At 32.2% G+C, this 51,910-nt stretch overlaps 4 protein-coding genes across 5 annotated transcripts in view; 3 read left to right on the top strand and 1 right to left on the bottom strand.

Annotated features, from left to right (window-relative positions):
* Positions 1-671: 671 nt before the first annotated feature.
* On the top strand, positions 672-6,697 carry LOC114382004 (protein IMPAIRED IN BABA-INDUCED STERILITY 1-like). Of its 2 annotated transcripts, none has more exons than XM_028341235.1 (9): positions 672-1,587; positions 3,015-3,299; positions 3,688-4,005; positions 4,270-4,497; positions 4,691-4,788; positions 5,123-5,234; positions 5,317-5,658; positions 6,137-6,179; positions 6,346-6,697. In XM_028341235.1, the coding sequence occupies exons 1-9, from the start codon at positions 1,261-1,263 to the stop codon at positions 6,354-6,356; spliced, it is 1,764 nt and encodes a 587-aa protein (XP_028197036.1). In that variant the 5' UTR covers positions 672-1,260; the 3' UTR covers positions 6,357-6,697. The 2 variants fall into 2 exon arrangements, with proteins under 2 accessions (XP_028197036.1, XP_028197037.1); XM_028341236.1 differs by having other exon boundaries at positions 5,326-5,658.
* Positions 6,698-13,212: 6,515 nt separating this feature from the next.
* Positions 13,213-24,024, top strand: LOC114382018 (SNF1-related protein kinase catalytic subunit alpha KIN10-like). The gene is made up of 11 exons (XM_028341250.1): positions 13,213-13,367; positions 15,691-15,892; positions 16,902-17,086; positions 17,167-17,349; positions 17,489-17,620; positions 18,581-18,766; positions 20,451-20,540; positions 20,610-20,693; positions 22,191-22,331; positions 22,730-22,969; positions 23,262-24,024. Exons 2-11 carry the CDS (start codon positions 15,700-15,702, stop codon positions 23,373-23,375), a joined length of 1,548 nt encoding a protein of 515 aa, XP_028197051.1. The 5' UTR covers positions 13,213-13,367; positions 15,691-15,699; the 3' UTR covers positions 23,376-24,024.
* Positions 24,025-31,537: 7,513 nt separating this feature from the next.
* Positions 31,538-33,039, bottom strand: LOC114382005 (ethylene-responsive transcription factor ERN2-like). Its single transcript, XM_028341237.1, has one exon. It carries the CDS (start codon positions 32,904-32,906, stop codon positions 31,668-31,670), a length of 1,239 nt encoding a protein of 412 aa, XP_028197038.1. The 5' UTR covers positions 32,907-33,039; the 3' UTR covers positions 31,538-31,667.
* Positions 33,040-51,580: 18,541 nt separating this feature from the next.
* Positions 51,581-51,910, top strand: part of LOC114380773 (vesicle transport v-SNARE 11-like) — a 3,785-nt gene continuing 3,455 nt past the window's right edge. The window contains exon 1 of the mRNA XM_028339817.1: positions 51,581-51,810. The gene's annotated coding sequence lies outside the window, so the exon portion shown is untranslated. The remainder of the gene's footprint in view (positions 51,811-51,910) is intronic.

Consider the following 51,910-nt stretch of genomic DNA (forward strand, 5'->3'; position numbering starts at 1 on the left):
AGAAGTGTCAAATGCTAAAAAGAACTATTATTAATCAATAGTAAAATGTTAGTTAAATCCAATTATGCAGATTAGGAAATATTGCACGGTAGGTACAAAAACAGAATTAATGAATGATAACATTAACATCTTAGCTTAATTCTTTAAATATTTTTAATATTGTTTTCTATTTAAAATCAAAGTTTTACCTCAATAATTAATTTCATTTTTAACTTTTATTAAATAGTCCCTTAAATAATAGGCACCTTAATGATTAATATTATATATATATATATATATATATATATATATATATATATATATATATATATATATATATATATATATATAACTATTCAACATTTTTACCATATGCATTCTAATCTTTCGCCATGTGAATTTAACTTTGTCATTTGACAATGACGGACAATCATTAAGAATTTTTATAACATTATTTACATTAAATTTGAAAATTACAGTTCAGCATATTTTATATTTTTAATCTAATTTTGTGATATAACTGAGGAGTAATAAATTAAAGAATAAGAACAAAACACATGCAAATGCAAATAAATTGCATCCTCCATTTTGTATGATCGTGCTTGAGGTGGAGTCGTTGGCAGCAACCACTGCCACCATTGCATGACACAAATTACATTCACACCCCATTCTCTCATTGGTCATCTCTGTTTTCCAACCAAAGCTTGAAAGCAACCAACAGAAAAATTAAATCATAACCCACACCACACCCTCCAAATCCAAACTGTCACACCCCAATTTCTTTTTCTTATAACTTTTAACTACAAAAAAAGACATGACCCAATTCTGACTCACGAATTTCTGTTCCTCTCTCCCTTTTGGCACTTAAAATTCCTCCAACCCCCCATTCCCCTCTGGGAAACAGGGGAAGAGAGAGAGAGAAAACAGGGGAGGGAAGGGGTTGCTCTATCACTTTGTTCTGTTCCACAACAAAGCCACCATTTTCCCCTGTGAATCTCGCACACCCTCTTGGGAAAAGAAAATCCCAAAAAGGGTTGCATCGAATTGCACGGAACAGAGACACAGAGATAAAAAAAACCAAAAACAAAAAACAGGGGAGGAACGAAGCTGCCATTTTTGCTGCAATTCCAAATGCCATTGTTTCTGAGTTTTGCTCATCACGCTCTCTTTTGAATCCCCTTGTGCTGGGGGAAGCAACCACATTGGGGGGTGCTGATGTAGGGGAAACTCTCCCCTACCATCAACATCATCCAATTCTTTCTTCTTCTTAATAAAAAAAAAATGGGTTGCATAAGCTCCAAGAATGCGGTTGCCAGAACTTGTTCTCCGTCGCCCGCAGTACTCGACATTGCAGAGCCGAACCCCGCTTATGCCAAGGGCCATTCCTGGTTGACGGTTTTGGAATCCAAAACGGGTTCAGAGGATGAGAGGAGCAATAGCAAGTTCAGGAAGAACAGTTCAAAGAAGAGTAGTGGGTCTTTCAGCTTCAGGCATGTGGAGGCTGAACAGAATGCTGCTGGTTGGCCCCCTTGGCTCATAGCTACTGCAGCAGAAGCCATTCAAGGATGGATCCCTCTCAAAGCTGATTCTTTTCAAAAGTTGGAAAAGGTGTTATACCAGTTCCTCTAATTATAACTACTGGTTGTTTTTACAACAGACAAAAACAAAATATATGAAAAATAATAATTTTATAAAACTAATTTTATATTACCATTAATTTATTTGTAAATTTTTTTATTCATTTTTAATATTAAAAGAGATATATATAACAATTGTAATAGGATGGAGGGAGTCCTAACTAGTGTATAGGAAAAAATATAGGTTCAGAATTTTATGTTTTTAGGAAAAATTATTATATGATTTAAGACATTATGTGTTTATGATTTCGACTCATCTTCACTTGACATATTACTAAATTATTCAATTTATAAGAAAGGATTAATAAAACTTAATTATGTGTTTAATGCAAATTTTCTGAGAGCATGGTTGTCATGAACTATATGTAATAATTTCTCATGTTTTTTTTTTTGTGTTACTACTTATTATCTACTTTTTATTTACTTGAAGCCAACCTTTAATACCAATATTTATTATGACCTGTTATGTCATTACACTAGTTATCAAGAAGAAACGTTAAATGTTAGCATTCTTTATGACATTTTATGTTGATATTTTATTACAGTAGTTATCTAAGATGAAATTTCAATTTTAGTAAAAGAATATTCTTTAAGGATGTATTTGATTTAGAGGATGAAAATAGAAGATAAATTTTTTAATTAAAAATAGAGGATAAAAGATGTGAATCTAAAAAAAAAAAAAAATTCTCTTCAATATCATTTCTCTTTCTCCCTGCCAAACAATAAAAAACAGCCAAGTATTATACTAAAGTTTGTTTGGTGACTATGATACCTATTGCATATATGGTTTAACTTTAGAGACATTAATTATTTTATGAACAATATGTATTCATTGGCTGTGTATTGTAATTTTGACTTTTTGGAGCTATTCGGAAAGATGGTTTTTAGATTTGAAATTGTCGACTTTGAATGTTTTCTGTTGTAGTGTATTGTTCTCATGTCACTGTATAAGAAATATCATTATTATTTCCTGTTGTCATCATTTTTTTTTTGTTCTTATGCCTTCCCCTTCTTAATCCTTTAAAAAAACCTAATCATTGTGTTAAATTATTCAGGAAAACTGAATTATTTTTGTCAAAAATAAAAGAAATACTTGAGAAATTTTAGCTTATACATGTAATTTAAATTATAACATTATTAGTAATTGAAATTGTTATATTTTAAGTACTAAAAATATGAAATTATTTAATGTAACTGAGTTGAGTGAGCTAAGCCTATGGTGTGTTTATCATTCTGGAAGTCCCAAACCATAGTTTGAGCAAAAGCTACAAGAGACCTTTTCAGTGACAATGAGTAATTGTATGTTTATTAACTGAATTTGCTATATCATGTTGTCATAAAATCTGGTCAAGCCATTTTGGATTAATGACATGTTTTTCAATATTTTCATTTCTATAGATTGGAGAAGGTACATATAGCAGTGTGTTCCGAGCACGTGAAGTTGAAACTGGGAAGATGTTTGCTTTGAAGAAGGTGCGCTTTGACAATTTCCAACCTGAGAGCATTAGGTTCATGGCAAGAGAAATAACAATCCTCCGCAGGCTTGATCACCCAAACATCATGAAATTGGAAGGCATAATCACTTCTCGCCTATCAAACAGCATATACCTTGTGTTTGAATACATGGAGCATGATCTTGCTGGCCTAGTATCACGTCCTGATATTGTGTTCTCCGAATCACAGGTTTTTTAGCATCTCATTTCTGATAAATCTATCATTAAAGAAATAAATTTTATGTGTATATTGGACAAGATTTAGTGTTCATGTTATGCCACGCAACTTTGTTTTTACTCTGTTTAATTTCTATATACTATTACTATTAGTGTATGACCATAAATCACTGTTAATATGATTTTTAAGATAATTATTGTAAAAATAAATAAACTTATCATACATTGTGATTTGTGATTGAATGACACAAAAATCTTTTAAGATTTATACGATTGGTGTATACATTGTTTATTCTTATTTATTTTATTTTCTTTTTCATTTATTTTTGGATGATCAAAGTTAGTTAGGTCATTTGTATGCATTGGATGTTACATGCATGTATACTATTTTCCCTCCACAGATAAAATGTTACATGAGGCAACTATTAAGTGGACTTGAGCATTGTCATATGCGTGGCATCATGCATAGAGACATCAAATTATCAAATATCTTGTTGAACAATGAAGGTGTTCTCAAGATAGGAGATTTTGGATTAGCAAATACAATTAGCACAAATAGCAAGCATCATTTGACAAGTCGCGTAGTGACTTTGTGGTATCGCCCTCCTGAGCTCTTGATGGGATCAACCAACTATGGAGTGTCAGTGGATCTGTGGAGTGTGGGCTGTGTATTTGCAGAACTTTTTCTTGGGAAGCCTATCCTTAAGGGGAGAACTGAGGTAATCCTCATAATTAATGTGTTTAATTTGTGCTATGTAGTACTTCTATTTATAAATGTGGAGTTGTGGAGATGCACACATTTCATTCAGTTTGAAATTCTTGGTTGAAAATAAATGTTCTTAGATTGAGTTTTCTGTCAATTGAAGCTAAAATAACTAAACTATAAAAACAACACAAACCGTGCACAGTTTCATTTCTTACACTAATTCTCAAATTTACTTTTGCACATTGACATGCTATATGTTTTTTTCTTGAGTCTACAGGTTGAACAATTACACAAAATTTTTAAGCTGTGTGGTTCTCCACCTGAGGAGTTCTGGAAAAAGACTAAGCTTCCTCATGCAACAATGTTTAAACCTCAGACTAATTATGAAAGCTCTCTTCGGGAGAGGTGTGCAGATTTTCCTGCATCTGCTGTAAATCTACTCGAGACTTTATTGTCGATTGATCCAGGCAACCGAGGGACTGCCTCATCTGCCCTAATGTCTGAGGTAAAGTCCATTGATTTTTTATTATGTGTATGATTATGTATCCTTCATTTTCCGAAGAATTCTTATATATATTATATTGTGACAAAGAGTTGGTGTTCTAAGCATATACTTCATAGCTGTTATTCTAAAGATGTTAGTTTATTATGTTGTCCAATGGATTTCTGATTTTATTTTCGTGGTATACCCTTTACAGTATTTCAGCACCAAGCCATATGCTTGTAATGCATCAAGCCTGCCAAAGTATCCACCTAGCAAAGAAATGGATGCCAAAAGTATGGGAGATTCATCCAGGTAAACTATTATGGTCTTTCTTATTCATAAAAATTTCCATGATGATAGTTAGTTGTTTATGTAATTGAATTTGTCTCGTGCTTTGAATCTTATTCCTGAGGTCTAGTCTTAATGCAATGATTAGATTGCTACCTTGTGACATGAAAGTCATGGGTTTAAATCTTGAAAAGAGCCTTTTCATTTGCGAGAATAAGGTTGTGTACATCTATTCTACCCTCCCCAAACCCCACCTAGCTTGTGTACTAGGTTTCCCTTGAGTCCTAAACATAGAAGAACAATGAGAGTGAAAGTTTTCATCCTTTCTATCTTACACTCACAGCTTGTGTACTCTCAGGAAAAAGACTGGAGGTAAAATGAGAGAGGTTGCAACATCAAGAAGGCAGCAAAGACGGGTCAGTAAAATTTTGCAAGATCCAAACAATTTCGGCAAATCAATTTCAAAAGAGGTACTCCTTTTTCAGTGGAATGCTACTACATCACTTGAAGATCACTACTTTTTTCCATACTTATCTCAGCTTCTCTGTGAAGGACACGCAGAACATTTCTGAAAATGCTCGTAGAGATGATGGTAAAGCACATCTTACAAAGGGAAAAGGAGGGGCCATGCACAAAGATTATACAAAGTCTCATTTGGATGCTATGTCTGAGACCTCCCAAATGAATGTTGCTAATGGTAATGGCTATAGTGTGGGATCTAATAATACCTTTACATGGGTAAAAAGGAGAAAACAAGATGCATCTTCAACTCTATCAGATGGATCAAGAAGCAAAATTAGTGCACTGGATCCAAACTTTGCAAAACGCACATATGACTTAACCACACTCAGGGTGTCCATGGATTTAGATCCTGAAGAACTGATGAATGCTCAGGTAAACATGAAATCCTTAGGTGAATATAAACAAATGCTTTAGATCACTTCATCATACAAAACCACAAGGTTATCATTGTCGAATTAAACTCAAAAGTGCCACCTGCTGTTTTCAGGCTTGGCTAGTGGCAACTAACACTTGACATGTATAGATGTATATGGCGAGAAAATTATTACATAATCCAAGATTACATGGTTCCAGACAATCTTTACACGACACAGAATCTAGTTTTGTTAATTTTTTCTCATAAATTAAAAAGTCAGTTACATATCATGTGGTGAATAACCAAGATCATGGACACGTGGTGGTCTTGGATCATGTAATAAATTTTTCACGTATGACATATATGTGCATGCAAAATTTTTCTCTTGTTTTTTTAACAATAGCTGAAAATGAACTTTACTGTTCTGTCGAAAGTTCATGTGCATATTCTATGTGTATCAAGTTACATTTTGTTTTCTGTACCTAAATTTTACAGGGTGACAGAGGGCGTGCTGTTCGTAAATCAAGATTTGGAAGAGGTAAGACTATATTTTTACATTTGGGGCAATGCCACGCATGCAAAAGAATTGTGAAACCAAAAAGGAAAAAATGAATAAATGAATAAATGATCAATTTCTTGTTTGAAACAGCCTTGCAAGTGAACTGCTACTAATGAGTATTTATAAATCAATTTCTTGTTTACAGACAACAGATGAGGCAAGGATTGCAGGAGTGGTGCAATGCTAACCACTTTAAGGGTGCCTGACATCTTGCTGAACCATCATAGTTTTTGACTTACCTCTACCAACATCTTGGTGGCACTTCCTTCCTTTTGATCACAAGAGTTTACTGTTCATACCCTTCTATTGTACAGGATTAACAATAATCAAATATAGGATTACAGTATACACATGTAACGATGCCAAAATGGAAGATGATACAATTATGAATGATTTACTTTTCTGATGGAATTTCACTATCTTGGTACATGCCAATTTTCTCTCAATGTAAGGTTTAAAAAAAGAAGAATAAACTACAAAGAAAAAGTACTTTGACATATCCTGTTCTTGGAAAATCTATCTGGAGTTTTGGATCACAAATAATCAACAACAACGAAGTTAAGGCCATAGTGACTTTTCTTACATGTATGCTCATGAAGTGAAAAGCTAACACTCCCATTTGACCCTTTTAATGCGGTGGCTTCTACAATTCTCCCTAATTTTTGTAATACAAAATGAATGGTCTTATTTTAAAATCATCAATGATTCCAAATATTCTGAGATCATTGTAAAAGTTACTTTTTTTTAAGTTACTATTGGCACTACTGATAGAGGGTTATCCAAAGAGCATAAGGACCTAGAAGTACTTCATGAGTTGAAGGGTCCAAAGACAAGGTCCAAAGTCAAGCTTCTAGAAAGAGATGGTCAAGAGGATCAAGGATGAACTATTCATCAAAGGCAAGGAAGAAAAAAATCACAAGGAACTAAATTGGAGCACGTTGAAGATTGCTAAATAGCTTGCTTAGCCATGCACCAGCTGGCCAAGCACAATTCCAAGCAATTGGGCTTAGCATGAATGTCTAGCTTAACACAATTCCAACCCGAGGAAAAATTGGGCTTAGTGCAAATGTCTGGCTTAGCGCAAACCTTCCGTGAGAATTTACGGAAACTTTTGTTTACTTGTGTAATGGGCTTCAACTTGATGAAAAATAGGTCTTATACTGAGCGTTTAAGGGGTTATTAGAGGCTTAGTTATCTTCTTAAGCCTAGTTCTATAAATACTCAGAAACTCTTAATTATAGGAATTTTTGCATAATTGAAATTAAGCTTGTGCTTAGAGAAAACTTAGGGGGTGTTTGGTTTGGTTGTTTTCTGCTTTCATTTTCACTGAAAACAAAAATGGTGATGAAAATGTGTTTGGTTGGATTTTTTAAAACATTTTCAGTGAAAATGAAAACAGGAGACAACCAGAAAATGAAAATAATAAAATCTCATTTTCAGTGTTTTCAGTTGAAAACAGGAACTTCATTTTGGGTAAAATAAAAACATGGTGACAAGGAATGTAATTTCAAACAAATCTAAAATACAAAAAAGACAAGAAGTCAATATATCATAAATTTTCAGTGTTTTTATTTCCTGAAAACATAAAACAAGAAGTCAAACCAAACATGTTTTCAAAATTTAAATCTTTTGAAAATGAAAACAGTTTTCAGAAAATGAAAACAAGAAATGAAAACAGAAAATGAAAATGCAAACCAAACGCACCCTTAGTCTCTTCTTTAATTTTTGACTAAAAACCTAATTGATTCTTATCAAGGAAGCTATTCCTTTGTGGCAAATTTTCCTTTGGCTTATGGATTCTCTACGGATTGTGGTGTCGTTCTGTTCATCTTCTCCACCTTTTTTTGTTTTTTTGTTCTTGTGTTCTTGAAAAGTCAACAATGGTGATTCTTGAATTTGCATGTGGAACGATCCGAACCAAGCGTTCATGGCTTGGATTGCATCAACTACTCACGTGAGTAAGTTTTTAGGTAATTCCAAAATTATCTTCTCCATCAAATCCAATTTTGTTGTGAATTTGTACATCAGTGTGAATTTGTGCATTAGAATCGTGTTTTTGTGATACATATATTTTTCACACAATATATATCCCGAAAACACATTTTTGTTTATAATTTTATCCACTAAATCATATTTCTATTTAGTTAATTATTTGCACCACCACTTAATCAAATGAATATATAATTCCATTGTGGCCAAATATCACAAGAAATTATATTGTTGTTGGATTTTCCTCAATCAGTTCGCTCCACAACACATCTTTCCCATGAAGATCCAAGTTCAGATATTGTTTTCTTAGGGCACTACTATTCTGCCTCACCTCTATCATACCGATGGCCCCAAGATCTTGACGGGTGGTGTGACGCACACGAATGGGAGGGGGATTCAATCTCTACCCGGAAGGTCTTCTGGGAGTGTTAGACCCTCCAAGACTACCGCCACACCTCAGATGTAGACAAGATCCTCCCCGACAACGGCAATGCCTTCGGCAGCAATGATGACTCTGTCTTCGTCTACCGTGATGATGCCACCAAGGAAGAGATGCAAGAGCAGTGGTAGACCTACTCTTTAGTGAGAGTGGACAGATACTGCTGTTAATTGCTATTCATGAGTACTAAATGCATCAAAAATAGGATAAAAAGTAGTAATGTACCTCTAATTTATGGTTTCTTTTGTGATATTTGTAAATAATTTATTTTTGTGTGAATTTATACAGTGGAAACTCCATTTGGATGACTAATGTTGAACTTATTTGGATTTTTAGGCTAAAGAAGAAAAGATTTTGAAATGTTGTTGAAGTGCTCACTCAGCGAGTCAAATTGGCTAAACGAGTCTTATCCGCTTAGCGAGGAAGTCAGCTTGCTAAGCGAGTACAAAACCCTAGAGAATGCGGAGTCAGTGAGTAGCACACTTAGCACGCAGCCAACCTGCCAAATGAAAATTTTGTCTCTTCTCGCGCTTAGCGCGTCCAAGCCGCTTAGCAGCCAGCCACTAACTCTCGCTCAGCGAGACATGTTGGCTGAGCACGCCTTCGTAAGCTGAGAAACCCAAAAATCTTTAAAAGCTGAGAGAGGATGGAAAATGAGGCGTCAAGTAGCGTGGAAAGAAAGAAACAGGGCACCAAGGCTGAAAGAAGACATTTTTCTTCACATCTTTACTTCACCATTCCATCCCCCACATCGTTTTCCTTCTTGTATTAAGCCCTCCTTGCTAATGGGGGGCTAAACACTTCATTATTGGGGAGTTTTTTCGCTGAACACTCTTGATGTAAAAACTCTAACTATCTATATAATATTATTGCTATTGTTCTCTGCTTCTATCTGTGTTTAATTTTCACACTTGTGGCTTGATCACCCATTTATATTTTTGTTAGGTATTGGAAAATGTTTTTAGTCCTTAGAACTTGGTAGAGCAACTAGAGGCCTGCATTTCTGGGAATGGTGTGTAGTAATCTAGTAAATGTTTCTTCTTTTGCGTAATGCAGCTCGCTTAGAATGAGTTTGTTAAGGAATCAAGAACGAAACTATGAGGGCTAGGCTCTTTCATGTGAGGAATTACGGCTAGAGTAATTTAACAGTGCAAAGATCATTAGAGCATTATTAAATAAAGAAAAATTTATTTAGTTACATCAAGAGAAAGTTAAGTAGAATACTCCTCGACATTTTCATCTTGGTATTTGTTCTATTATACAATTCTGTGTTTGTTTTGTCATGTGTTTTAAGTTTAGAAAAATTAATTCAGGAATTTGAAACATGAATGAGTTATTTCACTTTATTACACTGCAATTATAATTATTTACAAACTAAATATGCGTCATCTAAGTATAACAAATTCCTCGTGGACACGATACTCGAACTACTGTTTTAATTACTACTTAAGCAAATTGGTACACTTACCAATCGAGCTAACAAGTTTTTGACGTCATTGCCAAGGAATTTCTTTTTACTTGGTGTGTATGTTACAGTTTGGAAACAATTATTCTTTATTCGTTGATTTATTTTTGTACTATCAACTATTTTCAATTTGATTTAATCTCTTGTCTTGGTTAACTGCTCTGTAGTAGCTTGCTTCTTGTATGCGAGGTAAAACTCCAGCATGAGACTTAGCTCCATTGGATTTGGAGATTGAAGCTACTTGTAGAAGAAACAACACAACAAAGAAAAGAAGAGAGCTACAGGATATGACAACTAACCTCAGTGGCGAGAGAATTCCTTCATCTGAATCCTCTTCATCATTCCACACTGAGCTAAGAGAAATAGGCGTTGGTGCATCGGGAACAAATAGAATGGCAAAACACAAAGCTCGTGGAGGGAACACAAGGCTCTAAAATTTCAAAAATGGAATGCTCTACCATTACCATTGGATTTGTATAGATTTGAAGTCACTATCTCATTTTTATGTTAGATTTTTTTAAAAATAATTTGTCTCCACTGACTTCAGAATTTACTTAGATTTATCATTCTGTGGGAAGAACACAAAGCTCGTGGAGGGAAACCACCACCACCCCATCGTTGTTGGTGGCAGTGACGCCACCTCCATCCCCGTTGTGTGTGCCATTGAGGGAAACCAGCTAAAGGAAAGAATAGGAGGAGGGTGGGGATAGGAAAATGCATAGGATTATTTTGATCCTTTCCTTATAATTTTAGAGTGTTTGAAGTGGGAACAACAAGAGTGGTAGTAGGAATAGTCCCCTTTTTTTAGGAAGTAAAAGTTCCTTTTTGATATGCTCAATTTGGATATTTTAAAAGAAAACACTTGAGAGAAAAAATCTTCCCAAATCCTAATTCATTAACGCTTTATGCCTCAATGGTGATGAAAGGGAAATAATAATAGAGATATTCGATGTTAAAAAGGTAACATGTATAACACAATGGAATGAGGAAGCATATTTTGTTTCTAACTTTCTAAAGCAAAAAAAAAGAAGAAGAGGAATTTGAATAATAAAAACACTTTTTTTAATACGCACATAATTGTAAGTATTCTCAATCATGCATTTATCAAAACTAATCTTTTTTGAGATGTTTAAAGACACTTAAGGTAGGTCATCTTCTTTCAACAAGTTATTTCCATACAAAAATAAATTCAAACTACGAAACACTTAAACCTTATAGGACTTGTACTCATTGTCACTCAGACCACATCAAAGACACTCAATAAAAAGGAAAAATCTTAAACTAAAGGAAGGAATGATTGACTCAAACATATAAAGGGAAAAATTAAGATGACCTTATTTAACATAACTAATAGTCATCACGAGGTAACCTCATATTATCATCAATTCTATTATTGACTTAAACCTTCAAAGATTAGTGTTTATCTAACATAATATTCTTTCAAATACAATGGTAATGGTAAGATTGTAGTGACCATACTTTTAACTAACCAATGGCCATGACAAAATCAACGACTCACATGCAGGTTCAAATGAAGTAAGGATTTGACTCTTTTAAAATAGTAAATATACTTTTGAGAATAAAACACTTCTTTATAACTATGTGCATGTTTGGACATGCCTACGTAGAATTAATCTGAGATCAATATAAATTTAAGTAACATAATTTTAGAGTAACGTGATTTTTATTTGAATACATATATTAAAAAATTGATTTTCATATTCCATGTTATTTGGAAAGCCAGAAACAAAAAAAAATGTTATTTGGAAAGTAGTTATATCAAAATTGATTTTGAGTGTGTAATTATAAAATAGGGTTTAGTTATTTGTAGATGTCTTTAGTATTGTAATTTATTATTTATTATTATATTGATATCTAGATTATTAATTTAAAAATAAATAAGTAGGTTTATAACAAAAAAAATTATAATAAAATTAATAATTAAAATATTAGCTTGTGAAATAAAATGCATCTCCTTAAGAAAAATTTACAAACTAAATTAACATAACAATCAAATATAAAGTAGCAAGATAAAAAATACAAAAAAAGATAAATAATTCTTAATACACAACTTTGACCTACAATAATAATATTATTCTTTTTTTTGTGAACTAAATAATTTAATCTCATAATGAATCTCAAACATGATCCTTCTTAGATGTAAAAATGACATTTAGAACTTGGGATTGATTCAAGTTAACCATACAGTAATAAGTATCTTTAGAGTAAAGGATTATGTTTTCATCTTCATAGCAACTAAAATCAATACCAGTTCAACATTCCTTATAATGAAATTATGTATAATTGTTGTTGCACAAACTTTTTAGATTTGTGTTTCAAGTTTGTAGCTAGGCATGAGTGGCAAGATTGCAAATATGTTCTTCCATGCCCTAAAATTTCTTTCTATTGTGCACCTTAAACATAAGATACTACAAAAAGAATTATCAACATTAATTAAAACAAATTTGCCCAAGACTACCAAGTGCCAAAATTAATCGAAATACCTGAATGCCTAATCGATGTGCAAGTCGGTAGCGGCGATAAAAGACACAAGCAACATTAAAGGCACCGATAAAAAATGCAACATTAAAGGCCATCATAAATGAACCGCGGGGTGAAAAGCTCTATTCTCATTGTCATTAAAGATAGATCCATTGACACATAGGATGGATGAAGGACAAATATGAGAAAGTGAAGACTCAGATTTAAAATTTGATTTTACCTAGACATGAAAGTAATCATGAGCAATTTCGCTTCATAATCAAATTTGACGGACTAAATCACATACGATAAACTACTCAAACATCATGATTTTTCACGTTCGTATGATGTTTTAACGTGCATCTAAACACACACTAATATGTTGACAATTACAAATGTATAAATAACAAATTCTGAAATTATTTAAACTTCAAATATTAGATTTTTTTAAAAATAAATAATTATAAACATACTCTATCTTCTAAAATACCACTCTTTTGTTAGTTTTTCGTTAATATATATATTTAAAAAATTTGTTTTTATTAAAAAACTTATTTTATTATTATTATTATTTTAATTTTTACTGAAAATGGAAAGGCAAAGACGGAAAGAGACAAGAGACACGAGCTGCGTGGCAAAGCGAAGGGACAGGGGTAAGAGAAACGCAGCATCTTACCATAATAATAGCAACGCAGCAGCATCTTTTCGCACGAACCAACAAACAAACAAACAATGCTCTCTTCTTCCATTTTCCTTCTCAATCCACCACTCTAACCCTCGCACGCTTCGTTCAGTGAGTCTTCTTCTCGCTATCCCCTTTTCATTTTTTCTCTTAATGCTTTCTCGGATCTGAATTTTAATTTTCCCGTTAACAACTAGATTGTTAAGATTCTGAATTTTTTTTTATAGTTTCGTCGATTTACTGTTTCTTTTTAATTTGTTCCACTTGAACTTCTGGAATATTTTTCGGATTTTTATTTTGTTTATTGAAGTTTGTGTTTGTAAATGCGTCGGTTTTGAACACTTTTTGCATGTCTGCGAGCGTATTTATATGTTGTCGTTGAGAATTTTTCGGAACGAGGAAAATTAGGGTATTGTAGATGGCAGCATTTTGAATCCGTTGAGGGGTTGGATAACTTGGGTTGGATGTTGGTGTTGAACAATTGAGAAAGAGATTGTTGTATCATTGTATGTGGTGGAAACTGGAATGGAATTGAGGTATATGAGGACGTAGTTTCGGGGTTACTCAAAGGTTGACTTGAGACCTTTCAGGGTTTTGACGCCTTGGTGCGAGATGTGTTGATAGCTTGCATGTCTAAAGGAAGAAAGGCGCCAATAGTTTGCGTGTCTAACCTAAGAAAGGCACCAGAGACTGTACAATTTGTTAGATGTCTGGACATTTTAGAGTTTTTTCCAGCTACTAGTAGGGCGTGCCTTGTGTGGACCAAAAAGGCTTGCCAAAGGTTGCATGGGCCTGGGACAGGGAAGCGCCCCCTATCAGCAGGAGTGAGGAATCACTGATCCATTCTGCCACCTCACAAAACTAGTTTTCATGTCTAACGGAACAAAGGCGCCAATAGCTTGCATGTCTAATGGAAGAAAGACGCCAAAGAGCAATGGGCAATTTGTTAATTTTTTTTTATGTTCTGACTGTTTAGCCCAATTAGAATCAAAGTTAGCAAGTTAGATGGCTGGACATTTTGGGTTTTTTCTAGCTACTAGTAGGGTGTGCCTTGGATGAACCAAAAAGGCTTGTCAAAGGTGCCATAGGCACGGGCCAGACAGTACCTCAATCAGCATGAGGAGCAGATCCACTCTGCCACCTCATCAAGTTAGATGTTCCTTATGGTGTATTTGATATGCCACTTTTCTCTGTTCAGCTCTTCTATGGTAAGTGAAATTTTTTACACCAACTAAATACCAGGAAAAAGTATATTCTTTCCTGAATTGTACACCAAATGCTGGCAATTAAGCAGATATTTTCCATTAAAAAAATGGAGCCTCATTGATATTTATTTAAATCCTAAGGCTACTGGCTCAAAATGGAGTCTCAAACACCTGATAGTGGAACTACTCATTTATTTTGACTTTTTATCACTCCTTTAGTGTAACACTCAACTATTTGGATGATTGGGCATGTTATGTTAATTGTTATGTTATTTATGGCTATCAATTACTCCATCCGTTTCAAAATAATTGCCACTTTTGGGTTCTCTAAAGCACTAATTACTATTTTCAACTTATCCTTGTTTTTTTTGTTGGTATTTTACTTAATGGAATGAGAGGGTAATGTAGTCAAAGGAACTTATTTTTTCTTAAAATTGTAAATATTTATTATGCTTAATCCTTGTGCAAAACCTTAAAATGACAATTATTTCAAAACAGAGGTAATTGGTGGGTGTTAAAGGCACATGTCTGACTTGCAACTCGAAAGTCAACGAAACTGTAGGTAGTGAAATATTTTTAAATCTTTTCTTTAATTGGAATAACAAATGAAACAGTACTTGGCCTTGACTTTAATGGCATTTTGGGAACTCTTTAATTGGATAATGTGATTCTGATTTCTTGGATTCCATGCAGCATATAAGGTCTTGAATACACATATCATCCATTGATATTCCAAATTAATAGCACATAAATTATTTTATTATCATTTATCAAGGCTTCATATCGCATAGGATGCCTTTCTTTGCAGCCTATCTTTGTGGGTGGGAGAAGTAACCTCCCTTTCTTTCCCTTAACCTCGATCACCCAGTGAAGGTGTGATTATAAAATTACTGTAAAGCTATGCCTGGGATGCCAATTGAATTTGTACAACTGCTACAAAAGTCCTTGACATTTTTTTGACCATTTTACATATGATCCCAGTATATATTATTCATTTGATATGTGATAACCTTCAATCTAATTTTCATTTGTGCATCTATTTTTATATACTCTTAGAATGTGAGTTTGGGCCTAACTCAACCCCAAAAGCTAGCTCATGGGGTGAGGGTTGCCCCTCACTTATATAATCTATCTTGGTCTTGTCTCTAGTCAATGTGTGACTTGGATTTTTTCCAATATATATGTTTATGTATCTGATTTTTCATGTTTCTTTCTGGATTTGCCTCTAGATTACAAAAATGGACAGATCAACTGGCCGTGGTGGTGGTGGAAGTGTGGACATGTTTCTCCGAAATTATAAGTTGGGAAAAACACTCGGCATTGGGTCCTTTGGCAAGGTGAAAATTGCTGAGCATGTACGGACTGGTCATAAAGTTGCTATAAAGATCCTTAACCGCCACAAGATTAAAAACATGGAAATGGAAGAAAAAGGTCTGAATCATTTGCATACATAATTTTGACTGTTTATCTAACTGCAGGATCTGATTTTAATTGTTTTCAGTTTTCCTATATTTTTAAGCACAAGTATATGTATATATGTATGTGTATGCGCGCATGCTCGTGCACACACACAATTGATAGCTTAGTTGCTTTATCTATAGTTTTCAAATTCTACATGTTTGCTACCACAAAGTTTTGGCTGGTTAATATTGAAAATTTGCCTTAATTGCGGTCATCCGTAGGCTGCTTTAATTGCAGTCAATTTAGAGTTGGTTGCCAATGTCTGAAGGATGAGTGAAACATCGTAGTGTGTAGCTGTCCAAACATCAACTCTTGGGGGGTTAATATCACACATTGACTAGAGATAAGGCCTAGGTAGTGCTTATAAACCTTGGACAATCCTCACTGTACAAGTCGATTTTTTGGGGTTGAGTTTGACTCTAAACTCAAATTCTAAGATGGTATCAAAACCTATCCAAGACTCGTTGGGCCACTTGTATTGCCATGCTCAAGACCCATAGCCTTGGGCATGAGGGAGTGTGTTGGAAAGCCACGCCAGTTGCGCTCACCCCTAGCCCGCTTTAATTGCAGCCTGTCAAAGCCAGTTTCCAATGTCTTGTAAAGGACTACCTATGAAGGGGCTGACCAGAAGGGCTGAGTGTAGTGTCTTAGTGTGCAACTGTCGGGACATCGACTCTTAGAGGGTTGAGATCCCATATTGGCTAGATGTAAGGCCTAGGTAGTGCTTATAAGGCGGCATTCCTTCCCGTACAAGCCGGTTTTGTGGGGTTTAGTTAGGCTCTAAGCCCAAATTATTAGGAGTTACATATATAGTAATATTTTTTACCTTCATTTTTGTTGTATATGTGGAGTTTAGGGATTGATAGCTGAATTGCTTTAGCTATGGTTTTTAAATTTTGCGTGTTTGATACTGGTAAGTAGCAAATGGTTAAATATTCTTACAAGTTGTAATGTTTTTATTCACTCCAATTTGTTGCAGTTAGAAGAGAAATCAAAATTTTAAGATTGTTTATGCATCATCACATTATAAGACTATATGAGGTTGTAGAAACCCCAACAGACATATATGTTGTTATGGAGTATGTGAAATCTGGAGAGCTCTTTGATTACATAGTAGAGAAGGGTCGGCTGCAAGAGGATGAAGCCCGTCATTTTTTTCAGCAGGTATAATTTGTAATATTTTTGTGTGCTTCAGAGATTTGTGCTTGCCACATTATTGAATCCAACTTATGTTATGAAAACAGATAATTTCTGGTGTGGAGTACTGTCACAGGAATATGGTGGTTCATAGAGACCTGAAGCCTGAGAATTTACTCTTGGACTCAAAATTTAACATCAAGATTGCTGATTTTGGGTTGAGCAACATCATGCGTGATGGTCACTTTCTTAAGACAAGTTGTGGAAGCCCTAATTATGCGGCTCCAGAGGTTTGTAAATAATTAAATTGTAACGGAATAGGATATTATTATTAATGTTATTATTATTATTATTATATCACTACTTCTGAGACTTTACATTTACCTCCTTGTGATTAATAAATCAAGGATAAACTGTTGTTTTTCACAGGTTATCTCTGGAAAATTGTATGCTGGACCAGAAGTAGATGTCTGGAGCTGTGGTGTAATTTTATATGCTCTTCTCTGTGGCACTCTTCCTTTTGATGATGAAAACATTCCCAATCTCTTCAAAAAAATAAAGGTACTATTTTTCTTAATTTAATTATTATTATATTTCCTTTTTCTTTTTATGGGTTTCAAAGGACTGATAGTTAAATTTCCTACCACTGTCGTGTCAAATTATATTCTTACCGGGTTTTGAGCTTGCCATTGTCCTTGAGCTGAAGGAGATTATGACTAATCCAGAATGGCTCAATACCTTTTAGGTCAATACTTATTATATCTTTAACTGTCTTTGTTTAAATGAAGGTTAGGTTAATGGTATTCCTCCCTTGTTGCAATGATAAGTTGGTTTTAAGTAACATTGCTATGCGTAAAAGGCTAGACATCTAATTAGTATATTATCATTATAATCCTTAACAAACGCATTATTAACCTGCAAGAGTAAATAATTCTAGGTGACCCACTAAAATTAGAATTATATTACATCATTTAGGTTAGTAATAGCAGTTGAAGATGGCCAGAAAAAAAATTACACTGCCTTGGAAAGAGATGGGGTAATTATTCCAAATTCCAATTACTATTCCTATTGTCATTACTATAATTCACGATAGGTGGGAGTGGGAGCGAAAGTGCTATTGAGTACTTGTTAATGGCCTGTGGTTTAGAAGATTCCTGATTTGATGGGATGGGTCCAGGTTCCAAAGGATAGACTATTGGTCATAGGGACATTAGAGAGGAAATCAATATCTCTAGACAAAGAGGTAGGATCCATAGGTAAGAAAAATTAATGAAGTATGATGGTTTTGCTAGTTTCCTCAACCTACACGGATCATGATGTATCATGCTACTCATACTATATGTTCTTGCACACATTCCTGCCATGATTCTCATATTTCTGTGTTTTGGCACACGATCTAGATTGCTCTGATGTTGATGATTTTGGATTTACCCATTGCCTATCCCTACAATCATTGATGTTACCGGTAAACAGATCTAGTTTTGCTTCTGATGTGTACCTCACTAATTACTATTTTTATAGGGTGGGATATACACTCTTCCTAGTCATCTATCACCTGGTGCTAGAGATTTGATACCAAGGATGCTTGTGGTGGATCCCATGAAGAGGATGACCATACCTGAGATACGCCAACACCCATGGTTCCAAGTTCATCTACCGCGTTATTTAGCAGTGCCACCACCAGATACACTGCAACAAGCCAAAAAGGTTTGGTTTTTACTTGTTTTTGGGCTTCTCCTTTTTTGTTAATTTTTAGTTCATACAATAGTTCTTTTGTAATATTTAATTGGGAAAAGAGTTTTTAGGCACCTTAAACTTTATCCCTTTTACAAATAGACATCTTAAAACTTTAATTTTGTCCCAATTGATCCCTAAACTTTATCCCTTTTGCAAATAGACACCATGAACTTTAATTTAGTTTCAATCAATCCTTAAATTTTACCTCTTTTACTCATAGACCCTAATTTCTGTTTCATCTCAAATAATTGTTAAAATTGACCCCTTTCACAGATAATATCTTATATTAAATTGGAGTCAAATTATTTAAAAAAAATCTTAATTGTTTATTTATTTAATCTCAACTGTTTATTATTTTTTTTACAAATAACTTTTTCAAACATTAAAACATAATAACGTTTAGAATTAAAAAATCATTTTTTTATTTATGTGATTATTTTCCCTTTATATATATATATATATCTTCTATATTTATATTCTTTATTATATTTTAAATATGGAAAAACGAGTTGCAAAAAAATGAATGATGGGCGTTTAAGATAAATAACTTGAAAAAAATATTAGTAAAAAGATAAATTTTAAAGATCAATTGAAATGCAATTAAAGTTCAAGGTCTCTATTTACAAAAAAAGTTAAAGTTTAAATATCAATCATAATAAATTTAAAGTTCATGGTGTCTATTTGCAAAAGAAGTAGAGTTTAAGGATTAATTGAGACAAAGTTAAAGTTAAAGTTTAAAGAGACTTAATGCTCTTTTCCTTATTTAATTCTACTTGATTGCCACTTGCCAAAATTTGGTAGAAAAAGCATGTTTTAGACAATGTCTTTGGAACTATGCTGTTTTTAATTGTTAAAGTTACATTAATACAGTGGTATTGGAGGTGAGTTGAAATAAGGTATTTGCTGAATCATATAAGGTTAGTCCAAAGTGTTCCATGTTTCTTTAAATTTTTCAATTTCATTTTCGTTTTGTAAATAACCCTTGGCTCATGAAATTTGTCTGTTGGCACTACACAAGCTTGCACTTTTGTTAATTCTATGTTGTCTAAATTTTCCACCTTTATATCAAAGTGCTTGGATATAAGCATTGAGTAGATTTACAAGCCATCTGTTAGGACTCCCAAGAACAGAAACCAGTGTATGAGTGTTATTCAATTCTAAAGAACTGAGCCAAAGCTCTTTCAAGATCACAACCAAGGACTCAGGTCCTTCAAGTTATTCTCTGTCAAAATAAATAAAATACGACAATTACCTTAGCTTGCCACACACCTCTTCCCTATATTCCTGCTACTCTCCCAACTGAATTGCCTACTCAGCATAACAAATTCCCTTATGCCATTCTGTTGCCTTCTGGAATGAAGTATTTGGATCACATGTTTCTTTGGGCTTTGGGTTAAATACAATAATTGTCCTTAGTCCCATTTTGCCCCATTATCTTAGTTATGCCCATAACTTAGTATCTTATCACCATCTACATTTATGGTTTTGGTTTCCTTTTGCATTTCTGTAGAATACTAAATGTTTCAGTGGCTTTTGTGTGTTTGTTTTCGAAGTCCAACACCACACGCATAAGTATTGCAGATAATATGGTGTTTGTTACTTAATATGTTATAATCCAAAAAAGAAAAAATCAACAAATATCACGGTTTTGTAGATTGATGAGGAGATTCTTCAGGAAGTGGTTAATATGGGATTTGACAGGAATCAATTGGTTGAATCTCTTAGCAACAGGATACAAAATGAGGTTTGTGATCTTTTATTTTCACCTCAAGTGTACCTGCCAGATTGTCTCATCTCACTGTCTGTATTTCAGGGTACTGTAACATACTATTTGTTATTGGACAACCGGTTTCGTGTTTCTAGTGGTTATCTTGGAGCTGAATTTCAAGAGACAATGGTGTGTTTGTTTTTCCTTTAATCGTGTAACATTTCATTAGTTGTCTGTCTTTATTGAAGTGATTTAGTCATTTAATTTATCTAATAGTTTATAAGACACATTTTTAGTCTGTTTGTAAATTATATCCCCCATGTGAAATGTGCTGTAGCAGTCCCAAAATGGCATACTATTTTGTATTAGAGCTATGACTTATGAGAAATCATGCGATTGAATATATGTATCTAGATTCTAGCCTTAACATAGTTCTTTAAGGAGTTTGTAATGTAACCATGAAATTTTAGGTTTTCTATTCTTGTATGAAGCCCTGATACTAGGTATGACACGGATATGGGGACATGACAAATTTTTTAAAATTTAGGATACAATACGGTTTGGGTATGTTAACAAAAACTTATAAAATATTTTATACAGATGCAGAATATTGGTAAAGAAAGAGACATTGATCATATCTCATTTATTCATGTTAAATGAAAATTAAACCAGAGGCATATTGTGCTGAAACCATGTGTTTGAATGGGATGTGAGTTTATAAAGGCTTATTGTTTTAATTACATATAAATAGAGGATATTCAGTTTCCTCTAAATTAGAGATTATATGCCTATAAACTACTACAATTATTACAATGAAAGCAGAATATTACATTCTGATTCTTAACAATTCATAACTATGGTAATCGCAATTTACGAAAGGATATTTGTGATCATAACAAAAGAAAAGATAGTTTCTGCCTATACCATAACCAGTCTTGGCTAACGTATCAATAAAAGCATCTTTGGTAGAACTCAAAACAAGTATTGACTCTATACAATAGCGAACAATTCAAAAGCATCATTACTAAATTACTGTCAAATACTAATGTTATCATTCTACTCTTTTCTGTTACCATCATTCAGAAGGAGAAAAAACATAGCTTCTGAGTTTAGTTCATCAAGAGAGACAACTTTGTCAATTTAAGAAGTCTAGCACCATCACCAAGTGGATCCTGTATGTCTCCACTAGTGTTCCACAAACTTGTCTCTCCTTTTTTATACAATTATACCCTTCATCTTTTCTAGACAAAAGTTGAAGGTTGGAATGCACATAAACCAAATATTCAGCCCTTTTTTGAATTGTTTTTGTTTCTCTTCAAAGAATGAACAAAGGAGTATGTACTCCAATTCCTCTTGCAACATGAGGAAAAACATGGCTGCACAAGGTTTTAAGGCAAGCTTTTCGGATGCTATTCAGATATGTATCCAAGCCATATCCTAGAAAAAAAATTAAAAAAAAAAGATTGGATACTTTATATCCTACAAAAAAAGTTAAAAAAATAAATAAAAAAAGATTTGATACTTTTTGGATAAGTATCAGGAAGTATCCGAGGAGTATCCATATCTAACACTGGCGTGAGATTGATACTTTTCCATTTCTGGATTATTTGGGCTTCATAAATTACATTTTTGTCTTTTTAGAACAGGATAGGCTTATTAGTTTTGCTTTTGTATGTGACTGCATAGGATTCTGGTTTTAACCGTATGCATTCCGGCGAAGTTGCTTCTCCAGTTGTTGGACACCACAGCACAGGGTATATGGATTATCAAGGGGTAGGAATGCGGCAACAGTTCCCTGTTGAGAGAAAATGGGCCCTTGGGCTTCAGGTGCAGTGTTTTTACTTCATAGCTGTTTTCATATTGGACCTGATTCAATAACAAGCTTTTTTTTTCCTGCTTAGTGTATTTAATTTATACTACTATCACCATTATGGTTCCTAGACTTTTAACGAAATAATTATTAGATGTCAATTGTCCTGAACTGGTTCCATCTCTCTTATGAGTGAGGCATCATTAATGTGTGTTACTGTGCTGCTAGCATTTCACTGATTGATGTCAATTTTTTGTAATTTCCAATAAATTTGAGTTAATAATAGTGTGTTACTGTGCTGCTAGCATTTCTCCATTATTAATGGTTATCAGAAATATTGAAGTTCTGATGTACTTATTTTGATGGTTACTTGTGACTGAGGTCTTTGTTGGTTATGTTTGTTAACTTGTGATAGTCTCGAGCCCAACCACGTGAAATAATGACTGAGGTCCTTAAAGCTCTACAAGAATTAAATGTTTGTTGGAAGAAGATTGGACACTATAACATGAAGTGCAGATGGGTTGCTGGCACTGCTGGTCATCATGAAGGAATGATTAACAATTCTCTGCATAGTAATCATTACTTTGGAAATGATTCCGGCATTATTGAAAATGAAGCTGTTTCTAAGTCAAATGTGGTCAAGTTTGAAGTGCAGGTAATTATCCTGACAAGCATAGTATCTATTGTGCTTGGATTCAAAATGATATGTTTAATTACAGGCTTAGTAGTATCACCCTTTTTTTTTTTTTAATACTAAACAATTAGAGTCATTTCTTTACTTCTTTGGGTGTACATTGTACAATAATGCTTTCATTGCAATGACTAGTATGCTATTATTGCTTACATTTGGCAAATGAGATTCTCTTGAATGACTAATTCTTGGGTAGTGCTATTCTTTTTTTTTTTTTACTTGAGCATTCTCAAACTCGTGTTAATTTCTTTGACAGCTTTACAAAACTCGTGAGGAGAAATATCTGCTTGATCTTCAAAGGGTCCAGGGCCCACAGTTTCTTTTCTTGGATCTGTGCGCTGCTTTCCTTTCACAGCTACGTGTTCTCTAGTGAAGCTCACAAGTCGCAAAGGAGACCTTGAGGTGTCTTGTGTGGCATGTGAATAAGCTTACGTTGTACATATCAATGCCCTTTCAGTATGGGTATATCTATCTGTTTGTACTTTTTAGCATACCCCCAGTTTTTATGGGTTATCATGATTGGGGAAACCTAAATATGGAATTTGCTTTCCTTAATCATGGTGTCTGACTAGGTCTGTCTTTTTAAAAGTGAATTGAATTTTCTTGATCCCGTGAAATCCCTGAGGATTTTATGAAAGCATTCGCCTCCAACAGAGACATCCATTTATGGTATTGAATTTTGTGTTGTAATTGACTACTTATGTCTGTCACTTGGAAGCCGAGGGGTTGTTTGCCTAGGCTGCATCGAACATGAGCTTGCAGATAAGCATTTTCTCCCCGCTTCCCTACTTAATTACTGCCTCCTCTTATGGATGCATGTTATTTGACAGTCATGGTTTATTATGTATTTTAGAATCCATGTAAACTGAGTGAGTATATTTTTCGGGCAGTCATAATGAGTTATGATTGACGAAGCTGCTTGATCCATGTGGTGGCATGTATTGCTATGTGATGACTGATGAGTATATTTTCCGGGAAGACTTAATGAGTTATATGATTCACCAAGCTGCTTGATCCAAGTGTTATTGCTATGTGATGAGTATATTTTTTGGGTAGTCATAATGAGTTATGATTAATCAAGCTGCTTGATCCATGTGTTATGCATTGCTATGTGATGAGTAAGGTGGCTTGTTGCTTTTCTAACTTCACGGCATGTTTTATTAAATGGATTAGGATGAATGTTAATAAATACTCTTAGGACATTGGTTAAACAATAGAAAACTTTAATAGAATAGTATTATTATTCTATATTGTGATTTTCAATGCATTGTCTGTGATTTTCATTTTTTATTTGTTTATTGATTCATTAACTAGTGTACGTTAAAACATTTGTCCATAGGAACTAAATACTGGATAGTCTTGACTTGAGGCAAGTTTGGGAATTTATAATATAGCTTTATTGGTCCAAATGTGTTAACATTGTGAGTTGTGACAATGGTTTTCCATGGATTAGTTATGTATAGTTTGAAACGTAGTAGTGGGTGTCACTTTTATAAAGAACTCAGTTGAGAATTCATCGTGTGCAGTATTGCTTTACATTTTAGTTTTGAATTTTATTGGTCGTGGTTCTTTAGTTTTATTGACTTGTATTGCTTAGTTTTCAGGCTCAATTTGAATGCATCTTTTCAAGATGAGTGTGTAGATCCGAAAGTAGCCAATATGGATACAAATTATTGCATGACAATGACAAATAAATGGAATTTTTTTTATTAATGTTTGAATTTAAATTTACTTAATACTTAAACATCATATTTGGGAGTATTTGAAAATATGTATTTGATTGATAATAAGAAAAGTATAAAAGAAAGAGGATAAGTGCACAAAACAGTAGTTTGGTGTTTGGAATTTGATTACTTCAATTAAATTTGTTTCGTTTTTAAAAGGCTGTTTGGATGATATTTAACTCCAATATTTAGCAATTACCACTTCGTCAACACTGCTTTCAATATTTGGCAAATTGCCTCAATGACCAAATCTTGTTGTCTCTCGAATCTTTCCATTATTATTTAACGTGGACGAGAACTTGAGCCGCCAAGTATTAATGAACGATGATAATTAAATAGAACAATTGATGGATTATAATTATTTTTAAAAAATATTGGTAGATTTGGGTATTAATTGTCAAAAGTGTTATTGAAATAAACTAATTTAATTAGCAAGGAATGAAGATCAAAATCTATGTCTTCATATGTCTAACCTAATCCCCCAATCTCCTACTACTAACTTGACCCTAGTGGTTCTATTCATAAAACAGTTATTTGCTTAGGGGAATTACAATTCTCTCTCTCTTTGAATTGCAACTGTAATATAGATGTCAATTAAAGAATAAAAGGGAAACAATTGTGAACACAAAGAGTTAAGTGTTTTTTTTGTTGAAGATCACTTTACCCTTTAGTAACTGCGTACTCCCTTTATTAATGTTAGACACTACTTCCACATATAGATTTTTCCTTCCTATAAACTGATTATTTTCACCATTCTCCATTCTATTAGACCACCGTTGAGTTATTGTCCTCTCCCATTTAATATTTTTACAATTTTCTCTCACATAATAACGTTTAACTAAAAAACACGAATGAACTTCTCTCTTATTTTATCAAAAGGTACTACAGCAATAGCCAAGAAATTCTAATTCTCCTTTGTCAAATGAGCTTAATTTCTTTTTATTTTTTATTTCTCTATAATTTTATAATTTTTTTGCGTAACCAAGAGTTGTTAGTTTATTTTTTAAAAGGAAGGATTGATGATTTATATATTTTTTACTACAACATCTCATGAGAACATTACATGTGCAGTGGGGTCTTTGGTTTCTGAATTAGAACAATCAATGTGTAAGAACAATAATATATCCATTTCAGCCTTTTGCCAACTTTCAATTTGTTAGTCTTAGCTAATGTCATTGAAAACTTTTCATCGGCAATTTTGCTTGGAGAAGGTGGATTTGGACTAGTCTACAAGTGATAAAGAAAATTGATATCCATAACTTCTATTTTTCTTAAAAAATTTCTCTAAATTTCTAACTATAGTCAATAATTATTTTTTCAGGGTTCACTAATAGAAGGGAAAGAGTTAGTTATGAAAGGATTTCAAAGAAATTTGGACAAGGGTTGACATAAGCATTTCAATTTTTAAAATTTTAACTGCCACAAATTTCTGGCTTTGCATATCCTTCTTATCCCAAGTTAGAGTCCTTCTCACTCTATCTATGTATTAGTGATTTTATAGGTTTTCATCCCAACTCACTCTTACACATATTTTTATTTTTAATTTCATTCACTTATTACTAATATTGTTTTAATTATTTCAATAGGCCTAGTCAAAAATAATTTCATCTATGGAGTTGGAGACACAAACAGGTTCAATATATACTTTCAAATTTTTACTTGGTTTTGTGAGTCATTGAAATAAATTGAAGTTGGATATGGAGATAGGCCTTGTTACAAGAACTTCATTTATTTTTTTGTTGAGTATCTAATTATATGGATTTACTGTTTAACAATTTTTACATGGAAGATTGACCAATAAATGGGAGACAAATTGGGGAAAAGGATTTGGGGGGAGGGAGGAGAATATTGATGAACTTTTCAATTACAATGCGTAGAGAATGATGTATATTTTTAAAATTTTGGATATTGAATGACAAATGTTGATGGGAAACTTTAATTTTGTTTTTCATATTTTATATTCAACTTTGGTTCCCCTCCTTCCCTCCTCTCTCTTTTAAGTTTCTCTTCTTTTGCATATATCACCATCAACATCTGTCAAACTCTTTTTAAAATTTTTTAACTCATTTAATATATTGTATGTTGCTTCAATGACTTATAAAACTCATTTTTTTTTATTTGTTTGTTTCAACATTCGAAAATATATATTGAACCTGTTTGTGTTTCAACACTTAAAAAAATTAATCTCAAGTGATTTCTACCAAGGCTTTTTATCTGTCCAAAATAAACCTTTCCACCCACATTTTTTTTTATAATTTTTTGAACCTGTCTAATTTATTGTATTTTTGTGTTTCAGGTTGCACTTGATTGTGTTTCCTCAGTTCTAAAAATAACCTCTCATTTCTAAGTTTTCAAGCAAAACCAATTTTTTTGAGTTCTTGGCTCCTATCCCTTCGATTTTTAGTTCAAGTATTTTACACTCTCAATGTTTGTCAAGACCAATTTCAAAAATTATTTTAATAATCAATGGCTTACAAAATCTTATTTTTTGTTCCTGTTTCAACACTTAAAAGGAAATGTTGTGCTGTCTTAAATGACGATTTGTAACTACTGCTTCTATCTCTTAATTTATTTTCTTTCTCCTCAGTCTATGGGTTAATCTATAGATAAGAAGGAATAATGAACTTTCCTAATTTCATATCAATTTGTCAATGCTTAATCACGATAAAAAATAGTTTCTATTTTATCTAAGCTATATGTGAATTTTTTAATTAATATTAATGTTGTTTTAATTGAAAAAAATTGATTACACTTTCATGTTTAAGGTAATATCAATTTTTTTACATATCAAATTCATTGTATGGTACTTCATTGACTAATAAAATCTATTTTTTAGTTTTAATTTTTTTAACTTATCTAATTCATTGTATGTTAAGTCAATGTCTCAAAATTCTAATTGTCTGTGTTTTAGCATTTAAAAGGAGACACAAATGGTGATTATTTTTTAGCACATGAGAAGTGATTTTAATCCAATGAAGCAAGGCTTTTATATATAATTATTTTTTTGAGTTATTGCCTCCTATCTCTTTGTATTGCACTATTGGGTTTTTAAACTTACCTAATCTATTATATTGTTGTGTTTCATGTTATACCTGTATGTGTTTCAACACTAATCTGTTAATTTCATTAGTTTATCAAATTTAATATTTCTATTATATTTTTGAATTTTTAAATTATATCATTAATAATAAACTAATTATTTTAAATGTTGGTAAAAGCTGACTATTTTTTTTAAAAAAACCAAATTTTTGTTTATAGATCCCATCTTTCTTAACACACAAACTATTCCTTTTCTTTTCTAATTCCTAGCTTATTTGTTCTTAAGTTATATCTACACTATTTTTTTTTCACGTGTATAATCTATAATTTATATATTATAGTCTATATCCACAACCTATCTATATAACAATATATAAAGATATTTTCAATTTTGGTGTATACAATTATTTTTCCTCATTTTATGCCTTTAAAAGAGGCATGTATCAAATATTTCTTTTATCTATATGTAATTCATGTTAAATATTTTTCTAGCCAAGTATCCAATGTTTTTGAAAACCGTCCATTTTTTAATTTTAAAAATATATCAATTAACAATAAACATTTTTAAAATCCACCTTCTTAAAAAAAAATATTTTTTAATTATGGGTCTTATCTTTCCTAACACCCAAACTACCACTTTTCTTCTCTATCTACTTATTCCAAATTCTTATCTCATTTGTTCCATTAACTTTCAAGTTTGTAGAAAGAAAATTAAGTTACCCAAAAATAATTTTCATCCAATAAATTCAAACCATAAGTAATCCAATTATTTTAATCTTCAGTTTCAAATGACTAAACGGGTTGGTAATACCAAATATTTTATACAAGTTTTGTCCATACAACTATTATTGTTAATTGATTTTTAACAATATTTTTTGAACACAAATGTTTGAATTAGAGTTATTGACTCAAATCTCATCATTTGTACACGAGAATAAAATAGAATAGAATAAAATTGAATTGTTCATGAGTCCATCCATAAAAATTGATATGTTAATTGAGTTTTAAGTAGAAAGAATAATATTTTACTATTATTTTTTATAAGTTTTGAAATGAAAAAAATTATACTTTTTTTCTATTTGTATAAATTTTCAAGTATAAGATTAAATCCAACCTATATACAACTAATTTTTTTTTTGTTTTTATCTATAAAATTTAACAAGTTTTTATGTATTGAGCTAATGTCTTATTTCATCAAAATTGTTAAAATATGTTTTACCTCAAATTCAAACCAAAATTATTATAATTATTCAATTATCATATTTTTATTTTTTTCAACTTGTACTTATGAGCTAATCAATTATTTTAGATTAATAAGTTTGGATAAAGAGATAAAATGAATAAATATTTTAACTTTATCACAAAAAAATGTAATATCAACATAAAAATACGGATACATAGATGCGACAAGTCAATAATATAGTTAATATTAATATTTTTTCATTAAAAGGATATAAACATATTAAATTAATTAGTGTAATAAAACACGGTGTGTAATAGAAATGCGGACACGGTATTTCTCCTAGTGATGATAACTGTGGTGATGCATTATGTTGATGTGAATTATTGCAACATTTTAGGAAGTTTTTCCCACTGTAGCCTATAGGAAAGAAAGAAAGCAAAATGTAAGCAGTGGGCCATTGACAGAAAACAAGACTACGTAAATCAATGAAAATAACTAATTTTTTTAGGCAAATTAGTGAATTTCAATTAATGATATCATAAATTTAAATTTTATTTTAAAAATATTCATAAAATTAAATTTTAAGTATTATATTTAATATCATTTCATAATTCAAAGGATAATTTTTCATCAATACACATGAGTTAGGAAAAAAAATTATACACTTGATAGTAATAATAATAATAATGTAAGTTTTGTATTATCATCTAATCACAAATACCTATATATGATATGTTTCTTAAATTTTATAATAATTATCTTTAATGTTATATAATAATTTATGATTAAATTAAAACATAAAATAGTTTTAAAATATATAATTATTAAACTCATATTGTTAATAGTCTAATGATCAATACAGCTGCTTGCTTAAAAATTGAATGAGTGTCTTGTTAATAGAATTTATAATAAATTAAGTATATAAAACGAAATGAACAATTATTTCATTAAAAAAATGAGTGCATGTTTCATGCGATTCCCTTCACATCATTTAGCATTATCCTTTACTTTGAATTAGAGATTCACGCAGAGTATCAGACCAAGAAAAATAATAATTAACTTGATGGATAAAATTAAAGGGTTGGATAATCAACATTCATGCTAGTAATTATTTAATAATTACACATTCTGTAATATTTTTATTTAAAAAATATAATCTCTGACAACTTATGTGAATATAATAGTTACTATCAGAAAATGAAAAAAAAAAAGAAAAAATAATCACTGATCGCATTACAAGCAACATCAGATATATAGCCATATGTTAGTTTATAACTAAGACAACATGGTTTGTACTATAGGCTTCCACGAGAAAGCAAAACATTATTATATCATTTTAGCATCATTTTTAATTATTAATGAGTAAGAAATGTTTGACTTGCCCTAGTCTTGTTTTGGTTTATTATGTTTCAATTAAATGTCTAGATATGTTAAGTCATTCGATCGAGCGAACTATTAAACTTGTAAAATATTTGATTAAATTCACTGGTTTAACAAAAAATAAAGAAACACAAAAATTCTCAATTATATAAATGAATCAATTTTAAATTTTATGAATTTGATATTAAAAGTTCACGTATAATTTCCAGGAATATATTTATTGAACAAAATTTGTAATTTAGATAAAAAAAAATAGACAAATAATATTTTACATTAAGCTAGTTCTTAATAAGTTATATTTTTGTGAACAGAGTTGTATTTTTTTTATATCTTTACATGATCTACCTGTTTTTACTTCACATTTTAACATTCACATTTACAATATACATTAAGCACATATTTTTATAAAGAAAGTTATAACTGAATTAAACAAATTAAACTCAAGTTCTACATCTTTTTAAACAAGTGAAGTTTAAACTTTAATTTCGATTCATTCAAATAAATGAGTCAATGTTTGAGCAACGTTTTTTTTTTCTTTACAGGTACTACTCTACTTCACGTAGTGATTGACCTATTTTTTTCTTCTTCTTCTTCTTAAAATAAAGTTGGGTCAAATACATTTAAAGTAATGCTATTAAAATGAAAGTAAACAACTTAATTTTTATAAAAGAAAAAGAGAGAAAAAGTAACTTAAAAACTAAATTGCTTTTAAAAATAAGTTACATAAGTGAATCTCCATTTCTCTCATTCAAAAACTAGTCCATGTGAAATAATGAAACAAAACATTTAATTTAAAAGAAACTTTTAAATTAAAATTATCAAACAACTTCTACTTTATTTTTAAGAGATCTTATAGTTAACTTTAAAGTAGCTAAAGCTAGCATAAATTTATTTGCACCCGTAGCATAATACACTAATATTTCTAAATTTTTAATAAATTAAGTGAATACTAGTTAATGGATCAGAAGACAATTGATATACTTGTATGTTGGCAAACATTGTAGAATGTTAATGATAAGAAAACTTTTCTTAAAATTATTGTGATGAAGGAAGATTTCTTTTTTTTCAATGCAGGTTTAAATTCAGTATCTACTGAGGTCTGTTTGAACTTGAATGAAATAAGAAAATAAGAACTTTGATGCAGGTTCAAATTATGAATGAAGTAAGAAAAACTTTAAATTCAATGTTACTCATTGATACTAGGAATTATGAATGAAATAAGAATTTAAATCATTTCAATTAGCAGAAGATATTACTTCATGCTTACTACAAAGTCTAATGTTACAATATAGTTGTGCTCAGCATAAATAATGTTACAGAAAATGAATGGATATTGCTAATTGAATGAACCGTTTTCTAGCAAGTTAACAAAGCAAATAGGAGGAAGATCAAGTGAATTCCAAAGCAACAGTTCCCCATCAACACTTGAAGAATCCATGTCAGGTGATGTTTGTTGGTGTTCTTCTTCCTGTCTCCTATCCATTGTTCCAATGTATTCTTTCTCCTCCTTGTTCTTCTCGAGTATGTTTTTGCTACAAGCCATTTGAAGGCTTGTTAATTGATCAGCTAGTCCTCTTCCCTTCATGTTCCCTGATTCAAGTTTCAACTTCAAGCATTCAGGTATTCCATTGAAGGCATAGAGAGAAGCTGAGAACTTCCTCTCATAAGTCATTCTCTTCATCACAGCTCTAAGCATTGAAGGCTCATCGCCATAGTTCTCATTCTCAGGCTCCACAGGCTCCTCCTCCATCTCTTCAGCCATCTCAAAGGGAGAGTAGTAACTAGGTGGAGCAATGTTGTCCAAAAACTTAAAATCATGAACATCCAAATTAGTGCTTTGCACACCCAAATCAGAGCCTTCTTCTTCACTATCCTCAACTCCTGAATTGCTGTCATTGCTTGAAGTCTGTGGTGTCACATTCCTGGATTTGTATTGCATATCAATTTTAGTCCCACCATCTTTTTCAGTTAAGCATGATTCAAAGCTACTAGTAATGTAGTCAATTTGTGCACTGTTGTTGATGAAGTCATTATTGCTTGTGCTATAATCTTCAGGGTCATTGAGGAAATCAGTGAATTGGTCAATTGAGAATTGTGTTGAACCTTCTCCATATGCACCAACTTGCTGATGCATTTGTTGGTGGTTGATGAGAAGTGAAGTGGAGGAGGACGAGGACGAGGAACAAGTGTTGTTGTTGTTCCTTTCTTTAAGCCTTTGAAGGAGGAGATTGGTGATCTTTGAGGAAAGAGCTGGACTTGTGGAGGATTGAGAACAAGGCCAGAAGTTAGTCCTTGTGTTGGTGCCACGAAGCAAGCAAGCAGCCTCATCATAGGCTCTTGCAGCTTCCTCAGCAGTGTCAAAAGTTCCCAGCCACACTCTTATCTTCTGAATGGTGTCTTTGATCTCAGCCACCCATCTACCTGATGGCCTTTGCCTTACACCAACAAACCTCTTCCTGGCTCTTTGCACTCCTCCAAGTGCTGCAGCTTGTTTCATCATCTCATCCCAACCCAAGGTTCCCTCACATAGGTCTCTCTCTTCCACGACTTCAGCAACCTTTCTCTTCCTTGCCATCTGTCCCTTTTGAGTTCTTTTTGTTTCTTGAATTGGTTAGGTTTATAGGGTGATTCTTTAAGGGAACTAAGCTTGGTTTTTTTGGTTAAACTTATAAGATGAGTATTAGAATTTAGAAGGCACTGAAGTTTGGTTGCTATGCTTTGGCTTAGCTGGTTTGTGCTTTTATATGTGGTTTAAGGAAGTGAGTGACCCTTGTCCCTTTGAACTTGTTGAGTTTTGGATCTGACCAGGTCACAATGATTAATTAGTTTCATATATTTGTTTCTTTATGATTTCGGCTTCTATATCCAAACATTTGGCGGTTTCTCAGGCATTGTAATTAGTGCAGCTTGTTTGACTTGGCCAAAGGGCACATAGATTTATTTCTCTTGTGAGATCTTATTTGAGAACTTGAGCATATTCTATACCAAGTGTAGTAGGACTGAATTGGTCATTACAATTTCATTTATTCTTTCCATGTGATCCAAACTTAGCTACAAAACTAAATTATTGTGATCTATGATGTTTCTTTAATTTCAATTTTCATTTTCTGCCCAAATTCTACCACTTTGTCCAAGGCAAGAAGTGAAATGTGAGACAGAGTTTCACACTCAGTTGCCAAGAAAAACACCAAGAAAAACAACCTGAGTAGCCAAAACCTATGGGCTATACTGAAGGAACTAGAATACTTAACAAGCTACAGTTAATGTTTGGATTTTACCTTAGTAGTTAGGTTTATATTTGATTACCCATAACTAGACTTGTTGGTAGTTTATGAACTTTTTCAACATATCCGTTCATATATGTTTGGTCTAGCCAATACAATGAGAGTGTAAAAAACAAAAGTACATTGAAGATATGGTAAGTTTAGGAAATCAAGTCTCTTAGATGCTTATTAACATTTTTTTTATGTAAGTTATGATGGAGAGTTAAAGACTAATCTTTGAGGTACAAAATTATTTAAGGGAATAATTTCTTTTAATAGATACTCTTTCATAAACATGATCCGAAAATCAAACTCTTGATAATATGCTTAAGGAATATAGTTATTTATCAATTATATCACATCATATTGATTCTTAGATACTTATTAACTAGCAAACAAAAAATATTTACTCAAATTATTAACAGTAATATGAGAAGTCTCCTTCGTCCCAAAACAATGTCCCTCATTATCTTTTATCAATCATAACCACACAAAAAAGCTAACTAATGTTTTGTGTTCGTCATTGATGATGAATGTCAAGCAATGTGATTCCCCTAATGCCCCACCATGGACATGATGCCAAGTCTAACCCACTTAAAATCTTAAAGAATGAGATTTTCTTCAAAAACTTTTTGTAATGTCGTCATCAAGCATTGATTGATCAATTATTTTTGTGATCATCTAATATTTTAATGTGAAAATCTTTTATGGGATTTTCGTCATGCAGCACTAGAGATGGTGACATTTCTAACTTAGGAATCATCTTGTGAAATATTATCGATTGATGCTCATAACATATATCAAACATCAAATGCAAATAAAGCAAAAACCATTGCTAATTTTACACATCTAATTTTGCATTTCTATAATGAAATTTAATTAGAATAGAATGTACTAACAGTTTTTTATATTGTCACTTAAGAATATAATTGTTATGAATAGCAAAATTGTAAAAAAAAATTGCTAAATTTTGTAATAATTACTTAAAAAGTCATAATTATATCTAACGTGATTTCTCATTAATTAATAATGTAAAAAAATTATACTGAATATATATTAAAATTAAATTTTTTTTAATAATTATTTTTAATTCTATTTTACCCTTTAAAGCTTGCATTTAATTGAAATATATTGATATATTAAATCATATATAGATTGTTATAATTAAGAATTATTAATTTTTATAATATAATAATTAGTTTAATTAAAAGTTGTGTTTGGAAAGGTTTCTAATTGATTGAAAATATTTTTTTATAATATATCAAAATTAAACTCTTAAAACTTGAGATTTTCATTAAGCTCAATTTTTTTTGTTCTCCATTTGGAATCATTTCATTTGCTTTGACTTTCTAGGAATCTAATATTGTCTTGATAAGAACAAACGATAAATGCTGAAGAAAAATACATGTAGTCTTATTATAATAATTAATAGTAATTAATTAAAATGAATGATGGTGACTTGTGAGAAAACGAATCGCACTGTGCCGTTACACTTGAAATTATACGCAAACCAATTTTTAAAAAAACGTTAAAATTACGTGAAGATGGGACAAACTTGGCCTTTTCGCTGTTTACTTGTGTTTATTTTATCATCACATTGATATTAACTAATATCTTGCCTTAAAAAAACTAATATCATTGCTTCCTGTTTACATTTTAATTCTTAATACCATTCTTAAGCCATCACCTAAAGCATCCTACAATATTTAAATTCATACAACAGAAGAAATTTTCCTAAGAACGAGTTTTAGAGTTTTCGTAATATCTTTAAGTAGAAAAAAAAAAAGTAGCTTCCGGCATAATAGGAAGAATTCGTCTAACAAGGAATTTGTTAGAAAGTCTTCATCTATTAAATGCATATTTGGTTTACTTGATAGAATTTAAAGATTTGACTAATTCACATATTTTCAATAACTTTTAATCAATATAAAAGAAAATGTTAAAAAAAATGCGTGCTCCTCTTTTAACCATGAGTTACCATAGGCGAGCTTATGTGCTAATAGTGGTTAAAGAATTTAAAAATCGAAACAAAAAATACTTTAAGTAATTGATGATTAAAACGAGTAAAAAACATGATGCATGTGATTCTTATTTTAAGGTTTAAATTTCTTTTTACAGCATGTTTGAATTTATGTCCGTCTATAATTAGCAGGCCTCAGCTTAAAGCTATGGTTCCTTACTTTGTGTCATTTTTTTTTGTTCATTTTGACATGATTTTATCAGATTATGAGCGTCTTGGAAACAAATTTAAACACACAAACACATTAAGAAACTCTCTTTGATCACAAATCATTTATAAAAATCCTTGTTTAGTACAATTTTTTTAATGAAAATCGATGGAATGCAATTGTAATTTACAATTTTCTTTTATCTCTTCGTGTGGTTATGCGAAGATTTCATGGGTCAATTTAGAAGTCATCTGTTTATTTTTTAAGCCAAAGAAATATACTTCATTCATGAGTTTCATTTTTCTTCAAATTGTAATCTTTTAATTGCTTTTAATGACTTATAATATTTGATATTCAGATTTCCAAAGCCAACCTCATTATGTTTTCTATAAAAAAAAAATTACTTCATTCATGAGCTTCATTTTAATACCTTTCTTTTTTCTTGAACACTTCTTGGACGATAAAAATGTATTCTCTAAAAGAAATACCAATTTCATTCATTCAATTTGCACTGAGTTTGCTAGAATCTGAAATTGTCTTAGTAGCAACCAATGTGCAAGTCAGAGGAAAAAACAAAAATATGAAAAAGAAAAAGGAAGACATATAATTGGAGAGTTTGTTTCCATCAACAACCAAAGGAGACAAAGTCCTTCATACAACGACAAATTTTGCCTTTATGTCCTTTATTCAAATTTTTCCTTTGATATTAACTAACATCGCTTTCTTTCTCTCCCTCTATATAATCATCCTTTTTTTTTATCCATAATATTGGATCACAAGTCTCATCACCAAAAAAGTGTATATGTCATATAATTATAAGAAAATAATTGAAGTTATAATTTTTCAGTTATTATTAACAACTTTCTCAAGAGTGAGCCTAGTTTTTTCTCTTATTTTTTTTATTTTTAATTATTAAAAATGAAGAACAAAACTAGCAGAATCAGGAATGCTTCATCTTGCGTACAAGAATGACTAATTATGAGCTGTTTAATTATTCTTTTTTTTAAAAAAATGAATAAAATATCCCATACAATAATCGCATATTAAGGATGACTTTTTTATGTTTCTGACGTAAAACTAAGTATATATTTACTAATAATTCATATGTTTTAAGAAGAGAGATTGATTATATTAAAAAAGATAAATAGTTATTTTTGTTTCTGAATGTATAAAATACTAATAAATTCATCTTTGTAAGATGAAAATTCAAATTTTAATGTCCAAAAGTGAAAAAAATAATATGATAAATTCATTCATCTGTTAACTTGTCAATAACCGTTAATGAAAAGGCCTATATGACATAAAGAGACAAAAATATTACAAAAATGATTGCTAATACGACTGCTGAGTAGATTTAATGACTGCTTAGTAGATTTAACCAAAATGTTAATAAGTTACTGTTGGACCAAAATGTTACTAAGTTATCATTGAACCAAAATGTCAGTAATTTTTCATTAGACCAAAATGTCTCTACGTTTCCATTAGACCAAAATGTCAGTAAGTCACCACCAAAATATTAGTAATTTTTTATTGGATCAAAACGTCAGTAATTTTTTTTGGACTAAAATGTCAGTATGTTTTCATTAGACTAATTTGTTAGACTCCAAATTTCATTTCATTTAAGGGTAAAATATGATTTAATCTTCATCTTCATCCTTTTTTTATCATTGCAAACATAATATTACAATAAATACGGAAAAAATAAGGAAACCAACATAATAATAAACATAATCTTGATTAATAAACATTTTTCTAAGGATTAATTTAATAGTTCTGCATTTTTGTTTGAGTTTTATATTTTGGATAAAGTACTATCACATTAGAAATTTCATAACAATAGATAGATTATACTTATTATTATATTTATTTTAATTTATGTTTGCTTCCCTATTTTTTTAAGTGTTTATTATAATGTTATACTTGAAGCGATAAAAAATAGAGAGAAAAGATGAAGATTAACTTATATTTTACCCTTAAATGAAATGGAAATTTGGATCTGACAAATTAGTCTAATGGAAACATATTGACATTTTAGTTTAAAAAAATGATTAACATTTTAGTCCAATGAAAATATACTGACATTTTGGTAAAAAAAAATTATTAACATTTTGATCCAATGAAAAATTATTGACATTTTAATCATCTAATGGTAACTTACTGACACATTTTGGTTCAATGGTACCAACGGAAGTTAACAGAAAGATTTGTTGTACTTGTTTTACTTTTCGAAAACTAAAATTTGAATTTTTATCTTTTGAAAATGAATTTATGAGCGTTCTACACATTCAAGAATAAAAAATATTATTTACTATATATAAAAAAAAAGAGATTGATTACAACTTTAAAAAAAATGAAATCATAAATCGCTGAATGAATATAAAATAAGCTACAGTTACATATATCAAAATTAAACCCTAAATTTAACTAAATGGTTAGAGGAAGATGCCATTGAACAACCTCGCCTTCTTCCACGTGGAAGCCTTTTAACGAATCAATTATTGTCTCCATTTTAGTAGAATTGTATTCAAACCTTGTCAAATTGACTAAGTTTCAAAAAAGTTTCTTATATAAGGGTGATGTCCAGAAAGATACAAACCTGACCTTTATGCTATATATTAACGTTTTAATTTTCCCTTTCAATCATGCCACAAAATAGTGATCAATTTGGGTGTTTGAGTGATTATTAATATTAAACTAATGCTAGTGCAACCGTCTCTTTATTTTTAATTTTTAATAGATTCATAAGCAATCCAACCCATATCCAGAATTAATAGTTTGACCCATATAATTTACATAAAATTAAATTATTTTTTTCTTTTGATTTATTATTAGTTTAATTTGATCCTCTAATTTTAAAAAATATTTAATTTAGTTCTTTAATTTTTTTGTTTAATTTAATTCTCTAATTTTTAAAATACATTTATTTTTTTAAAATGTACATTATATGATAATTTAAAATTATTTAGTGACGATTTTTTTAAACTGACACAAATTGTTACAATTTAGATTAAAAGACTATGTTGAATTGATTTAAAAAATTAGAGAGTTAAATTGAACTAAAAAAATTAAAACACTTAATTAAATCTAAAAAAATTAATTTAATCTTAATCATAAATCTTACCCAAAAAAATAAAAGCCACCCTACATATGCCAACCCCCACACACACATATAGGGTGACATTTATGATTATGTAAATTATATATATGCCTCAGCAAGTAATACTTTCTCCCCCACTAGGGTGGGTTTAGTTGGGTTTTGTGAAAATTAAGGTGCTTTAGAGTTTTAGGTTGCTTTAGGTATATAAAATGGAATTTATTTGAATATAATAAGTAAAAGATGTAACAATTTCCCCTTCAAAATGAAATGGCTCAGTGATGAGGCCTTGTCAAGTGTATCGGTTTGTTGCAAGTAACAAATTCAAATCGCCCTTCAATTCTTGAGATAACAATTTCCCCTTCCAACTCAATAGTTATATATTATTATAATTATAATAAATATATAGGTATATCTATAACAAGGGTAAATTTCACCCAAAAAGTATTTTCACAAAACATACCAACAGATGATTGGTTTAAGAAGTACATATTATCAAACAAAGTTTCAAATTCAAATTTTGTATGAAAAATATTTTTGACAACAATGTTTATCCCACAATATTGTGGATGTTCCTGGATTAAATAGGATTACCTCAAAGATGAATGCTGTCTAGAAAAATAAATAATAGTCAAATCAATAAATAATATTAACAAAATCTATATATCTATATATAATATTAAATCTCTTCTACTAGTTGTATGACATCTTTCTGTATTTTCCTTTTTAAAATTCCTTTAATTTATTTATTCACTTATTTTCATTAACCTTTCATTTATTTCATCTACATGTTTCTTTATATATATATTGCATCTATATGTTTCTTGATATTTTATTTTTTCAATCTTTTAAATTTGAGGGTTTCGTAGTTATTTTTTTTAAAATCAAATAAATAGCAATAAAAAGAAAATAGTTTTTAATAAATTAAAAAATCTCTTTTATATATAAGGTAGAGAATAATCTTAGTAGCAGCATATATGATATTAACAAAAACATGAAAAACAATAATAAAATGGTAAGACATGTATTGTTGAGGGGTCTACTTCGACCGACATATCAACGTAAGTGACAAGGCCCTTTATATACTGACAATTTTGCCTTTATGCAAATTATTTAGTTTCTATCATCTCTTTCACATAACTACCGCCACAAACAAGCATCAATCACCAAAATGTGTGCGTGACGTATGAAGAGTAAGAAAATAAAAAATTAAAATTTTATATTTTTATTTATTTAAAATTTTAAAATTTTAAATTCTTCATAAAAAATATCTAAATAATAAATTTTAAATTTAAATTCTTTAATAAATAATTTTCCTCGATTAAAATTATTTATCCAAACACACACAAAAACTATAGATTTTCAATTAATATTAATAAGTTGCAAAAATTTCTCCTTTGCGTGCTTCATTTTATATTCTCAATAGTTGAAACACTGCCAGCACAATAGAATATGCTTTCCCAGTTTCCCTTGCTTAGCAATGAATGGCGAATTAACAATTGTTTATTCACTTTTATATTGACTAGAAGAAAAATGTCAGATATAAATTTGACTGGATCTGCATGTGACTGACAGGCATGGTGATTGTTTCCCGGAGATGTTATTGTGCTATGCTCTTCTGCCACCTGGAAGCTATTTCGGATCAGTTGTCCCTGGAACAATATTGTTTTTCATACCTTATTATTCAAGTTTCTTACTAAATTAGTGTGTATGTGTTTAATTTTGAAGATAAAACTAAAAAAAAGAAATTTTTTAAATTAAAATAAAGTATAAGAAGTGTAAATTTTATACGAGACTCATAATTTTTTTTTTCTTTTTTATTCTCTCTCAATCAAACACATCCATGAGTTGGGTGGTCCACCATTTCCATATTCTTTACCATCTAATTGTCTATTTCAGAAACCAAAATGCTTATACTAAACTTGAAAATCTCTTAAATATTTTTTTTTTTGTCATTGATAATTGATTTTTAATTGGGATGTCAATTTGTACTGTAAACATGGATCCTCGCAAGAATTGTTCGGGTCCCGCAGACGAGAATCTTTTTCCCTCGAGGATGAGGATGAGGATAAATATTTTTCCGCAGAGACAAGAACGAGGATCATTCCCCCCACCCCGTGGGTCCCCAGTCTGAGGAAATTATAAAATTGCTAAGAAATTCTACTAAGTAACAACTCATTTCCCGTTAAAGCTCAAACCTTTAAATAAACTCATTCACTTCACTTCTCGCTCTAGACCGCGTCGCGTCGTTCACTTCTCCCCAAACCACACCATCTGATGCAATCCTCCCTAGGAAGGGACCAGTCACTAGAACCATGAACAAGAGGCTCCAAGAAGATTGAGCTAGAGCTGCTGAAGAAGACCCTAGGGTTCTCATGAACCTTAGGGTAGATTTCTGAGCCCATGGGTCAAGGTTGGGTCCAATTATCTTTGTACATATTAGACTAGGATGTCATTATATTTGGTCCTTGTATTTAGGGCTCCATATTGTAGATAGGGTACCCTAGAAATATAGGATTTTTTTGCCCTTGTATTTTAAGGCACCTAGACTAGTTTTTGTATAAGGGGTAATTTTGTAATTTCACATGCACTAAGTGGATATTTGATGTGTGTGGTTGGAAATAAATTTAATTGAATTGGTAAAAGCCCAATCCAATTAAATTTTAGAGGGGGAGGTGAGCATTTGCTTACTACACCCCATTGTCACATTATATAGTCACACTTTGTGCATGTCCTTCATGCTTTTCATGCCTTATGACACCTAAGCACACTTAGTGGAGAATCTTAGAATTGATCTTGGATTAGTGGGCTGAACCATAACTAAAATTCACTAATCATAATTAGTGAAATTTTGGCTCCAAAGTTTGGCTCCACAAATTCAATTTCAAATTCAAGTGAAATTTGAATTTCCCTCCAATTTTGTGTGACACTTAGACTATAAATAGAGGTCATGTGTGCATTTTTTTCAACTTTGATCATTTGAATATTAAAATTCAGATTTCAAAGCTCATTTAGAGCACAAAATTTTGTGCTCTTCTCTTCCTCTCCCTTCATTCATCTCCTTCTTCCTCCAAGCTCTTATCCATGGCCTCCTATGGTGGTGAGCTTCTTCTAGACTCATCTTCTCCTTGAAGTGGCGTCTCCTTTCTCTCTTCCTTTCTTCATTCCGCTGCCATTCATCTTCCAAGAAGCAAAGGAATCCATTGATGAAGAAGATCCTAGGCCTACAAGCTCCAATGGAGCTTGCATCACCATCACCACCCAGTCTTGTCACCACTCACGACCGATCACCTTAGAGTGTAAGTGTTGACTACTTTCTTTCGGTCAATGGATTTGTTTCCTACACATTACCTTCATTGCTTTTTTTTTTTTCCATGGTTTTGCTTGGTCATTTCGAAATTACATTTTACATTTGAAAGTTTTAATCTTCTATTTTCTTTGGGCATTTGGTTGCTTGGATTTCAGTTCAAACTCAAGTTTGCTTTCATGTTTTGATTGCCGAGACTTTATTTATTTCTTTGAAAGATCATTTTTTTTGTGAATTAATGGTCGTGAATGATATTACAAGTTATGTTAATGGTTCATCATTTACAATATATAATTTGGGGCTAAATTGTTCCCCTGTTTGTTTCTTGTCTTTTTTTGCCATAAGTTGTTACTTGCAGCAGAATGATGAGTGCAGTACACTGACAACAAAAGTTCATGTTTAGTTTCCCATTGATGATATCGAGGTAATGGATATATACTAATATACTATTAGTTTACTGACTTGCAACATTGGAGGATTGCTAACTTGCTGGTTGCTGAATTAGAGGACTTAGACTTGTTGGTTGCTGAGCTGGAGGGCTTAAGACTTGTTGATTGTTCAAAATATTGCAAAAAAATATTTGTAGTTTGAACTATTTGTATTATTATTGAACATTATGTTTGTATTATTTCAAATGAAACTTATTGTCCAAGTTTGTTTATTTGAGTTTAACATTATATGAATTATTTGAATTTGAATATTATGTTAATGAGATTTTTAAGTCTTTTTTAAATTTATTTATATTAGAATTTAAAATTATATATTTTTTTAAAAAATGTCCTCGCGGGGGACAGGGAGCGGAGAAGTACTCCCCCCTTCCCCGTCCTACCCCATTGACATTCATACTTTTTAACTATCGAATGATATCATGTGATTAATGAAATAAAACTTGATTGTTGTTGTATATTTATTCTCACTTTATGCTTTTTCCCTTACATAAAAAATAAAATTATAAATTTTAGTCATTACACATGTATATAAGTTAAGTTTTGGTCTGTGTCATTAATACTGTCATTAACGTGGTTAATGGTGTCACCGTTAATATTGCTAACAAAATTTCTAATAGTGTAAAATTGCTACAATTTTTTTTAGTCTAAAACATCACACAAAATTTCCACTAAGAGAGACCTCGATTTGCCTAGAACTATTGTGTTTTTTGTCATCTATTGCATTCTCAAGTGCCTCATGTCTTGATATGTTGATAGTTTAATTTAATTGGTGAATGATTAACTATTCATACCATGGTATAGACTGACGAATTATTTTCCTGTCATTACAATTTCATATTATTATTGTTACTTTGCTACTGAAAGAGCTTTCAAAAGGTAATATGATAAGAGAAAAGTTAGTTCTAGGGGAAGAAGATTAACCTAAGGTACCATGGTTTCAATAAAGCTTCTCGAAACATTTTCTGTTTATTGAAGATCAAAGGTACAGAGAAGCATGTTTACAAGTAATGGAATGAAATTGGCTATATAAAGCTGTTACTAACAACCAATCCTAATAGCTTTTCTCAACAGAAAACGGTACCAACTAACTAAACAGAAAATGGTACTCTCAGTGACAGACATGTGCCCTTCAGCAACTGCCACACGTGGATGCTTCCGCTTTGCTCAATATCATAATAGTTTCGAATTCATCATTCAGATTGAATATGACATTGGAAGATGACAAAGAATGCACTAGAACTAGATAGATCTTGGTTTCTCTTATTTTTCTGCTATAGAAGAATTATCCGACAACTTTAGACCAACCCTAGAATTTTGCAGTGATTTTACGCTATCGGAAAAATTTTGTTACGGTATTAGTCAGCCACATTAGTAGTGTTTTCGTGGACGACCAAAACTAAACTTACATGCATCATGAATGTGTAAAGACTAAAACTTTTAACTTATAATTTTTCCATATATAAAAAAAAAGACCAATTCTAGGGTGGACGACCATGATAGGTGATTCATTTTTTACCATGATTCCTGACCATTAGATTAATCTTAGTATGATAGGTCATTCCACACCAAATCCCCCACCCCCTCCAAGTAACCGTCGTTTGTCACCGTCGAAGGCGATTTCCGGCGATGGCGGCATTTTTTGCCCCACCGCTGCACACCCAATTCCCTACCCTTCTAACCAGTTGCGACTTTGATATCGCAGCTCTGATCTCGCATCTTCGACTCTGCAAATCTTCTCTAAAGCCTCATCGACATCCTCGCCATGAACTGCATCAAAATCTTCATATAGCTAAAACCAATCTGTTTCAAGGGGAGGGGGAAGAGATATTGGAATACAGATCTCAAGTGATAAACTTTGTGTACAAGAACGTCATCGGTGCCGGAGAGATCTCGACGACAGTGACAAGAATGATCTCATGTTCCTAACTCGCCGCCGCTCCATTCATTAGATCTATCGCAGATCTCCGACTTCATGGTCTGAATATACCGTAGAAACAAAAGGGAAGAAAAAATTGTCATCAGAGGTGGTGGGTGGTGATGGGGTCGCCGGAAGCGATAGAAGGGCCGCCGAAAATGGTGGAGAGAGAGGGAAGGAGAATGAGGGTAAGCATTTGGTGTGACCAAGATTCAAGTTTCTGAAACACGACACTCTACAGTGGTTGGCAACAGTCGTTGGTTGTTAGGAAGAGGATTGATAATCTGGTGTAGAGGATGTAAATATGACCTATGGAATGAGATTAATCTAACGGCCCCGAATTATCATTCATTCTGGACCATTTGAAATACTAGTCTACTGAAATAATGACTAGGAAAAAAACATAAAGTGGGAACAAATGTAGGACCAAATAGCAATTAAACAGTAATTTATTTTACTTTAAATACGTTTTTTTCCTTGCAAAAAGACTTGTTTAAAATTATACTAAGCAACACGCAACATTTTTTAAGGGAGATATTTGGTTTTATGATATCCATTTGAGGCATGTCAAATTAAGCACATTTTGTATGCACCATCTTTGTGGTTATGTATATGATAAGGAAGAGTAAGGAGGTGATTTGGACCCTGATTTACAGATAAACTTGGATGATTTCCAGCAGATATTTTATTATGGCTTGGTGTATATGGTTTAGTTGTAATCAGATACAAACTAATGTTTTGGTGGATCGCTACTTTGCCACATTGGATGCTACTAAGCTGATGAAGTTGAAACATAAAAAAGAACATTTTGCCTTTTTTATCAACCGCTGCCATCTTATTACACTTTTAGTCAGTTACTATATTTCTTATAGTGATGATTAAGTTTCCACACTATTTACAAACAACAGACATGTTACATCAAGGACAACCAAATCAGTACGGAGGTCAAAGTGAAAATACATTGCCTTATATACAGTTGCAGCCAAGGTCAAAGTCAACTATTCAGAACTGTGAAGAAGTGGAGTTCTGTGTGTTAATTATATGCCTTAAATTAAAAATAGTAAATATTATTTAAGGTAAATTAATATAAACCATATATATTAATTTAAGTAAATTAATATGGACTACATGTAAGTTAGAGGTTTATATTCTTTGGATCCTATTATAAAAGGGTCATTAAGGTTTATAAATTTTCATTCCATCAAGAAACATCAGAGAGTTTTGAGAGATAAAGAATTCAAGAGAATTCTTCTTTGTAGTTGTTTTCTTTTCTCATTAATAAAGAGATTCTTTGCAGTATAATTTTCACGTCATAGACGATTAAGCACAATAAACTGGTATCAGAGCTATGCCGTCTACAAAGTTTGACGTTGAGAAATTTACTGGCAAAAATAACTTCAACCTATGGCGGGCAAAGATGCTCGCTCTCCTCACGCAACAAGAATGTGAGTTGGCGTTGGAAGGAGAAGAAATGCTGCCAGCCGAAATGACAGCTGCACAGAAAATGGTGATAATGAAAAAGGCATATAGTGCAATATTATTATCACTAGGTGATGAAGTTTTGGGAGAAGTCTCTAGAGAAAAGACTGCTGACAAGCTTTGGGCAAAGCTTGAAAGTAGATACATGACAAAGTCTCTCCATAATCGTCTCTGTTTGAAGAAACAGTTATATACTATGCACATGCATGAAGGTGAGTCTATTCACAAACATATTGATAATTTCAACCAGGTTGTTCTTAGTTTAAAAAATATTGATGTTGCGGTTGATGACGAGGACCAAGCTGTTCTTCTTCTTAGTTCTTTGCCAAGAGCCTATGATAATTTTTTAGACACAATAATTTTCAGTAGAAGCTCACTATCTATGGAAGAGGTGAAAACAACCTTACAATCTTGGGAATTGAAAAGGCGAATCACAGATTCATATGGAGGTACTAGCTCTGGTGAGGGGTGAAGGTCTAATGGTAAGAGGAAGAATGGATGAAAGAAAAAGTTTCCAACGAAGACGATCTAAATCGCGCAGCAAGAATAAGAACAACAACAAATGTCATAACTGTCAGAAGGAAGGGCATTGGAAAAGGAACTGCCCGGAGCTCAAGAAAGATAAAGTGAGTACTTCAGAGTTTGGTGGAGCAGCTGTTGTCTCCGAATAATCAGATGGTGGAAATGTTCTCTTTGTCTCATCTAATGTTAATGATGATGACTGGATTCTTGATTCAGCATGTACTTTCCACATGACGCCTAACAGAGACTGGTTTGCCACATTCCAAAATGTTGATGGTGGCAAAGTTCTGATGGGGAATGATGGTGCTTGTAGTATAGCTGGCAAAGGTACGGTGCAGATCAAGATGAATGATGGTATTGTAAGAACATTAACTGATGTGAGGTATGTTCCCAAACTCAAGAAGAACTTAATATCTTTGAGCACTTTAGACTCTCTTGGTTGTACATATCGAGCTGGAGGTGGAGACTTAAGAGTTTCTAGAGGTTCATTGATAGTTATGAAAGGAAAATTAAAGAATGGACTATATATTCTGCAAGGCAGCACGGTGGAAGGTACAACTGCAGTTTCTTCTATTTCTAATACTGACCAATCCCGTTTGTGGCATATGAGGTTGGGTCATATGAGTGAGTGTGGAATGGATGAGCTTAGCAAGAGAGGCTTGCTTGGTGGACGTCGTATTGAAAAACTTGACTTTTGCGAACATTGTGTTTATGGTAAACAAAGTAGAGTAAAGTTCAGCACTGGTGTTCACAGAACGCGAGGGACTCTTGACTATATCCATTCAGACCTATGGGGTCCGTCAACTGTTCCTTCTCATGGTGGAGCAAAATACATGTTAACTTTCATTGATGATTATTCACGGAAAGTTTGGATTTATGTTTTGAAGCAAAAGAGCGATGTATTCCTTAAGTTCAAACAATGGAAGTCACTAGTGGAAAAACAGACGAAAAAAAAGGTCAAACGACTTAGGACAGACAATGGATTGGAATTTTGCAATAATGAGTTCAATGAGTTTTGCGCAAATGAAGGAATAGCACGTCATAGAACTGTAAGACATACACCACAGCAAAATGGCGTGGCAGAACGGATGAACAGGACATTACTGGAGAGAGCTCGATGCATGCTCTCAAATGCAGGTTTGCCAAAACAGTTTTGGGCAGAGGCAGTTAATACTGCATGTTATTTGGTAAACAGATCTTCTTCTACAGCTATTGATTGTAAGACTCCAGAAGAGATGTGGTCAGGCTCTACAGCAAATTATTCAATTCTGCGTGTATTTGGGTGTCCAGCTTATGCTCATATTAATGAAGGAAAGTTGGAGCCAAGAGCCAAGAAATGTATATTATTGGGTTATCAAGATGGTGTAAAAGGATACAGGCTGTGGGACCCAAAGGAATCTAAGCTCTTAATTAGTAGAGACGTGACCTTTGATGAGACAGCTATGCTTAACCCAAGACCACATAAAGACCATGATAATAAAGTTGAAGTTCATGGTGATATCAAGAAGGTGGAGTTTGAAGTTGAAGCACGGGAACCAGAGGAGATCTATGATGAATCTGAAGTGACACCTACAGAGTTTGAACATACATTGGCTAGTGATAGACCAAGGAGGCAAACTAGGCCACCTCAGAGGTATGATGACTTTGTTGCTTTCGCACTCAACATGGCCGAAAGCATCGATGATGAACAAGAACCAAGTTCATTCCACGAAGCAGTTACTTGTGATGAAGCATCACAGTGGATTGGTGCCATGAAAGAAGAGCTTGAATCCCTCCACAAGAATCATACTTGGAAGCTTGTTGAGAAACCAGTTGATCAGAAGATTGTGGGTTGCAAGTGGATATACAAGAAGAAAGATGGGATAAGGTTCAAAGCAAGGCTTGTAGCAAAAGGCTTTACACAAAGGAAAGGTATTGACTTTAATGAAGTTTTTTCCCCTGTGGTAAAGCATAGTTCCATTAGAGTGCTTCTTGCTTTAGTGTCTTTGCTTGACTTGGAGTTGGAGCAATTAGATGTGAAGACGGCTTTTCTCCATGGTGATTTGGAAGAAACAATTTATATGCAACAACCAGATGGGTTCGTTGTTCCAGGAAAAGAAGACCATGTGTGTCTTCTTAAGAAGTCATTGTATGGATTGAAGCAGTCACCTAGACAATGGTACAAACGTTTTGACTCATTTATGATTGATATTGGGTACATAAGAAGTGAATATGATAGTTGTGTTTATCAAAAGAAACTATTTGACAACACATATATTTACTTGCTTCTTTATGTTGATGACATGCTAATTGCATGTAAGCACCCAAATGAGATCAATAAGATGAAAACACAATTAAGTGGTGAATTTGAGATGAAAGATTTGGGTCCAGCTAAAAGAATCCTTGGTATGGAGATTATACGAGATCGAAAAATTGGAAGGTTGTGTTTATCTCAAAAGAGCTATGTTGAGAAAGTTCTAGAGAGATTTGGAATGCACAATGCAAAAGCAGTTAGTACACCTTTTGCGGCCCATTTTAAGTTATCTGCAAATATGTCACCACAAACAAAAAGGAGGAAGAGTTCATGTCTCGAGTTCCTTACTCAAATGCAGTTGGGAGTCTGATGTATGCTATGGTTTGTACCAGACCAGATATAGCACATGCAGTGAGTGTCGTTAGTCGTTATATGGCTAATCCAGGAAAGTCTCACTGGCAAGCAGTAAAATGGATTCTCAGATATTTAAGGGGTTCAACTAATCTGGGTCTAGTGTTTGGCAAAGCAACAAATGAATGCAATGGTCATGTCATTGGATATTGTGACTCGGATTATGCTGGTGATCTTGATCGTAGAAGGTCCTTGAGTGGTTATATTTTTACGCTTGGAGGTAGTGCTATAAGTTGGCGTGCGACTCTACAGTCCACTGTTGCCTTGTCGACTACAGAAGCAGAATATATGGCAGCTACTGAAGCGGTGAAAGAAGCTTTATGGCTTAAAGGTCTTGTTGGTGATCTTGGTGTAAGTAAAAAGGAAGTTGTTGTGCATTGTGATAGTCAAAGCGCAATTCACTTAACCAAAAACCAAATGTACCACGAAAGGACAAAGCACATAGATATAAGGATGCATTTTATTCATGATGTGGTAACACAAGGTGATGTGTTAATAGAAAAGATTTCTACTTCAGATAATCCTGCTGATATGATGACAAAAGCTCTTCCAACATTAAAGTTCAAACAGTGTCTGGACTCAGTGGGGATTAAAATTGACACAGGAAGTAGATGGAGCAACACTAGCACACAGTGAAAAGTTTAAGGTCATAAGAAATTTAAGGCAAGGTGGAGATTTGTTAATTATATGCCTTAAATTAAACATAGTAAATATTAATTTACCTTAAATTAAAAATAATAAATATTAATTTAATATTAATTTTAGTCATGTAAGCGTGAATTTATGAGGACTATAAATAAAAAAAATTAAAATCATAATGGGACTAAAATTAAAAAAACACAAATTTACAGAAACTTAAAATGAAAAAAAAAATTTACGGGTACCAAAATTGAAAAAGTATAAACTTATAAGACCAAAATTAGAAAAATAAACTTATAGGGACCAAAAATGAAAAAACACTAATTTACAAGGACAAAAAACATATTTAAATCGAGGTTTTACTAATAGATATGTTGCGTGACAGGAAAGCTTTGTTACATTTATTTTCTTTTTTCTTGGTTCTTTTCTGTTTTCTTCTTCTATTTAGGAGGATCCTTATCTTCCTTTCTCTATGTTACTTATTCTCTTCGCCTCAAATCTCAATAGATTTCTTCTTTTATCCAAAAAAAAAGGTTCCTCTTGGATTTCAGCTAAGAATTATTTCATGTAGAAGGACAAGGCTGCTCCTATCTTACTCTTGTTTCTCTTTCTTTATCAATGAATACCTTTGGAATAAATACAGACAGAAAAACAAACTTCACGAAAGTCGAATTATTTTTGAAAGTATATTGGAAAATACATTTAATGCACAAGGAAGCACATCTCACTGCTTGATCAATACTAAGTTAATGACCTATACAAGCAGATGGTCATGCAGAAAAGACAGATCAGCTCAATAAGAGAATAGCAGATCCCCAAAAGATCAGAGCATGTGAAGTTTTCCTCATAATAATGTCAGCAATTAAAGAACACTTCATCATCTCACTAAAAAAGTATTCTCTCAACATGCTGAGATCCACTTTGCTCCTCTAGCCATCAAATTCTAGTAGCATCTGCTCATTCTAGTCCCTTTACTGCAGTTACTCTTTCACAGTAACATTTCTTCTGGGCTGTGCATCACTCTGTTTGTCTACATGCTCGTTGTGCTGTCTCTCAAGTCTCATGTGCAAGGGGTGCCTGTATTCTTCAGTATTGCGTTTCAAGTCATATTTGTTAATCACATGGTTTGTGGAGTCAATTATGATTTAAGTTGTATTCTTTTGATAAGTGTTTTTATTTGTATCAAGCTAAGGGATTAGTAAGCTAAGGTTTGAAAATATTGTCCTTATTAACACGACACTCTAACAAACTGAATTAGATTAATTATGTTAAAAATAATTAATGTAATTATATATAACACTAAAATGTTTAATATATATTTAATACACATATACATATAAATTTACATAATAAATTTTGTAACAATTAATTTTAATCTAATAATGTATGATGAATTCGTAATTCATATGAGTCATACATAAGAGTATTTTTGATTTTTCCCTCTCATTATTGGGTGTATGTGTATGAAAAAATATGTTAGGTGTAAAAACCTAAAATATATTTAATGGATTAATTTATCATCAAACTTTTATGATTAATTATTAAACTTATAATACAATCAATACATATACATATATTTTACTTATATTTGTTTTGATCAATGATCCATTACTCCCGTCTCTTGATCATATAATGATGGGTTCAATTTTTAAAATTGTGATTTACTCAGTAAATAAACAAATAAAAATAATAAGAAAAAGTCAAGTGGCCATCCTAATCATCCTCCACAATTCCCCTCACAAAACACAAAAATTAGTTAAACAAGTAATTTAAACTCTCTGCAGACAAATCCTTCCATCCCACCAATTACTGAAAGAGAATATACGCTCTCATCATTCGCCATTTCGCTGTCCACTAATTTTCTTTTTTCCTGCATTGTCGTTTTGATCCCTCCCCCAAACGAAACGCACCCTCTCCTCTTTCGGAACCTTCGCCGCCCTTCTCCGGCCAAATTCCCCGCGGTTTCTCGAACTTCCGACGCCATCTCCGGCCACCTCAGGTACCTTCGCCACTTCCGATCTCTCTCTCTCTCTCGCTCACCACTTTCCAATTCTCGCGTCGCCGATCATCCTCCTAATTTTTGCGCTTCCGCGTTTGAA

Source organism: Glycine soja, chromosome 13 (genome assembly GCF_004193775.1).
Source record: "Glycine soja cultivar W05 chromosome 13, ASM419377v2, whole genome shotgun sequence".
Lineage (NCBI taxonomy): Eukaryota > Viridiplantae > Streptophyta > Magnoliopsida > Fabales > Fabaceae > Glycine > Glycine soja.

Bases quoted from the DNA above. Each gene is read 5' to 3' on its own strand.
- LOC114382004 (XM_028341235.1), top strand. From the start codon at position 1,261: ATGGGTTGCATAAGCTCCAAGAATGCGGTTGCCAGAACTTGTTCTCCG. The intron at 1,588-3,014 runs GTGTTATACCAG...TCATTTCTATAG, and splicing joins CTTTTCAAAAGTTGGAAAAG to ATTGGAGAAGGTACATATAG. The intron at 3,300-3,687 runs GTTTTTTAGCAT...TTCCCTCCACAG, and splicing joins TTGTGTTCTCCGAATCACAG to ATAAAATGTTACATGAGGCA.
- LOC114382018 (XM_028341250.1), top strand. From the start codon at position 15,700: ATGGACAGATCAACTGGCCGTGGTGGTGGTGGAAGTGTGGACATGTTT. The intron at 17,621-18,580 runs GTACTATTTTTC...CTATTTTTATAG, and splicing joins ATCTCTTCAAAAAAATAAAG to GGTGGGATATACACTCTTCC. The intron at 22,332-22,729 runs GTGCAGTGTTTT...AACTTGTGATAG, and splicing joins AATGGGCCCTTGGGCTTCAG to TCTCGAGCCCAACCACGTGA.
- LOC114382005 (XM_028341237.1), bottom strand. From the start codon at position 32,906: ATGGCAAGGAAGAGAAAGGTTGCTGAAGTCGTGGAAGAGAGAGACCTA.